Here is a 72,089-nt window from a genome sequence, read left to right on the forward strand (position 1 = left end):
GATGTCTACAGTGACCATGTGTGTCTTTACCGGCGCCGACGGGCCCCGGGGTTCCTCGAGTCAGCTGTCCATCATAGTGGGGGGAAAGGGCGGGAAGACGATGCCCACCGCTGGTGTGTGGGGCGGGGCCAAACGGGCGTGGCTTCCATGCAGTTCACATGCCTCTTGTTTATAAAGGGCCAGAGACCGATCAGAGCAGCAGATGAGGAGACAGAACCTCCTGGAGTCAGGAACCACACGGGGATTGCGCTCGAGCAAGTCATGGATGCACAGCTCTATCCAGGATCACAGCTAATTGTTGACGGTAGATATGGGGAGAACAGCACACCTGCCCAGCCTCGACCTAGCTCCCGAATGTATTGTGCTGGTGAATGCGTTACTGAATTTGAGCTTCAACTCGGGCACCTGCTTTATTTATATCTGTAAGTGCTTCCTGTTGAGGTTTAATTTTTGTGACAGGAGCATCGTGCCAGAATGAATCCTGCCCAGCATATTTACCCACGAAGATGCCACCGCCGTTTTGTGCAATACCTCTACTCAACTGGAGTACTTTCTACTGGCTAATCAGTAAGTGCTACCTCGTTGGGTAAATGTATAGTGCTTTTCCTACACTACAACTGCGTAAAGGGCCAGAAGAGTTGTCTACAGTGACCATGTGTGTCTTTACCGGCGCCGACGGGCCCCGGGGTTCCTCGAGTCAGCTGTCCATCATAGTGGGGGAAAGGGCGGGAAGACGATGCCCACCGCTGGTGTGTGGGGCGGGGCCAAACGGGCGGGGCTTCCATGCAGTTCACATGCCTCTTGTTTATAAAGGGCCAGAGACCGATCAGAGCAGCAGATGAGGAGACAGAACCTCCTGGAGTCAGGAACCACACGGGGATTGCGCTCGAGCAAGTCATGGATGCACAGCTCTATCCAGGATCACAGCTAATTGTTGACGGTAGATATGGGGAGAACAGCACACCTTCCCAGCCTCGACCTAGCTCCCGAATGTATTGTGCTGATGAATGCGTTACTGAATTTGAGCTTCAACTCGGGCACCTGCTTTATTTATATCTGTAAGTGCTTCCTGTTGAGGTTTAATTTTTGTGACAGGAGCATCGTGCCAGAATGAATCCTGCCCAGCATATTTACCCACGAAGATGCCACCGCCGTTTTGTGCAATACCTCTACTCAACTGGAGTACTTTCTACTGGCTAATCAGTAAGTGCTACCTCGTTGGGTAAATGTATAGTGCTTTTCCTACACTACAACTGCGTGAAGGGCCAGAAGAGATGTCTACAGTGACCATGTGTGTCTTTACCGGCGCCGACGGGCCCCGGGGTTCCTCGAGTCAGCTGTCCATCATAGTGGCGGAGAGTTGTCTACAGTGACCATGTGTGTGTTTACCGGCGCCGACGGGCCCCGGGGTTCCTCGAGTCAGCTGTCCATCATAGTGGGGGAAAGGGCGGGAAGACGATGCCCACCGCTGGTGTGTGGGGCGGGGCCAAACGGGCGTGGCTTCCATGCAGTTCACATGCCTCTTGTTTATAAAGGGCCAGAGACCGATCAGAGCAGCAGATGAGGAGACAGAACCTCCTGGAGTCAGGAACCACACGGGGATTGCGCTCGAGCAAGTCATGGATGCACAGCTCTATCCAGGATCACAGCTAATTGTTGACGGTAGATATGGGGAGAACAGCACACCTGCCCAGCCTCGACCTAGCTCCCGAATGTATTGTGCTGATGAATGCGTTACTGAATTTGAGCTTCAACTCGGGCACCTGCTTTATTTATATCTGTAAGTGCTTCCTGTTGAGGTTTAATTTTTGTGACAGGAGCATCGTGCCAGAATGAATCCTGCCCTGCATATTTACCCACGAAGATGCCACCGCCGTTTTGTGCAATACCTCTACTCAACTGGAGTACTTTCTACTGGCTAATCAGTAAGTGCTACCTCGTTGGGTAAATGTATAGTGCTTTTCCTACACTACAACTGCGTGAAGGGCCAGAAGAGATGTCTACAGTGACCATGTGTGTCTTTACCGGCGCCGACGGGCCCCGGGGTTCCTCGAGTCAGCTGTCCATCATAGTGGGGGGAAAGGGCGGGAAGACGATGCCCACCGCTGGTGTGTGGGGCGGGGCCAAACGGGCGTGGCTTCCATGCAGTTCACATGCCTCTTGTTTATAAAGGGCCAGAGACCGATCAGAGCAGCAGATGAGGAGACAGAACCTCCTGGAGTCAGGAACCACACGGGGATTGCGCTCGAGCAAGTCATGGATGCACAGCTCTATCCAGGATCACAGCTAATTGTTGACGGTAGATATGGGGAGAACAGCACACCTGCCCAGCCTCGACCTAGCTCCCGAATGTATTGTGCTGATGAATGCGTTACTGAATTTGAGCTTCAACTCGGGCACCTGCTTTATTTATATCTGTAAGTGCTTCCTGTTGAGGTTTAATTTTTGTGACAGGAGCATCGTGCCAGAATGAATCCTGCCCTGCATATTTACCCACGAAGATGCCACCGCCGTTTTGTGCAATACCTCTACTCAACTGGAGTACTTTCTACTGGCTAATCAGTAAGTGCTACCTCGTTGGGTAAATGTATAGTGCTTTTCCTACACTACAACTGCGTGAAGGGCCAGAAGAGATGTCTACAGTGACCATGTGTGTCTTTACCGGCGCCGACGGGCCCCGGGGTTCCTCGAGTCAGCTGTCCATCATAGTGGGGGGAAAGGGCGGGAAGACGATGCCCACCGCTGGTGTGTGGGGCGGGGCCAAACGGGCGTGGCTTCCATGCAGTTCACATGCCTCTTGTTTATAAAGGGCCAGAGACCGATCAGAGCAGCAGATGAGGAGACAGAACCTCCTGGAGTCAGGAACCACACGGGGATTGCGCTCGAGCAAGTCATGGATGCACAGCTCTATCCAGGATCACAGCTAATTGTTGACGGTAGATATGGGGAGAACAGCACACCTGCCCAGCCTCGACCTAGCTCCCGAATGTATTGTGCTGATGAATGCGTTACTGAATTTGAGCTTCAACTCGGGCACCTGCTTTATTTATATCTGTAAGTGCTTCCTGTTGAGGTTTAATTTTTGTGACAGGAGCATCGTGCCAGAATGAATCCTGCCCTGCATATTTACCCACGAAGATGCCACCGCCGTTTTGTGCAATACCTCTACTCAACTGGAGTACTTTCTACTGGCTAATCAGTAAGTGCTACCTCGTTGGGTAAATGTATAGTGCTTTTCCTACACTACAACTGCGTAAAGGGCCAGAAGAGTTGTCTACAGTGACCATGTGTGTCTTTACCGGCGCCGACGGGCCCCGGGGTTCCTCGAGTCAGCTGTCCATCATAGTGGCGGAGAGTTGTCTACAGTGACCATGTGTGTGTTTACCGGCGCCGACGGGCCCCGGGGTTCCTCGAGTCAGCTGTCCATCATAGTGGGGGAAAGGGCGGGAAGACGATGCCCACCGCTGGTGTGTGGGGCGGGGCCAAACGGGCGTGGCTTCCATGCAGTTCACATGCCTCTTGTTTATAAAGGGCCAGAGACCGATCAGAGCAGCAGATGAGGAGACAGAACCTCCTGGAGTCAGGAACCACACGGGGATTGCGCTCGAGCAAGTCATGGATGCACAGCTCTATCCAGGATCACAGCTAATTGTTGACGGTAGATATGGGGAGAACAGCACACCTGCCCAGCCTCGACCTAGCTCCCGAATGTATTGTGCTGATGAATGCGTTACTGAATTTGAGCTTCAACTCGGGCACCTGCTTTATTTATATCTGTAAGTGCTTCCTGTTGAGGTTTAATTTTTGTGACAGGAGCATCGTGCCAGAATGAATCCTGCCCTGCATATTTACCCACGAAGATGCCACCGCCGTTTTGTGCAATACCTCTACTCAACTGGAGTACTTTCTACTGGCTAATCAGTAAGTGCTACCTCGTTGGGTAAATGTATAGTGCTTTTCCTACACTACAACTGCGTGAAGGGCCAGAAGAGATGTCTACAGTGACCATGTGTGTCTTTACCGGCGCCGACGGGCCCCGGGGTTCCTCGAGTCAGCTGTCCATCATAGTGGGGGGAAAGGGCGGGAAGACGATGCCCACCGCTGGTGTGTGGGGCGGGGCCAAACGGGCGTGGCTTCCATGCAGTTCACATGCCTCTTGTTTATAAAGGGCCAGAGACCGATCAGAGCAGCAGATGAGGAGACAGAACCTCCTGGAGTCAGGAACCACACGGGGATTGCGCTCGAGCAAGTCATGGATGCACAGCTCTATCCAGGATCACAGCTAATTGTTGACGGTAGATATGGGGAGAACAGCACACCTGCCCAGCCTCGACCTAGCTCCCGAATGTATTGTGCTGGTGAATGCGTTACTGAATTTGAGCTTCAACTCGGGCACCTGCTTTATTTATATCTGTAAGTGCTTCCTGTTGAGGTTTAATTTTTGTGACAGGAGCATCGTGCCAGAATGAATCCTGCCCAGCATATTTACCCACGAAGATGCCACCGCCGTTTTGTGCAATACCTCTACTCAACTGGAGTACTTTCTACTGGCTAATCAGTAAGTGCTACCTCGTTGGGTAAATGTATAGTGCTTTTCCTACACTACAACTGCGTGAAGGGCCAGAAGAGATGTCTACAGTGACCATGTGTGTCTTTACCGGCGCCGACGGGCCCCGGGGTTCCTCGAGTCAGCTGTCCATCATAGTGGGGGGAAAGGGCGGGAAGACGATGCCCACCGCTGGTGTGTGGGGCGGGGCCAAACGGGCGTGGCTTCCATGCAGTTCACATGCCTCTTGTTTATAAAGGGCCAGAGACCGATCAGAGCAGCAGATGAGGAGACAGAACCTCCTGGAGTCAGGAACCACACGGGGATTGCGCTCGAGCAAGTCATGGATGCACAGCTCTATCCAGGATCACAGCTAATTGTTGACGGTAGATATGGGGAGAACAGCACACCTTCCCAGCCTCGACCTAGCTCCCGAATGTATTGTGCTGATGAATGCGTTACTGAATTTGAGCTTCAACTCGGGCACCTGCTATATTTATATCTGTAAGTGCTTCCTGTTGAGGTTTAATTTTTGTGACAGGAGCATCGTGCCAGAATGAATCCTGCCCAGCATATTTACCCACGAAGATGCCACCGCCGTTTTGTGCAATACCTCTACTCAACTGGAGTACTTTCTACTGGCTAATCAGTAAGTGCTACCTCGTTGGGTAAATGTATAGTGCTTTTCCTACACTACAACTGCGTGAAGGGCCAGAAGAGATGTCTACAGTGACCATGTGTGTCTTTACCGGCGCCGACGGGCCCCGGGGTTCCTCGAGTCAGCTGTCCATCATAGTGGCGGAGAGTTGTCTACAGTGACCATGTGTGTGTTTACCGGCGCCGACGGGCCCCGGGGTTCCTCGAGTCAGCTGTCCATCATAGTGGGGGAAAGGGCGGGAAGACGATGCCCACCGCTGGTGTGTGGGGCGGGGCCAAACGGGCGTGGCTTCCATGCAGTTCACATGCCTCTTGTTTATAAAGGGCCAGAGACCGATCAGAGCAGCAGATGAGGAGACAGAACCTCCTGGAGTCAGGAACCACACGGGGATTGCGCTCGAGCAAGTCATGGATGCACAGCTCTATCCAGGATCACAGCTAATTGTTGACGGTAGATATGGGGAGAACAGCACACCTGCCCAGCCTCGACCTAGCTCCCGAATGTATTGTGCTGATGAATGCGTTACTGAATTTGAGCTTCAACTCGGGCACCTGCTTTATTTATATCTGTAAGTGCTTCCTGTTGAGGTTTAATTTTTGTGACAGGAGCATCGTGCCAGAATGAATCCTGCCCTGCATATTTACCCACGAAGATGCCACCGCCGTTTTGTGCAATACCTCTACTCAACTGGAGTACTTTCTACTGGCTAATCAGTAAGTGCTACCTCGTTGGGTAAATGTATAGTGCTTTTCCTACACTACAACTGCGTGAAGGGCCAGAAGAGATGTCTACAGTGACCATGTGTGTCTTTACCGGCGCCGACGGGCCCCGGGGTTCCTCGAGTCAGCTGTCCATCATAGTGGGGGGAAAGGGCGGGAAGACGATGCCCACCGCTGGTGTGTGGGGCGGGGCCAAACGGGCGTGGCTTCCATGCAGTTCACATGCCTCTTGTTTATAAAGGGCCAGAGACCGATCAGAGCAGCAGATGAGGAGACAGAACCTCCTGGAGTCAGGAACCACACGGGGATTGCGCTCGAGCAAGTCATGGATGCACAGCTCTATCCAGGATCACAGCTAATTGTTGACGGTAGATATGGGGAGAACAGCACACCTGCCCAGCCTCGACCTAGCTCCCGAATGTATTGTGCTGATGAATGCGTTACTGAATTTGAGCTTCAACTCGGGCACCTGCTTTATTTATATCTGTAAGTGCTTCCTGTTGAGGTTTAATTTTTGTGACAGGAGCATCGTGCCAGAATGAATCCTGCCCTGCATATTTACCCACGAAGATGCCACCGCCGTTTTGTGCAATACCTCTACTCAACTGGAGTACTTTCTACTGGCTAATCAGTAAGTGCTACCTCGTTGGGTAAATGTATAGTGCTTTTCCTACACTACAACTGCGTGAAGGGCCAGAAGAGATGTCTACAGTGACCATGTGTGTCTTTACCGGCGCCGACGGGCCCCGGGGTTCCTCGAGTCAGCTGTCCATCATAGTGGGGGGAAAGGGCGGGAAGACGATGCCCACCGCTGGTGTGTGGGGCGGGGCCAAACGGGCGTGGCTTCCATGCAGTTCACATGCCTCTTGTTTATAAAGGGCCAGAGACCGATCAGAGCAGCAGATGAGGAGACAGAACCTCCTGGAGTCAGGAACCACACGGGGATTGCGCTCGAGCAAGTCATGGATGCACAGCTCTATCCAGGATCACAGCTAATTGTTGACGGTAGATATGGGGAGAACAGCACACCTGCCCAGCCTCGACCTAGCTCCCGAATGTATTGTGCTGATGAATGCGTTACTGAATTTGAGCTTCAACTCGGGCACCTGCTTTATTTATATCTGTAAGTGCTTCCTGTTGAGGTTTAATTTTTGTGACAGGAGCATCGTGCCAGAATGAATCCTGCCCTGCATATTTACCCACGAAGATGCCACCGCCGTTTTGTGCAATACCTCTACTCAACTGGAGTACTTTCTACTGGCTAATCAGTAAGTGCTACCTCGTTGGGTAAATGTATAGTGCTTTTCCTACACTACAACTGCGTAAAGGGCCAGAAGAGTTGTCTACAGTGACCATGTGTGTCTTTACCGGCGCCGACGGGCCCCGGGGTTCCTCGAGTCAGCTGTCCATCATAGTGGCGGAGAGTTGTCTACAGTGACCATGTGTGTGTTTACCGGCGCCGACGGGCCCCGGGGTTCCTCGAGTCAGCTGTCCATCATAGTGGGGGAAAGGGCGGGAAGACGATGCCCACCGCTGGTGTGTGGGGCGGGGCCAAACGGGCGTGGCTTCCATGCAGTTCACATGCCTCTTGTTTATAAAGGGCCAGAGACCGATCAGAGCAGCAGATGAGGAGACAGAACCTCCTGGAGTCAGGAACCACACGGGGATTGCGCTCGAGCAAGTCATGGATGCACAGCTCTATCCAGGATCACAGCTAATTGTTGACGGTAGATATGGGGAGAACAGCACACCTGCCCAGCCTCGACCTAGCTCCCGAATGTATTGTGCTGATGAATGCGTTACTGAATTTGAGCTTCAACTCGGGCACCTGCTTTATTTATATCTGTAAGTGCTTCCTGTTGAGGTTTAATTTTTGTGACAGGAGCATCGTGCCAGAATGAATCCTGCCCTGCATATTTACCCACGAAGATGCCACCGCCGTTTTGTGCAATACCTCTACTCAACTGGAGTACTTTCTACTGGCTAATCAGTAAGTGCTACCTCGTTGGGTAAATGTATAGTGCTTTTCCTACACTACAACTGCGTGAAGGGCCAGAAGAGATGTCTACAGTGACCATGTGTGTCTTTACCGGCGCCGACGGGCCCCGGGGTTCCTCGAGTCAGCTGTCCATCATAGTGGGGGGAAAGGGCGGGAAGACGATGCCCACCGCTGGTGTGTGGGGCGGGGCCAAACGGGCGTGGCTTCCATGCAGTTCACATGCCTCTTGTTTATAAAGGGCCAGAGACCGATCAGAGCAGCAGATGAGGAGACAGAACCTCCTGGAGTCAGGAACCACACGGGGATTGCGCTCGAGCAAGTCATGGATGCACAGCTCTATCCAGGATCACAGCTAATTGTTGACGGTAGATATGGGGAGAACAGCACACCTGCCCAGCCTCGACCTAGCTCCCGAATGTATTGTGCTGATGAATGCGTTACTGAATTTGAGCTTCAACTCGGGCACCTGCTTTATTTATATCTGTAAGTGCTTCCTGTTGAGGTTTAATTTTTGTGACAGGAGCATCGTGCCAGAATGAATCCTGCCCTGCATATTTACCCACGAAGATGCCACCGCCGTTTTGTGCAATACCTCTACTCAACTGGAGTACTTTCTACTGGCTAATCAGTAAGTGCTACCTCGTTGGGTAAATGTATAGTGCTTTTCCTACACTACAACTGCGTGAAGGGCCAGAAGAGATGTCTACAGTGACCATGTGTGTCTTTACCGGCGCCGACGGGCCCCGGGGTTCCTCGAGTCAGCTGTCCATCATAGTGGGGGGAAAGGGCGGGAAGACGATGCCCACCGCTGGTGTGTGGGGCGGGGCCAAACGGGCGTGGCTTCCATGCAGTTCACATGCCTCTTGTTTATAAAGGGCCAGAGACCGATCAGAGCAGCAGATGAGGAGACAGAACCTCCTGGAGTCAGGAACCACACGGGGATTGCGCTCGAGCAAGTCATGGATGCACAGCTCTATCCAGGATCACAGCTAATTGTTGACGGTAGATATGGGGAGAACAGCACACCTGCCCAGCCTCGACCTAGCTCCCGAATGTATTGTGCTGATGAATGCGTTACTGAATTTGAGCTTCAACTCGGGCACCTGCTTTATTTATATCTGTAAGTGCTTCCTGTTGAGGTTTAATTTTTGTGACAGGAGCATCGTGCCAGAATGAATCCTGCCCTGCATATTTACCCACGAAGATGCCACCGCCGTTTTGTGCAATACCTCTACTCAACTGGAGTACTTTCTACTGGCTAATCAGTAAGTGCTACCTCGTTGGGTAAATGTATAGTGCTTTTCCTACACTACAACTGCGTGAAGGGCCAGAAGAGATGTCTACAGTGACCATGTGTGTCTTTACCGGCGCTGACGGGCCCCGGGGTTCCTCGAGTCAGCTGTCCATCATAGTGGGGGGAAAGGGCGGGAAGACGATGCCCACCGCTGGTGTGTGGGGCGGGGCCAAACGGGCGTGGCTTCCATGCAGTTCACATGCCTCTTGTTTATAAAGGGCCAGAGACCGATCAGAGCAGCAGATGAGGAGACAGAACCTCCTGGAGTCAGGAACCACACGGGGATTGCGCTCGAGCAAGTCATGGATGCACAGCTCTATCCAGGATCACAGCTAATTGTTGACGGTAGATATGGGGAGAACAGCACACCTTCCCAGCCTCGACCTAGCTCCCGAATGTATTGTGCTGATGAATGCGTTACTGAATTTGAGCTTCAACTCGGGCACCTGCTTTATTTATATCTGTAAGTGCTTCCTGTTGAGGTTTAATTTTTGTGACAGGAGCATCGTGCCAGAATGAATCCTGCCCAGCATATTTACCCACGAAGATGCCACCGCCGTTTTGTGCAATACCTCTACTCAACTGGAGTACTTTCTACTGGCTAATCAGTAAGTGCTACCTCGTTGGGTAAATGTATAGTGCTTTTCCTACACTACAACTGCGTGAAGGGCCAGAAGAGATGTCTACAGTGACCATGTGTGTCTTTACCGGCGCCGACGGGCCCCGGGGTTCCTCGAGTCAGCTGTCCATCATAGTGGCGGAGAGTTGTCTACAGTGACCATGTGTGTGTTTACCGGCGCCGACGGGCCCCGGGGTTCCTCGAGTCAGCTGTCCATCATAGTGGGGGAAAGGGCGGGAAGACGATGCCCACCGCTGGTGTGTGGGGCGGGGCCAAACGGGCGTGGCTTCCATGCAGTTCACATGCCTCTTGTTTATAAAGGGCCAGAGACCGATCAGAGCAGCAGATGAGGAGACAGAACCTCCTGGAGTCAGGAACCACACGGGGATTGCGCTCGAGCAAGTCATGGATGCACAGCTCTATCCAGGATCACAGCTAATTGTTGACGGTAGATATGGGGAGAACAGCACACCTGCCCAGCCTCGACCTAGCTCCCGAATGTATTGTGCTGATGAATGCGTTACTGAATTTGAGCTTCAACTCGGGCACCTGCTTTATTTATATCTGTAAGTGCTTCCTGTTGAGGTTTAATTTTTGTGACAGGAGCATCGTGCCAGAATGAATCCTGCCCTGCATATTTACCCACGAAGATGCCACCGCCGTTTTGTGCAATACCTCTACTCAACTGGAGTACTTTCTACTGGCTAATCAGTAAATGCTACCTCGTTGGGTAAATGTATAGTGCTTTTCCTACACTACAACTGCGTGAAGGGCCAGAAGAGATGTCTACAGTGACCATGTGTGTCTTTACCGGCGCCGACGGGCCCCGGGGTTCCTCGAGTCAGCTGTCCATCATAGTGGGGGGAAAGGGCGGGAAGACGATGCCCACCGCTGGTGTGTGGGGCGGGGCCAAACGGGCGTGGCTTCCATGCAGTTCACATGCCTCTTGTTTATAAAGGGCCAGAGACCGATCAGAGCAGCAGATGAGGAGACAGAACCTCCTGGAGTCAGGAACCACACGGGGATTGCGCTCGAGCAAGTCATGGATGCACAGCTCTATCCAGGATCACAGCTAATTGTTGACGGTAGATATGGGGAGAACAGCACACCTGCCCAGCCTCGACCTAGCTCCCGAATGTATTGTGCTGATGAATGCGTTACTGAATTTGAGCTTCAACTCGGGCACCTGCTTTATTTATATCTGTAAGTGCTTCCTGTTGAGGTTTAATTTTTGTGACAGGAGCATCGTGCCAGAATGAATCCTGCCCTGCTTATTTACCCACGAAGATGCCACCGCCGTTTTGTGCAATACCTCTACTCAACTGGAGTACTTTCTACTGGCTAATCAGTAAGTGCTACCTCTTTGGGTAAATGTATAGTGCTTTTCCTACACTACAACTGCGTAAAGGGCCAGAAGAGTTGTCTACAGTGACCATGTGTGTCTTTACCGGCGCCGACGGGCCCCGGGGTTCCTCGAGTCAGCTGTCCATCATAGTGGGGGAAAGGGCGGGAAGACGATGCCCACCGCTGGTGTGTGGGGCGGGGCCAAACGGGCGGGGCTTCCATGCAGTTCACATGCCTCTTGTTTATAAAGGGTCAGAGCAGTGTCTCTGAGGCAGACAAGGAGAAGGAACCGCCTTGGCACAGGAACTACTCGAGGATTGCGCTCGAGAAAATGAAGGATGCAAAGACCACCATCAAGGATTGCAGCTATCATTTCAGGGTGGAAATCGGGAGAAGGCACATCTGCTTAACCACGCTCACGTTTCAGGGTGGAAATGGGGAGAAGGCCCCTCTGCTTAACCACGCTCACGAATTCTACACGAGGATTGCGCTCGAAAAAATGAAGGATGCAAAGACCACCATCAAGTATTACAGCTAACATTTCAGGGTGGAAATGAGGAGGAGGCGCATCTGCTAAGCCACCACCACGCTCACGAATTTTTTGGCTCATAATGCGTTACTGAATTTGAGCTTCCACTCGGGCACCTGCTTTATTTATACCTGTAAGTGCTTCCTGTTGAGGTTTAATTTTTGTGACAGGAGCATCGTGCCAGAATGAATCCTGCCCTGCATATTCACCCAAGAAGATGCCACCGTTTTGTGCAATACCTCTACTCAACTGGAGTACTTTCTACTGGCTAATCAGTAAGTGCTACCTCGTTGGGTAAATGTATAGTTCTTTTCCAACACTAAAGCTGTGTTTAGGGCCAGAAGAGTCGTCTACAGTGACCATGTATGTCTGTAACGTTGCCACGGCGCCGACGGCCCCGGGGTCCCTCGAGTCAGCTGTCCATCATAGTGGGGGAAAGGGCGGGAAGACGTTGCCCACCGCTGGTGTGTGGGGCGGGGCCAAACGGGCGGGGCTTCCATGCAGTTCACATGCCTCTTGTTTATAAAGGGTCAGAGCAGTGTCTCTGAGGCAGACAAGGAGAAGGAACCGCCTTGGCACAGGAACTACTCGAGGATTGCGCTCGAGAAAATGAAGGATGCAAAGACCACCATCAAGGATTGCAGCTATCATTTCAGGGTGGAAATCGGGAGAAGGCACATCTGCTTAACCACGCTCACGAATTCTACACGAGGATTGCGCTCGAAAAAATGAAGGATGCAAAGACCACCATCAAGTATTACAGCTAACATTTCAGGGTGGAAATGGGGAGAAGGCCCCTCTGCTTAACCACGCTCACGAATTCTACACGAGGATTGCGCTCGAAAAAATGAAGGATGCAAAGACCACCATCAAGTATTACAGCTAACATTTCAGGGTGGAAATGAGGAGAAGGCGCATCTGCTAAGCCACCACCACGCTCACGAATTTTTTGGCTCATAATGCGTTACTGAATTTGAGCTTCCACTCGGGCACCTGCTTTATTTATATCTGTAAGTGCTTCCTGTTGAGGTTTAATTTTTGTGACAGGAGCATCGTGCCAGAATGAATCCTGGCCTGCATATTTACCCACGAAGATGCCACCGCCGTTTTGTGCAATACCTCTACTCAACTGGAGTACTTTCTACTGGCTAATCAGTAAGTGCTACCTCGTTGGGTAAATGTATAGTGCTTTTCCTACACTACAACTGCGTGAAGGGCCAGAAGAGATGTCTACAGTGACCATGTGTGTCTTTACCGGCGCCGACGGGCCCCGGGGTTCCTCGAGTCAGCTGTCCATCATAGTGGGGGGAAAGGGCGGGAAGACGATGCCCACCGCTGGTGTGTGGGGCGGGGCCAAACGGGCGTGGCTTCCATGCAGTTCACATGCCTCTTGTTTATAAAGGGCCAGAGACCGATCAGAGCAGCAGATGAGGAGACAGAACCTCCTGGAGTCAGGAACCACACGGGGATTGCGCTCGAGCAAGTCATGGATGCACAGCTCTATCCAGGATCACAGCTAATTGTTGACGGTAGATATGGGGAGAACAGCACACCTGCCCAGCCTCGACCTAGCTCCCGAATGTATTGTGCTGATGAATGCGTTACTGAATTTGAGCTTCAACTCGGGCACCTGCTTTATTTATATCTGTAAGTGCTTCCTGTTGAGGTTTAATTTTTGTGACAGGAGCATCGTGCCAGAATGAATCCTGCCCTGCATATTTACCCACGAAGATGCCACCGCCGTTTTGTGCAATACCTCTACTCAACTGGAGTACTTTCTACTGGCTAATCAGTAAGTGCTACCTCGTTGGGTAAATGTATAGTGCTTTTCCTACACTACAACTGCGTGAAGGGCCAGAAGAGATGTCTACAGTGACCATGTGTGTCTTTACCGGCGCCGACGGGCCCCGGGGTTCCTCGAGTCAGCTGTCCATCATAGTGGGGGGAAAGGGCGGGAAGACGATGCCCACCGCTGGTGTGTGGGGCGGGGCCAAACGGGCGTGGCTTCCATGCAGTTCACATGCCTCTTGTTTATAAAGGGCCAGAGACCGATCAGAGCAGCAGATGAGGAGACAGAACCTCCTGGAGTCAGGAACCACACGGGGATTGCGCTCGAGCAAGTCATGGATGCACAGCTCTATCCAGGATCACAGCTAATTGTTGACGGTAGATATGGGGAGAACAGCACACCTGCCCAGCCTCGACCTAGCTCCCGAATGTATTGTGCTGGTGAATGCGTTACTGAATTTGAGCTTCAACTCGGGCACCTGCTTTATTTATATCTGTAAGTGCTTCCTGTTGAGGTTTAATTTTTGTGACAGGAGCATCGTGCCAGAATGAATCCTGCCCAGCATATTTACCCACGAAGATGCCACCGCCGTTTTGTGCAATACCTCTACTCAACTGGAGTACTTTCTACTGGCTAATCAGTAAGTGCTACCTCGTTGGGTAAATGTATAGTGCTTTTCCTACACTACAACTGCGTGAAGGGCCAGAAGAGATGTCTACAGTGACCATGTGTGTCTTTACCGGCGCCGACGGGCCCCGGGGTTCCTCGAGTCAGCTGTCCATCATAGTGGGGGGAAAGGGCGGGAAGACGATGCCCACCGCTGGTGTGTGGGGCGGGGCCAAACGGGCGTGGCTTCCATGCAGTTCACATGCCTCTTGTTTATAAAGGGCCAGAGACCGATCAGAGCAGCAGATGAGGAGACAGAACCTCCTGGAGTCAGGAACCACACGGGGATTGCGCTCGAGCAAGTCATGGATGCACAGCTCTATCCAGGATCACAGCTAATTGTTGACGGTAGATATGGGGAGAACAGCACACCTTCCCAGCCTCGACCTAGCTCCCGAATGTATTGTGCTGATGAATGCGTTACTGAATTTGAGCTTCAACTCGGGCACCTGCTTTATTTATATCTGTAAGTGCTTCCTGTTGAGGTTTAATTTTTGTGACAGGAGCATCGTGCCAGAATGAATCCTGCCCAGCATATTTACCCACGAAGATGCCACCGCCGTTTTGTGCAATACCTCTACTCAACTGGAGTACTTTCTACTGGCTAATCAGTAAGTGCTACCTCGTTGGGTAAATGTATAGTGCTTTTCCTACACTACAACTGCGTGAAGGGCCAGAAGAGATGTCTACAGTGACCATGTGTGTCTTTACCGGCGCCGACGGGCCCCGGGGTTCCTCGAGTCAGCTGTCCATCATAGTGGCGGAGAGTTGTCTACAGTGACCATGTGTGTGTTTACCGGCGCCGACGGGCCCCGGGGTTCCTCGAGTCAGCTGTCCATCATAGTGGGGGAAAGGGCGGGAAGACGATGCCCACCGCTGGTGTGTGGGGCGGGGCCAAACGGGCGTGGCTTCCATGCAGTTCACATGCCTCTTGTTTATAAAGGGCCAGAGACCGATCAGAGCAGCAGATGAGGAGACAGAACCTCCTGGAGTCAGGAACCACACGGGGATTGCGCTCGAGCAAGTCATGGATGCACAGCTCTATCCAGGATCACAGCTAATTGTTGACGGTAGATATGGGGAGAACAGCACACCTGCCCAGCCTCGACCTAGCTCCCGAATGTATTGTGCTGATGAATGCGTTACTGAATTTGAGCTTCAACTCGGGCACCTGCTTTATTTATATCTGTAAGTGCTTCCTGTTGAGGTTTAATTTTTGTGACAGGAGCATCGTGCCAGAATGAATCCTGCCCTGCATATTTACCCACGAAGATGCCACCGCCGTTTTGTGCAATACCTCTACTCAACTGGAGTACTTTCTACTGGCTAATCAGTAAGTGCTACCTCGTTGGGTAAATGTATAGTGCTTTTCCTACACTACAACTGCGTAAAGGGCCAGAAGAGTTGTCTACAGTGACCATGTGTGTCTTTACCGGCGCCGACGGGCCCCGGGGTTCCTCGAGTCAGCTGTCCATCATAGTGGCGGAGAGTTGTCTACAGTGACCATGTGTGTGTTTACCGGCGCCGACGGGCCCCGGGGTTCCTCGAGTCAGCTGTCCATCATAGTGGGGGAAAGGGCGGGAAGACGATGCCCACCGCTGGTGTGTGGGGCGGGGCCAAACGGGCGTGGCTTCCATGCAGTTCACATGCCTCTTGTTTATAAAGGGCCAGAGACCGATCAGAGCAGCAGATGAGGAGACAGAACCTCCTGGAGTCAGGAACCACACGGGGATTGCGCTCGAGCAAGTCATGGATGCACAGCTCTATCCAGGATCACAGCTAATTGTTGACGGTAGATATGGGGAGAACAGCACACCTGCCCAGCCTCGACCTAGCTCCCGAATGTATTGTGCTGATGAATGCGTTACTGAATTTGAGCTTCAACTCGGGCACCTGCTTTATTTATATCTGTAAGTGCTTCCTGTTGAGGTTTAATTTTTGTGACAGGAGCATCGTGCCAGAATGAATCCTGCCCTGCATATTTACCCACGAAGATGCCACCGCCGTTTTGTGCAATACCTCTACTCAACTGGAGTACTTTCTACTGGCTAATCAGTAAGTGCTACCTCGTTGGGTAAATGTATAGTGCTTTTCCTACACTACAACTGCGTGAAGGGCCAGAAGAGATGTCTACAGTGACCATGTGTGTCTTTACCGGCGCCGACGGGCCCCGGGGTTCCTCGAGTCAGCTGTCCATCATAGTGGGGGGAAAGGGCGGGAAGACGATGCCCACCGCTGGTGTGTGGGGCGGGGCCAAACGGGCGTGGCTTCCATGCAGTTCACATGCCTCTTGTTTATAAAGGGCCAGAGACCGATCAGAGCAGCAGATGAGGAGACAGAACCTCCTGGAGTCAGGAACCACACGGGGATTGCGCTCGAGCAAGTCATGGATGCACAGCTCTATCCAGGATCACAGCTAATTGTTGACGGTAGATATGGGGAGAACAGCACACCTGCCCAGCCTCGACCTAGCTCCCGAATGTATTGTGCTGGTGAATGCGTTACTGAATTTGAGCTTCAACTCGGGCACCTGCTTTATTTATATCTGTAAGTGCTTCCTGTTGAGGTTTAATTTTTGTGACAGGAGCATCGTGCCAGAATGAATCCTGCCCAGCATATTTACCCACGAAGATGCCACCGCCGTTTTGTGCAATACCTCTACTCAACTGGAGTACTTTCTACTGGCTAATCAGTAAGTGCTACCTCGTTGGGTAAATGTATAGTGCTTTTCCTACACTACAACTGCGTGAAGGGCCAGAAGAGATGTCTACAGTGACCATGTGTGTCTTTACCGGCGCCGACGGGCCCCGGGGTTCCTCGAGTCAGCTGTCCATCATAGTGGGGGGAAAGGGCGGGAAGACGATGCCCACCGCTGGTGTGTGGGGCGGGGCCAAACGGGCGTGGCTTCCATGCAGTTCACATGCCTCTTGTTTATAAAGGGCCAGAGACCGATCAGAGCAGCAGATGAGGAGACAGAACCTCCTGGAGTCAGGAACCACACGGGGATTGCGCTCGAGCAAGTCATGGATGCACAGCTCTATCCAGGATCACAGCTAATTGTTGACGGTAGATATGGGGAGAACAGCACACCTTCCCAGCCTCGACCTAGCTCCCGAATGTATTGTGCTGATGAATGCGTTACTGAATTTGAGCTTCAACTCGGGCACCTGCTATATTTATATCTGTAAGTGCTTCCTGTTGAGGTTTAATTTTTGTGACAGGAGCATCGTGCCAGAATGAATCCTGCCCAGCATATTTACCCACGAAGATGCCACCGCCGTTTTGTGCAATACCTCTACTCAACTGGAGTACTTTCTACTGGCTAATCAGTAAGTGCTACCTCGTTGGGTAAATGTATAGTGCTTTTCCTACACTACAACTGCGTGAAGGGCCAGAAGAGATGTCTACAGTGACCATGTGTGTCTTTACCGGCGCCGACGGGCCCCGGGGTTCCTCGAGTCAGCTGTCCATCATAGTGGCGGAGAGTTGTCTACAGTGACCATGTGTGTGTTTACCGGCGCCGACGGGCCCCGGGGTTCCTCGAGTCAGCTGTCCATCATAGTGGGGGAAAGGGCGGGAAGACGATGCCCACCGCTGGTGTGTGGGGCGGGGCCAAACGGGCGTGGCTTCCATGCAGTTCACATGCCTCTTGTTTATAAAGGGCCAGAGACCGATCAGAGCAGCAGATGAGGAGACAGAACCTCCTGGAGTCAGGAACCACACGGGGATTGCGCTCGAGCAAGTCATGGATGCACAGCTCTATCCAGGATCACAGCTAATTGTTGACGGTAGATATGGGGAGAACAGCACACCTGCCCAGCCTCGACCTAGCTCCCGAATGTATTGTGCTGATGAATGCGTTACTGAATTTGAGCTTCAACTCGGGCACCTGCTTTATTTATATCTGTAAGTGCTTCCTGTTGAGGTTTAATTTTTGTGACAGGAGCATCGTGCCAGAATGAATCCTGCCCTGCATATTTACCCACGAAGATGCCACCGCCGTTTTGTGCAATACCTCTACTCAACTGGAGTACTTTCTACTGGCTAATCAGTAAGTGCTACCTCGTTGGGTAAATGTATAGTGCTTTTCCTACACTACAACTGCGTGAAGGGCCAGAAGAGATGTCTACAGTGACCATGTGTGTCTTTACCGGCGCCGACGGGCCCCGGGGTTCCTCGAGTCAGCTGTCCATCATAGTGGGGGGAAAGGGCGGGAAGACGATGCCCACCGCTGGTGTGTGGGGCGGGGCCAAACGGGCGTGGCTTCCATGCAGTTCACATGCCTCTTGTTTATAAAGGGCCAGAGACCGATCAGAGCAGCAGATGAGGAGACAGAACCTCCTGGAGTCAGGAACCACACGGGGATTGCGCTCGAGCAAGTCATGGATGCACAGCTCTATCCAGGATCACAGCTAATTGTTGACGGTAGATATGGGGAGAACAGCACACCTGCCCAGCCTCGACCTAGCTCCCGAATGTATTGTGCTGATGAATGCGTTACTGAATTTGAGCTTCAACTCGGGCACCTGCTTTATTTATATCTGTAAGTGCTTCCTGTTGAGGTTTAATTTTTGTGACAGGAGCATCGTGCCAGAATGAATCCTGCCCTGCATATTTACCCACGAAGATGCCACCGCCGTTTTGTGCAATACCTCTACTCAACTGGAGTACTTTCTACTGGCTAATCAGTAAGTGCTACCTCGTTGGGTAAATGTATAGTGCTTTTCCTACACTACAACTGCGTGAAGGGCCAGAAGAGATGTCTACAGTGACCATGTGTGTCTTTACCGGCGCTGACGGGCCCCGGGGTTCCTCGAGTCAGCTGTCCATCATAGTGGGGGGAAAGGGCGGGAAGACGATGCCCACCGCTGGTGTGTGGGGCGGGGCCAAACGGGCGTGGCTTCCATGCAGTTCACATGCCTCTTGTTTATAAAGGGCCAGAGACCGATCAGAGCAGCAGATGAGGAGACAGAACCTCCTGGAGTCAGGAACCACACGGGGATTGCGCTCGAGCAAGTCATGGATGCACAGCTCTATCCAGGATCACAGCTAATTGTTGACGGTAGATATGGGGAGAACAGCACACCTTCCCAGCCTCGACCTAGCTCCCGAATGTATTGTGCTGATGAATGCGTTACTGAATTTGAGCTTCAACTCGGGCACCTGCTTTATTTATATCTGTAAGTGCTTCCTGTTGAGGTTTAATTTTTGTGACAGGAGCATCGTGCCAGAATGAATCCTGCCCAGCATATTTACCCACGAAGATGCCACCGCCGTTTTGTGCAATACCTCTACTCAACTGGAGTACTTTCTACTGGCTAATCAGTAAGTGCTACCTCGTTGGGTAAATGTATAGTGCTTTTCCTACACTACAACTGCGTGAAGGGCCAGAAGAGATGTCTACAGTGACCATGTGTGTCTTTACCGGCGCCGACGGGCCCCGGGGTTCCTCGAGTCAGCTGTCCATCATAGTGGCGGAGAGTTGTCTACAGTGACCATGTGTGTGTTTACCGGCGCCGACGGGCCCCGGGGTTCCTCGAGTCAGCTGTCCATCATAGTGGGGGAAAGGGCGGGAAGACGATGCCCACCGCTGGTGTGTGGGGCGGGGCCAAACGGGCGTGGCTTCCATGCAGTTCACATGCCTCTTGTTTATAAAGGGCCAGAGACCGATCAGAGCAGCAGATGAGGAGACAGAACCTCCTGGAGTCAGGAACCACACGGGGATTGCGCTCGAGCAAGTCATGGATGCACAGCTCTATCCAGGATCACAGCTAATTGTTGACGGTAGATATGGGGAGAACAGCACACCTGCCCAGCCTCGACCTAGCTCCCGAATGTATTGTGCTGATGAATGCGTTACTGAATTTGAGCTTCAACTCGGGCACCTGCTTTATTTATATCTGTAAGTGCTTCCTGTTGAGGTTTAATTTTTGTGACAGGAGCATCGTGCCAGAATGAATCCTGCCCTGCATATTTACCCACGAAGATGCCACCGCCGTTTTGTGCAATACCTCTACTCAACTGGAGTACTTTCTACTGGCTAATCAGTAAATGCTACCTCGTTGGGTAAATGTATAGTGCTTTTCCTACACTACAACTGCGTGAAGGGCCAGAAGAGATGTCTACAGTGACCATGTGTGTCTTTACCGGCGCCGACGGGCCCCGGGGTTCCTCGAGTCAGCTGTCCATCATAGTGGGGGGAAAGGGCGGGAAGACGATGCCCACCGCTGGTGTGTGGGGCGGGGCCAAACGGGCGTGGCTTCCATGCAGTTCACATGCCTCTTGTTTATAAAGGGCCAGAGACCGATCAGAGCAGCAGATGAGGAGACAGAACCTCCTGGAGTCAGGAACCACACGGGGATTGCGCTCGAGCAAGTCATGGATGCACAGCTCTATCCAGGATCACAGCTAATTGTTGACGGTAGATATGGGGAGAACAGCACACCTGCCCAGCCTCGACCTAGCTCCCGAATGTATTGTGCTGATGAATGCGTTACTGAATTTGAGCTTCAACTCGGGCACCTGCTTTATTTATATCTGTAAGTGCTTCCTGTTGAGGTTTAATTTTTGTGACAGGAGCATCGTGCCAGAATGAATCCTGCCCTGCTTATTTACCCACGAAGATGCCACCGCCGTTTTGTGCAATACCTCTACTCAACTGGAGTACTTTCTACTGGCTAATCAGTAAGTGCTACCTCTTTGGGTAAATGTATAGTGCTTTTCCTACACTACAACTGCGTAAAGGGCCAGAAGAGTTGTCTACAGTGACCATGTGTGTCTTTACCGGCGCCGACGGGCCCCGGGGTTCCTCGAGTCAGCTGTCCATCATAGTGGGGGAAAGGGCGGGAAGACGATGCCCACCGCTGGTGTGTGGGGCGGGGCCAAACGGGCGGGGCTTCCATGCAGTTCACATGCCTCTTGTTTATAAAGGGTCAGAGCAGTGTCTCTGAGGCAGACAAGGAGAAGGAACCGCCTTGGCACAGGAACTACTCGAGGATTGCGCTCGAGAAAATGAAGGATGCAAAGACCACCATCAAGGATTGCAGCTATCATTTCAGGGTGGAAATCGGGAGAAGGCACATCTGCTTAACCACGCTCACGTTTCAGGGTGGAAATGGGGAGAAGGCCCCTCTGCTTAACCACGCTCACGAATTCTACACGAGGATTGCGCTCGAAAAAATGAAGGATGCAAAGACCACCATCAAGTATTACAGCTAACATTTCAGGGTGGAAATGAGGAGGAGGCGCATCTGCTAAGCCACCACCACGCTCACGAATTTTTTGGCTCATAATGCGTTACTGAATTTGAGCTTCCACTCGGGCACCTGCTTTATTTATACCTGTAAGTGCTTCCTGTTGAGGTTTAATTTTTGTGACAGGAGCATCGTGCCAGAATGAATCCTGCCCTGCATATTCACCCAAGAAGATGCCACCGTTTTGTGCAATACCTCTACTCAACTGGAGTACTTTCTACTGGCTAATCAGTAAGTGCTACCTCGTTGGGTAAATGTATAGTTCTTTTCCAACACTAAAGCTGTGTTTAGGGCCAGAAGAGTCGTCTACAGTGACCATGTATGTCTGTAACGTTGCCACGGCGCCGACGGCCCCGGGGTCCCTCGAGTCAGCTGTCCATCATAGTGGGGGAAAGGGCGGGAAGACGTTGCCCACCGCTGGTGTGTGGGGCGGGGCCAAACGGGCGGGGCTTCCATGCAGTTCACATGCCTCTTGTTTATAAAGGGTCAGAGCAGTGTCTCTGAGGCAGACAAGGAGAAGGAACCGCCTTGGCACAGGAACTACTCGAGGATTGCGCTCGAGAAAATGAAGGATGCAAAGACCACCATCAAGGATTGCAGCTATCATTTCAGGGTGGAAATCGGGAGAAGGCACATCTGCTTAACCACGCTCACGAATTCTACACGAGGATTGCGCTCGAAAAAATGAAGGATGCAAAGACCACCATCAAGTATTACAGCTAACATTTCAGGGTGGAAATGGGGAGAAGGCCCCTCTGCTTAACCACGCTCACGAATTCTACACGAGGATTGCGCTCGAAAAAATGAAGGATGCAAAGACCACCATCAAGTATTACAGCTAACATTTCAGGGTGGAAATGAGGAGAAGGCGCATCTGCTAAGCCACCACCACGCTCACGAATTTTTTGGCTCATAATGCGTTACTGAATTTGAGCTTCCACTCGGGCACCTGCTTTATTTATATCTGTAAGTGCTTCCTGTTGAGGTTTAATTTTTGTGACAGGAGCATCGTGCCAGAATGAATCCTGGCCTGCATATTTACCCACGAAGATGCCACCGCCGTTTTGTGCAATACCTCTACTCAACTGGAGTACTTTCTACTGGCTAATCAGTAAGTGCTACCTCGTTGGGTAAATGTATAGTGCTTTTCCTACACTACAACTGCGTGAAGGGCCAGAAGAGATGTCTACAGTGACCATGTGTGTCTTTACCGGCGCCGACGGGCCCCGGGGTTCCTCGAGTCAGCTGTCCATCATAGTGGGGGGAAAGGGCGGGAAGACGATGCCCACCGCTGGTGTGTGGGGCGGGGCCAAACGGGCGTGGCTTCCATGCAGTTCACATGCCTCTTGTTTATAAAGGGCCAGAGACCGATCAGAGCAGCAGATGAGGAGACAGAACCTCCTGGAGTCAGGAACCACACGGGGATTGCGCTCGAGCAAGTCATGGATGCACAGCTCTATCCAGGATCACAGCTAATTGTTGACGGTAGATATGGGGAGAACAGCACACCTGCCCAGCCTCGACCTAGCTCCCGAATGTATTGTGCTGATGAATGCGTTACTGAATTTGAGCTTCAACTCGGGCACCTGCTTTATTTATATCTGTAAGTGCTTCCTGTTGAGGTTTAATTTTTGTGACAGGAGCATCGTGCCAGAATGAATCCTGCCCTGCATATTTACCCACGAAGATGCCACCGCCGTTTTGTGCAATACCTCTACTCAACTGGAGTACTTTCTACTGGCTAATCAGTAAGTGCTACCTCGTTGGGTAAATGTATAGTGCTTTTCCTACACTACAACTGCGTGAAGGGCCAGAAGAGATGTCTACAGTGACCATGTGTGTCTTTACCGGCGCCGACGGGCCCCGGGGTTCCTCGAGTCAGCTGTCCATCATAGTGGGGGGAAAGGGCGGGAAGACGATGCCCACCGCTGGTGTGTGGGGCGGGGCCAAACGGGCGTGGCTTCCATGCAGTTCACATGCCTCTTGTTTATAAAGGGCCAGAGACCGATCAGAGCAGCAGATGAGGAGACAGAACCTCCTGGAGTCAGGAACCACACGGGGATTGCGCTCGAGCAAGTCATGGATGCACAGCTCTATCCAGGATCACAGCTAATTGTTGACGGTAGATATGGGGAGAACAGCACACCTGCCCAGCCTCGACCTAGCTCCCGAATGTATTGTGCTGGTGAATGCGTTACTGAATTTGAGCTTCAACTCGGGCACCTGCTTTATTTATATCTGTAAGTGCTTCCTGTTGAGGTTTAATTTTTGTGACAGGAGCATCGTGCCAGAATGAATCCTGCCCAGCATATTTACCCACGAAGATGCCACCGCCGTTTTGTGCAATACCTCTACTCAACTGGAGTACTTTCTACTGGCTAATCAGTAAGTGCTACCTCGTTGGGTAAATGTATAGTGCTTTTCCTACACTACAACTGCGTGAAGGGCCAGAAGAGATGTCTACAGTGACCATGTGTGTCTTTACCGGCGCCGACGGGCCCCGGGGTTCCTCGAGTCAGCTGTCCATCATAGTGGGGGGAAAGGGCGGGAAGACGATGCCCACCGCTGGTGTGTGGGGCGGGGCCAAACGGGCGTGGCTTCCATGCAGTTCACATGCCTCTTGTTTATAAAGGGCCAGAGACCGATCAGAGCAGCAGATGAGGAGACAGAACCTCCTGGAGTCAGGAACCACACGGGGATTGCGCTCGAGCAAGTCATGGATGCACAGCTCTATCCAGGATCACAGCTAATTGTTGACGGTAGATATGGGGAGAACAGCACACCTTCCCAGCCTCGACCTAGCTCCCGAATGTATTGTGCTGATGAATGCGTTACTGAATTTGAGCTTCAACTCGGGCACCTGCTTTATTTATATCTGTAAGTGCTTCCTGTTGAGGTTTAATTTTTGTGACAGGAGCATCGTGCCAGAATGAATCCTGCCCAGCATATTTACCCACGAAGATGCCACCGCCGTTTTGTGCAATACCTCTACTCAACTGGAGTACTTTCTACTGGCTAATCAGTAAGTGCTACCTCGTTGGGTAAATGTATAGTGCTTTTCCTACACTACAACTGCGTGAAGGGCCAGAAGAGATGTCTACAGTGACCATGTGTGTCTTTACCGGCGCCGACGGGCCCCGGGGTTCCTCGAGTCAGCTGTCCATCATAGTGGCGGAGAGTTGTCTACAGTGACCATGTGTGTGTTTACCGGCGCCGACGGGCCCCGGGGTTCCTCGAGTCAGCTGTCCATCATAGTGGGGGAAAGGGCGGGAAGACGATGCCCACCGCTGGTGTGTGGGGCGGGGCCAAACGGGCGTGGCTTCCATGCAGTTCACATGCCTCTTGTTTATAAAGGGCCAGAGACCGATCAGAGCAGCAGATGAGGAGACAGAACCTCCTGGAGTCAGGAACCACACGGGGATTGCGCTCGAGCAAGTCATGGATGCACAGCTCTATCCAGGATCACAGCTAATTGTTGACGGTAGATATGGGGAGAACAGCACACCTGCCCAGCCTCGACCTAGCTCCCGAATGTATTGTGCTGATGAATGCGTTACTGAATTTGAGCTTCAACTCGGGCACCTGCTTTATTTATATCTGTAAGTGCTTCCTGTTGAGGTTTAATTTTTGTGACAGGAGCATCGTGCCAGAATGAATCCTGCCCTGCATATTTACCCACGAAGATGCCACCGCCGTTTTGTGCAATACCTCTACTCAACTGGAGTACTTTCTACTGGCTAATCAGTAAGTGCTACCTCGTTGGGTAAATGTATAGTGCTTTTCCTACACTACAACTGCGTGAAGGGCCAGAAGAGATGTCTACAGTGACCATGTGTGTCTTTACCGGCGCCGACGGGCCCCGGGGTTCCTCGAGTCAGCTGTCCATCATAGTGGGGGGAAAGGGCGGGAAGACGATGCCCACCGCTGGTGTGTGGGGCGGGGCCAAACGGGCGTGGCTTCCATGCAGTTCACATGCCTCTTGTTTATAAAGGGCCAGAGACCGATCAGAGCAGCAGATGAGGAGACAGAACCTCCTGGAGTCAGGAACCACACGGGGATTGCGCTCGAGCAAGTCATGGATGCACAGCTCTATCCAGGATCACAGCTAATTGTTGACGGTAGATATGGGGAGAACAGCACACCTGCCCAGCCTCGACCTAGCTCCCGAATGTATTGTGCTGATGAATGCGTTACTGAATTTGAGCTTCAACTCGGGCACCTGCTTTATTTATATCTGTAAGTGCTTCCTGTTGAGGTTTAATTTTTGTGACAGGAGCATCGTGCCAGAATGAATCCTGCCCTGCATATTTACCCACGAAGATGCCACCGCCGTTTTGTGCAATACCTCTACTCAACTGGAGTACTTTCTACTGGCTAATCAGTAAGTGCTACCTCGTTGGGTAAATGTATAGTGCTTTTCCTACACTACAACTGCGTGAAGGGCCAGAAGAGATGTCTACAGTGACCATGTGTGTCTTTACCGGCGCCGACGGGCCCCGGGGTTCCTCGAGTCAGCTGTCCATCATAGTGGGGGGAAAGGGCGGGAAGACGATGCCCACCGCTGGTGTGTGGGGCGGGGCCAAACGGGCGTGGCTTCCATGCAGTTCACATGCCTCTTGTTTATAAAGGGCCAGAGACCGATCAGAGCAGCAGATGAGGAGACAGAACCTCCTGGAGTCAGGAACCACACGGGGATTGCGCTCGAGCAAGTCATGGATGCACAGCTCTATCCAGGATCACAGCTAATTGTTGACGGTAGATATGGGGAGAACAGCACACCTGCCCAGCCTCGACCTAGCTCCCGAATGTATTGTGCTGATGAATGCGTTACTGAATTTGAGCTTCAACTCGGGCACCTGCTTTATTTATATCTGTAAGTGCTTCCTGTTGAGGTTTAATTTTTGTGACAGGAGCATCGTGCCAGAATGAATCCTGCCCTGCATATTTACCCACGAAGATGCCACCGCCGTTTTGTGCAATACCTCTACTCAACTGGAGTACTTTCTACTGGCTAATCAGTAAGTGCTACCTCGTTGGGTAAATGTATAGTGCTTTTCCTACACTACAACTGCGTAAAGGGCCAGAAGAGTTGTCTACAGTGACCATGTGTGTCTTTACCGGCGCCGACGGGCCCCGGGGTTCCTCGAGTCAGCTGTCCATCATAGTGGCGGAGAGTTGTCTACAGTGACCATGTGTGTGTTTACCGGCGCCGACGGGCCCCGGGGTTCCTCGAGTCAGCTGTCCATCATAGTGGGGGAAAGGGCGGGAAGACGATGCCCACCGCTGGTGTGTGGGGCGGGGCCAAACGGGCGTGGCTTCCATGCAGTTCACATGCCTCTTGTTTATAAAGGGCCAGAGACCGATCAGAGCAGCAGATGAGGAGACAGAACCTCCTGGAGTCAGGAACCACACGGGGATTGCGCTCGAGCAAGTCATGGATGCACAGCTCTATCCAGGATCACAGCTAATTGTTGACGGTAGATATGGGGAGAACAGCACACCTGCCCAGCCTCGACCTAGCTCCCGAATGTATTGTGCTGATGAATGCGTTACTGAATTTGAGCTTCAACTCGGGCACCTGCTTTATTTATATCTGTAAGTGCTTCCTGTTGAGGTTTAATTTTTGTGACAGGAGCATCGTGCCAGAATGAATCCTGCCCTGCATATTTACCCACGAAGATGCCACCGCCGTTTTGTGCAATACCTCTACTCAACTGGAGTACTTTCTACTGGCTAATCAGTAAGTGCTACCTCGTTGGGTAAATGTATAGTGCTTTTCCTACACTACAACTGCGTGAAGGGCCAGAAGAGATGTCTACAGTGACCATGTGTGTCTTTACCGGCGCCGACGGGCCCCGGGGTTCCTCGAGTCAGCTGTCCATCATAGTGGGGGGAAAGGGCGGGAAGACGATGCCCACCGCTGGTGTGTGGGGCGGGGCCAAACGGGCGTGGCTTCCATGCAGTTCACATGCCTCTTGTTTATAAAGGGCCAGAGACCGATCAGAGCAGCAGATGAGGAGACAGAACCTCCTGGAGTCAGGAACCACACGGGGATTGCGCTCGAGCAAGTCATGGATGCACAGCTCTATCCAGGATCACAGCTAATTGTTGACGGTAGATATGGGGAGAACAGCACACCTGCCCAGCCTCGACCTAGCTCCCGAATGTATTGTGCTGGTGAATGCGTTACTGAATTTGAGCTTCAACTCGGGCACCTGCTTTATTTATATCTGTAAGTGCTTCCTGTTGAGGTTTAATTTTTGTGACAGGAGCATCGTGCCAGAATGAATCCTGCCCAGCATATTTACCCACGAAGATGCCACCGCCGTTTTGTGCAATACCTCTACTCAACTGGAGTACTTTCTACTGGCTAATCAGTAAGTGCTACCTCGTTGGGTAAATGTATAGTGCTTTTCCTACACTACAACTGCGTGAAGGGCCAGAAGAGATGTCTACAGTGACCATGTGTGTCTTTACCGGCGCCGACGGGCCCCGGGGTTCCTCGAGTCAGCTGTCCATCATAGTGGGGGGAAAGGGCGGGAAGACGATGCCCACCGCTGGTGTGTGGGGCGGGGCCAAACGGGCGTGGCTTCCATGCAGTTCACATGCCTCTTGTTTATAAAGGGCCAGAGACCGATCAGAGCAGCAGATGAGGAGACAGAACCTCCTGGAGTCAGGAACCACACGGGGATTGCGCTCGAGCAAGTCATGGATGCACAGCTCTATCCAGGATCACAGCTAATTGTTGACGGTAGATATGGGGAGAACAGCACACCTTCCCAGCCTCGACCTAGCTCCCGAATGTATTGTGCTGATGAATGCGTTACTGAATTTGAGCTTCAACTCGGGCACCTGCTATATTTATATCTGTAAGTGCTTCCTGTTGAGGTTTAATTTTTGTGACAGGAGCATCGTGCCAGAATGAATCCTGCCCAGCATATTTACCCACGAAGATGCCACCGCCGTTTTGTGCAATACCTCTACTCAACTGGAGTACTTTCTACTGGCTAATCAGTAAGTGCTACCTCGTTGGGTAAATGTATAGTGCTTTTCCTACACTACAACTGCGTGAAGGGCCAGAAGAGATGTCTACAGTGACCATGTGTGTCTTTACCGGCGCCGACGGGCCCCGGGGTTCCTCGAGTCAGCTGTCCATCATAGTGGCGGAGAGTTGTCTACAGTGACCATGTGTGTGTTTACCGGCGCCGACGGGCCCCGGGGTTCCTCGAGTCAGCTGTCCATCATAGTGGGGGAAAGGGCGGGAAGACGATGCCCACCGCTGGTGTGTGGGGCGGGGCCAAACGGGCGTGGCTTCCATGCAGTTCACATGCCTCTTGTTTATAAAGGGCCAGAGACCGATCAGAGCAGCAGATGAGGAGACAGAACCTCCTGGAGTCAGGAACCACACGGGGATTGCGCTCGAGCAAGTCATGGATGCACAGCTCTATCCAGGATCACAGCTAATTGTTGACGGTAGATATGGGGAGAACAGCACACCTGCCCAGCCTCGACCTAGCTCCCGAATGTATTGTGCTGATGAATGCGTTACTGAATTTGAGCTTCAACTCGGGCACCTGCTTTATTTATATCTGTAAGTGCTTCCTGTTGAGGTTTAATTTTTGTGACAGGAGCATCGTGCCAGAATGAATCCTGCCCTGCATATTTACCCACGAAGATGCCACCGCCGTTTTGTGCAATACCTCTACTCAACTGGAGTACTTTCTACTGGCTAATCAGTAAGTGCTACCTCGTTGGGTAAATGTATAGTGCTTTTCCTACACTACAACTGCGTGAAGGGCCAGAAGAGATGTCTACAGTGACCATGTGTGTCTTTACCGGCGCCGACGGGCCCCGGGGTTCCTCGAGTCAGCTGTCCATCATAGTGGGGGGAAAGGGCGGGAAGACGATGCCCACCGCTGGTGTGTGGGGCGGGGCCAAACGGGCGTGGCTTCCATGCAGTTCACATGCCTCTTGTTTATAAAGGGCCAGAGACCGATCAGAGCAGCAGATGAGGAGACAGAACCTCCTGGAGTCAGGAACCACACGGGGATTGCGCTCGAGCAAGTCATGGATGCACAGCTCTATCCAGGATCACAGCTAATTGTTGACGGTAGATATGGGGAGAACAGCACACCTGCCCAGCCTCGACCTAGCTCCCGAATGTATTGTGCTGATGAATGCGTTACTGAATTTGAGCTTCAACTCGGGCACCTGCTTTATTTATATCTGTAAGTGCTTCCTGTTGAGGTTTAATTTTTGTGACAGGAGCATCGTGCCAGAATGAATCCTGCCCTGCATATTTACCCACGAAGATGCCACCGCCGTTTTGTGCAATACCTCTACTCAACTGGAGTACTTTCTACTGGCTAATCAGTAAGTGCTACCTCGTTGGGTAAATGTATAGTGCTTTTCCTACACTACAACTGCGTGAAGGGCCAGAAGAGATGTCTACAGTGACCATGTGTGTCTTTACCGGCGCCGACGGGCCCCGGGGTTCCTCGAGTCAGCTGTCCATCATAGTGGGGGGAAAGGGCGGGAAGACGATGCCCACCGCTGGTGTGTGGGGCGGGGCCAAACGGGCGTGGCTTCCATGCAGTTCACATGCCTCTTGTTTATAAAGGGCCAGAGACCGATCAGAGCAGCAGATGAGGAGACAGAACCTCCTGGAGTCAGGAACCACACGGGGATTGCGCTCGAGCAAGTCATGGATGCACAGCTCTATCCAGGATCACAGCTAATTGTTGACGGTAGATATGGGGAGAACAGCACACCTGCCCAGCCTCGACCTAGCTCCCGAATGTATTGTGCTGATGAATGCGTTACTGAATTTGAGCTTCAACTCGGGCACCTGCTTTATTTATATCTGTAAGTGCTTCCTGTTGAGGTTTAATTTTTGTGACAGGAGCATCGTGCCAGAATGAATCCTGCCCTGCATATTTACCCACGAAGATGCCACCGCCGTTTTGTGCAATACCTCTACTCAACTGGAGTACTTTCTACTGGCTAATCAGTAAGTGCTACCTCGTTGGGTAAATGTATAGTGCTTTTCCTACACTACAACTGCGTAAAGGGCCAGAAGAGTTGTCTACAGTGACCATGTGTGTCTTTACCGGCGCCGACGGGCCCCGGGGTTCCTCGAGTCAGCTGTCCATCATAGTGGCGGAGAGTTGTCTACAGTGACCATGTGTGTGTTTACCGGCGCCGACGGGCCCCGGGGTTCCTCGAGTCAGCTGTCCATCATAGTGGGGGAAAGGGCGGGAAGACGATGCCCACCGCTGGTGTGTGGGGCGGGGCCAAACGGGCGTGGCTTCCATGCAGTTCACATGCCTCTTGTTTATAAAGGACAGAGACCGATCAGAGCAGCAGATGAGGAGACAGAACCTCCTGGAGTCAGGAACCACACGGGGATTGCGCTCGAGCAAGTCATGGATGCACAGCTCTATCCAGGATCACAGCTAATTGTTGACGGTAGATATGGGGAGAACAGCACACCTGCCCAGCCTCGACCTAGCTCCCGAATGTATTGTGCTGATGAATGCGTTACTGAATTTGAGCTTCAACTCGGGCACCTGCTTTATTTATATCTGTAAGTGCTTCCTGTTGAGGTTTAATTTTTGTGACAGGAGCATCGTGCCAGAATGAATCCTGCCCTGCATATTTACCCACGAAGATGCCACCGCCGTTTTGTGCAATACCTCTACTCAACTGGAGTACTTTCTACTGGCTAATCAGTAAGTGCTACCTCGTTGGGTAAATGTATAGTGCTTTTCCTACACTACAACTGCGTGAAGGGCCAGAAGAGATGTCTACAGTGACCATGTGTGTCTTTACCGGCGCCGACGGGCCCCGGGGTTCCTCGAGTCAGCTGTCCATCATAGTGGGGGGAAAGGGCGGGAAGACGATGCCCACCGCTGGTGTGTGGGGCGGGGCCAAACGGGCGTGGCTTCCATGCAGTTCACATGCCTCTTGTTTATAAAGGGCCAGAGACCGATCAGAGCAGCAGATGAGGAGACAGAACCTCCTGGAGTCAGGAACCACACGGGGATTGCGCTCGAGCAAGTCATGGATGCACAGCTCTATCCAGGATCACAGCTAATTGTTGACGGTAGATATGGGGAGAACAGCACACCTGCCCAGCCTCGACCTAGCTCCCGAATGTATTGTGCTGATGAATGCGTTACTGAATTTGAGCTTCAACTCGGGCACCTGCTTTATTTATATCTGTAAGTGCTTCCTGTTGAGGTTTAATTTTTGTGACAGGAGCATCGTGCCAGAATGAATCCTGCCCTGCATATTTACCCACGAAGATGCCACCGCCGTTTTGTGCAATACCTCTACTCAACTGGAGTACTTTCTACTGGCTAATCAGTAAGTGCTACCTCGTTGGGTAAATGTATAGTGCTTTTCCTACACTACAACTGCGTGAAGGGCCAGAAGAGATGTCTACAGTGACCATGTGTGTCTTTACCGGCGCCGACGGGCCCCGGGGTTCCTCGAGTCAGCTGTCCATCATAGTGGGGGGAAAGGGCGGGAAGACGATGCCCACCGCTGGTGTGTGGGGCGGGGCCAAACGGGCGTGGCTTCCATGCAGTTCACATGCCTCTTGTTTATAAAGGGCCAGAGACCGATCAGAGCAGCAGATGAGGAGACAGAACCTCCTGGAGTCAGGAACCACACGGGGATTGCGCTCGAGCAAGTCATGGATGCACAGCTCTATCCAGGATCACAGCTAATTGTTGACGGTAGATATGGGGAGAACAGCACACCTGCCCAGCCTCGACCTAGCTCCCGAATGTATTGTGCTGATGAATGCGTTACTGAATTTGAGCTTCAACTCGGGCACCTGCTTTATTTATATCTGTAAGTGCTTCCTGTTGAGGTTTAATTTTTGTGACAGGAGCATCGTGCCAGAATGAATCCTGCCCTGCATATTTACCCACGAAGATGCCACCGCCGTTTTGTGCAATACCTCTACTCAACTGGAGTACTTTCTACTGGCTAATCAGTAAGTGCTACCTCGTTGGGTAAATGTATAGTGCTTTTCCTACACTACAACTGCGTGAAGGGCCAGAAGAGATGTCTACAGTGACCATGTGTGTCTTTACCGGCGCTGACGGGCCCCGGGGTTCCTCGAGTCAGCTGTCCATCATAGTGGGGGGAAAGGGCGGGAAGACGATGCCCACCGCTGGTGTGTGGGGCGGGGCCAAACGGGCGTGGCTTCCATGCAGTTCACATGCCTCTTGTTTATAAAGGGCCAGAGACCGATCAGAGCAGCAGATGAGGAGACAGAACCTCCTGGAGTCAGGAACCACACGGGGATTGCGCTCGAGCAAGTCATGGATGCACAGCTCTATCCAGGATCACAGCTAATTGTTGACGGTAGATATGGGGAGAACAGCACACCTTCCCAGCCTCGACCTAGCTCCCGAATGTATTGTGCTGATGAATGCGTTACTGAATTTGAGCTTCAACTCGGGCACCTGCTTTATTTATATCTGTAAGTGCTTCCTGTTGAGGTTTAATTTTTGTGACAGGAGCATCGTGCCAGAATGAATCCTGCCCAGCATATTTACCCACGAAGATGCCACCGCCGTTTTGTGCAATACCTCTACTCAACTGGAGTACTTTCTACTGGCTAATCAGTAAGTGCTACCTCGTTGGGTAAATGTATAGTGCTTTTCCTACACTACAACTGCGTGAAGGGCCAGAAGAGATGTCTACAGTGACCATGTGTGTCTTTACCGGCGCCGACGGGCCCCGGGGTTCCTCGAGTCAGCTGTCCATCATAGTGGCGGAGAGTTGTCTACAGTGACCATGTGTGTGTTTACCGGCGCCGACGGGCCCCGGGGTTCCTCGAGTCAGCTGTCCATCATAGTGGGGGAAAGGGCGGGAAGACGATGCCCACCGCTGGTGTGTGGGGCGGGGCCAAACGGGCGTGGCTTCCATGCAGTTCACATGCCTCTTGTTTATAAAGGGCCAGAGACCGATCAGAGCAGCAGATGAGGAGACAGAACCTCCTGGAGTCAGGAACCACACGGGGATTGCGCTCGAGCAAGTCATGGATGCACAGCTCTATCCAGGATCACAGCTAATTGTTGACGGTAGATATGGGGAGAACAGCACACCTGCCCAGCCTCGACCTAGCTCCCGAATGTATTGTGCTGATGAATGCGTTACTGAATTTGAGCTTCAACTCGGGCACCTGCTTTATTTATATCTGTAAGTGCTTCCTGTTGAGGTTTAATTTTTGTGACAGGAGCATCGTGCCAGAATGAATCCTGCCCTGCATATTTACCCACGAAGATGCCACCGCCGTTTTGTGCAATACCTCTACTCAACTGGAGTACTTTCTACTGGCTAATCAGTAAATGCTACCTCGTTGGGTAAATGTATAGTGCTTTTCCTACACTACAACTGCGTGAAGGGCCAGAAGAGATGTCTACAGTGACCATGTGTGTCTTTACCGGCGCCGACGGGCCCCGGGGTTCCTCGAGTCAGCTGTCCATCATAGTGGGGGGAAAGGGCGGGAAGACGATGCCCACCGCTGGTGTGTGGGGCGGGGCCAAACGGGCGTGGCTTCCATGCAGTTCACATGCCTCTTGTTTATAAAGGGCCAGAGACCGATCAGAGCAGCAGATGAGGAGACAGAACCTCCTGGAGTCAGGAACCACACGGGGATTGCGCTCGAGCAAGTCATGGATGCACAGCTCTATCCAGGATCACAGCTAATTGTTGACGGTAGATATGGGGAGAACAGCACACCTGCCCAGCCTCGACCTAGCTCCCGAATGTATTGTGCTGATGAATGCGTTACTGAATTTGAGCTTCAACTCGGGCACCTGCTTTATTTATATCTGTAAGTGCTTCCTGTTGAGGTTTAATTTTTGTGACAGGAGCATCGTGCCAGAATGAATCCTGCCCTGCTTATTTACCCACGAAGATGCCACCGCCGTTTTGTGCAATACCTCTACTCAACTGGAGTACTTTCTACTGGCTAATCAGTAAGTGCTACCTCTTTGGGTAAATGTATAGTGCTTTTCCTACACTACAACTGCGTAAAGGGCCAGAAGAGTTGTCTACAGTGACCATGTGTGTCTTTACCGGCGCCGACGGGCCCCGGGGTTCCTCGAGTCAGCTGTCCATCATAGTGGGGGAAAGGGCGGGAAGACGATGCCCACCGCTGGTGTGTGGGGCGGGGCCAAACGGGCGGGGCTTCCATGCAGTTCACATGCCTCTTGTTTATAAAGGGTCAGAGCAGTGTCTCTGAGGCAGACAAGGAGAAGGAACCGCCTTGGCACAGGAACTACTCGAGGATTGCGCTCGAGAAAATGAAGGATGCAAAGACCACCATCAAGGATTGCAGCTATCATTTCAGGGTGGAAATCGGGAGAAGGCACATCTGCTTAACCACGCTCACGTTTCAGGGTGGAAATGGGGAGAAGGCCCCTCTGCTTAACCACGCTCACGAATTCTACACGAGGATTGCGCTCGAAAAAATGAAGGATGCAAAGACCACCATCAAGTATTACAGCTAACATTTCAGGGTGGAAATGAGGAGGAGGCGCATCTGCTAAGCCACCACCACGCTCACGAATTTTTTGGCTCATAATGCGTTACTGAATTTGAGCTTCCACTCGGGCACCTGCTTTATTTATACCTGTAAGTGCTTCCTGTTGAGGTTTAATTTTTGTGACAGGAGCATCGTGCCAGAATGAATCCTGCCCTGCATATTCACCCAAGAAGATGCCACCGTTTTGTGCAATACCTCTACTCAACTGGAGTACTTTCTACTGGCTAATCAGTAAGTGCTACCTCGTTGGGTAAATGTATAGTTCTTTTCCAACACTAAAGCTGTGTATAGGGCCAGAAGAGTCGTCTACAGTGACCATGTATGTCTGTAACGTTGCCACGGCGCCGACGGCCCCGGGGTCCCTCGAGTCAGCTGTCCATCATAGTGGGGGAAAGGGCGGGAAGACGTTGCCCACCGCTGGTGTGTGGGGCGGGGCCAAACGGGCGGGGCTTCCATGCAGTTCACATGCCTCTTGTTTATAAAGGGTCAGAGCAGTGTCTCTGAGGCAGACAAGGAGAAGGAACCGCCTTGGCACAGGAACTACTCGAGGATTGCGCTCGAGAAAATGAAGGATGCAAAGACCACCATCAAGGATTGCAGCTATCATTTCAGGGTGGAAATCGGGAGAAGACACATCTGCTTAACCACGCTCACGAATTCTACACGAGGATTGCGCTCGAAAAAATGAAGGATGCAAAGACCACCATCAAGTATTACAGCTAACATTTCAGGGTGGAAATGGGGAGAAGGCCCCTCTGCTTAACCACGCTCACGAATTCTACACGAGGATTGCGCTCGAAAAAATGAAGGATGCAAAGACCACCATCAAGTATTACAGCTAACATTTCAGGGTGGAAATGAGGAGAAGGCGCATCTGCTAAGCCACCACCACGCTCACGAATTTTTTGGCTCATAATGCGTTACTGAATTTGAGCTTCCACTCGGGCACCTGCTTTATTTATATCTGTAAGTGCTTCCTGTTGAGGTTTAATTTTTGTGACAGGAGCATCGTGCCAGAATGAATCCTGGCCTGCATATTTACCCACGAAGATGCCACCGCCGTTTTGTGCAATACCTCTACTCAACTGGAGTACTTTCTACTGGCTAATCAGTAAGTGCTACCTCGTTGGGTAAATGTATAGTGCTTTTCCTACACTACAACTGCGTGAAGGGCCAGAAGAGATGTCTACAGTGACCATGTGTGTCTTTACCGGCGCCGACGGGCCCCGGGGTTCCTCGAGTCAGCTGTCCATCATAGTGGGGGGAAAGGGCGGGAAGACGATGCCCACCGCTGGTGTGTGGGGCGGGGCCAAACGGGCGTGGCTTCCATGCAGTTCACATGCCTCTTGTTTATAAAGGGCCAGAGACCGATCAGAGCAGCAGATGAGGAGACAGAACCTCCTGGAGTCAGGAACCACACGGGGATTGCGCTCGAGCAAGTCATGGATGCACAGCTCTATCCAGGATCACAGCTAATTGTTGACGGTAGATATGGGGAGAACAGCACACCTGCCCAGCCTCGACCTAGCTCCCGAATGTATTGTGCTGATGAATGCGTTACTGAATTTGAGCTTCAACTCGGGCACCTGCTTTATTTATATCTGTAAGTGCTTCCTGTTGAGGTTTAATTTTTGTGACAGGAGCATCGTGCCAGAATGAATCCTGCCCTGCATATTTACCCACGAAGATGCCACCGCCGTTTTGTGCAATACCTCTACTCAACTGGAGTACTTTCTACTGGCTAATCAGTAAGTGCTACCTCGTTGGGTAAATGTATAGTGCTTTTCCTACACTACAACTGCGTGAAGGGCCAGAAGAGATGTCTACAGTGACCATGTGTGTCTTTACCGGCGCCGACGGGCCCCGGGGTTCCTCGAGTCAGCTGTCCATCATAGTGGGGGGAAAGGGCGGGAAGACGATGCCCACCGCTGGTGTGTGGGGCGGGGCCAAACGGGCGTGGCTTCCATGCAGTTCACATGCCTCTTGTTTATAAAGGGCCAGAGACCGATCAGAGCAGCAGATGAGGAGACAGAACCTCCTGGAGTCAGGAACCACACGGGGATTGCGCTCGAGCAAGTCATGGATGCACAGCTCTATCCAGGATCACAGCTAATTGTTGACGGTAGATATGGGGAGAACAGCACACCTGCCCAGCCTCGACCTAGCTCCCGAATGTATTGTGCTGATGAATGCGTTACTGAATTTGAGCTTCAACTCGGGCACCTGCTTTATTTATATCTGTAAGTGCTTCCTGTTGAGGTTTAATTTTTGTGACAGGAGCATCGTGCCAGAATGAATCCTGCCCTGCATATTTACCCACGAAGATGCCACCGCCGTTTTGTGCAATACCTCTACTCAACTCGAGTACTTTCTACTGGCTAATCAGTAAGTGCTACCTCGTTGGGTAAATGTATAGTGCTTTTCCTACACTACAACTGCGTGAAGGGCCAGAAGAGATGTCTACAGTGACCATGTGTGTCTTTACCGGCGCTGACGGGCCCCGGGGTTCCTCGAGTCAGCTGTCCATCATAGTGGGGGGAAAGGGCGGGAAGACGATGCCCACCGCTGGTGTGTGGGGCGGGGCCAAACGGGCGTGGCTTCCATGCAGTTCACATGCCTCTTGTTTATAAAGGGCCAGAGACCGATCAGAGCAGCAGATGAGGAGACAGAACCTCCTGGAGTCAGGAACCACACGGGGATTGCGCTCGAGCAAGTCATGGATGCACAGCTCTATCCAGGATCACAGCTAATTGTTGACGGTAGATATGGGGAGAACAGCACACCTTCCCAGCCTCGACCTAGCTCCCGAATGTATTGTGCTGATGAATGCGTTACTGAATTTGAGCTTCAACTCGGGCACCTGCTTTATTTATATCTGTAAGTGCTTCCTGTTGAGGTTTAATTTTTGTGACAGGAGCATCGTGCCAGAATGAATCCTGCCCAGCATATTTACCCACGAAGATGCCACCGCCGTTTTGTGCAATACCTCTACTCAACTGGAGTACTTTCTACTGGCTAATCAGTAAGTGCTACCTCGTTGGGTAAATGTATAGTGCTTTTCCTACACTACAACTGCGTGAAGGGCCAGAAGAGATGTCTACAGTGACCATGTGTGTCTTTACCGGCGCCGACGGGCCCCGGGGTTCCTCGAGTCAGCTGTCCATCATAGTGGCGGAGAGTTGTCTACAGTGACCATGTGTGTGTTTACCGGCGCCGACGGGCCCCGGGGTTCCTCGAGTCAGCTGTCCATCATAGTGGGGGAAAGGGCGGGAAGACGATGCCCACCGCTGGTGTGTGGGGCGGGGCCAAACGGGCGTGGCTTCCATGCAGTTCACATGCCTCTTGTTTATAAAGGGCCAGAGACCGATCAGAGCAGCAGATGAGGAGACAGAACCTCCTGGAGTCAGGAACCACACGGGGATTGCGCTCGAGCAAGTCATGGATGCACAGCTCTATCCAGGATCACAGCTAATTGTTGACGGTAGATATGGGGAGAACAGCACACCTGCCCAGCCTCGACCTAGCTCCCGAATGTATTGTGCTGATGAATGCGTTACTGAATTTGAGCTTCAACTCGGGCACCTGCTTTATTTATATCTGTAAGTGCTTCCTGTTGAGGTTTAATTTTTGTGACAGGAGCATCGTGCCAGAATGAATCCTGCCCTGCATATTTACCCACGAAGATGCCACCGCCGTTTTGTGCAATACCTCTACTCAACTGGAGTACTTTCTACTGGCTAATCAGTAAATGCTACCTCGTTGGGTAAATGTATAGTGCTTTTCCTACACTACAACTGCGTGAAGGGCCAGAAGAGATGTCTACAGTGACCATGTGTGTCTTTACCGGCGCCGACGGGCCCCGGGGTTCCTCGAGTCAGCTGTCCATCATAGTGGGGGGAAAGGGCGGGAAGACGATGCCCACCGCTGGTGTGTGGGGCGGGGCCAAACGGGCGTGGCTTCCATGCAGTTCACATGCCTCTTGTTTATAAAGGGCCAGAGACCGATCAGAGCAGCAGATGAGGAGACAGAACCTCCTGGAGTCAGGAACCACACGGGGATTGCGCTCGAGCAAGTCATGGATGCACAGCTCTATCCAGGATCACAGCTAATTGTTGACGGTAGATATGGGGAGAACAGCACACCTGCCCAGCCTCGACCTAGCTCCCGAATGTATTGTGCTGATGAATGCGTTACTGAATTTGAGCTTCAACTCGGGCACCTGCTTTATTTATATCTGTAAGTGCTTCCTGTTGAGGTTTAATTTTTGTGACAGGAGCATCGTGCCAGAATGAATCCTGCCCTGCTTATTTACCCACGAAGATGCCACCGCCGTTTTGTGCAATACCTCTACTCAACTGGAGTACTTTCTACTGGCTAATCAGTAAGTGCTACCTCTTTGGGTAAATGTATAGTGCTTTTCCTACACTACAACTGCGTAAAGGGCCAGAAGAGTTGTCTACAGTGACCATGTGTGTCTTTACCGGCGCCGACGGGCCCCGGGGTTCCTCGAGTCAGCTGTCCATCATAGTGGGGGAAAGGGCGGGAAGACGATGCCCACCGCTGGTGTGTGGGGCGGGGCCAAACGGGCGGGGCTTCCATGCAGTTCACATGCCTCTTGTTTATAAAGGGTCAGAGCAGTGTCTCTGAGGCAGACAAGGAGAAGGAACCGCCTTGGCACAGGAACTACTCGAGGATTGCGCTCGAGAAAATGAAGGATGCAAAGACCACCATCAAGGATTGCAGCTATCATTTCAGGGTGGAAATCGGGAGAAGGCACATCTGCTTAACCACGCTCACGTTTCAGGGTGGAAATGGGGAGAAGGCCCCTCTGCTTAACCACGCTCACGAATTCTACACGAGGATTGCGCTCGAAAAAATGAAGGATGCAAAGACCACCATCAAGTATTACAGCTAACATTTCAGGGTGGAAATGAGGAGGAGGCGGCGCATCTGCTAAGCCACCACCACGCTCACGAATTTTTTGGCTCATAATGCGTTACTGAATTTGAGCTTCCACTCGGGCACCTGCTTTATTTATACCTGTAAGTGCTTCCTGTTGAGGTTTAATTTTTGTGACAGGAGCATCGTGCCAGAATGAATCCTGCCCTGCATATTCACCCAAGAAGATGCCACCGTTTTGTGCAATACCTCTACTCAACTGGAGTACTTTCTACTGGCTAATCAGTAAGTGCTACCTCGTTGGGTAAATGTATAGTTCTTTTCCAACACTAAAGCTGTGTATAGGGCCAGAAGAGTCGTCTACAGTGACCATGTATGTCTGTAACGTTGCCACGGCGCCGACGGCCCCGGGGTCCCTCGAGTCAGCTGTCCATCATAGTGGGGGAAAGGGCGGGAAGACGTTGCCCACCGCTGGTGTGTGGGGCGGGGCCAAACGGGCGGGGCTTCCATGCAGTTCACATGCCTCTTGTTTATAAAGGGTCAGAGCAGTGTCTCTGAGGCAGACAAGGAGAAGGAACCGCCTTGGCACAGGAACTACTCGAGGATTGCGCTCGAGAAAATGAAGGATGCAAAGACCACCATCAAGGATTGCAGCTATCATTTCAGGGTGGAAATCGGGAGAAGGCACATCTGCTTAACCACGCTCACGAATTCTACACGAGGATTGCGCTCGAAAAAATGAAGGATGCAAAGACCACCATCAAGTATTACAGCTAACATTTCAGGGTGGAAATGGGGAGAAGGCCCCTCTGCTTAACCACGCTCACGAATTCTACACGAGGATTGCGCTCGAAAAAATGAAGGATGCAAAGACCACCATCAAGTATTACAGCTAACATTTCAGGGTGGAAATGAGGAGAAGGCGCATCTGCTAAGCCACCACCACGCTCACGAATTTTTTGGCTCATAATGCGTTACTGAATTTGAGCTTCCACTCGGGCACCTGCTTTATTTATATCTGTAAGTGCTTCCTGTTGAGGTTTAATTTTTGTGACAGGAGCATCGTGCCAGAATGAATCCTGGCCTGCATATTTACCCACGAAGATGCCACCGCCGTTTTGTGCAATACCTCTACTCAACTGGAGTACTTTCTACTGGCTAATCAGTAAGTGCTACCTCGTTGGGTAAATGTATAGTGCTTTTCCTACACTACAACTGCGTAAAGGGCCAGAAGAGTTGTCTACAGTGACCATGTGTGTCTTTACCGGCGCCGACGGGCCCCGGGTTCCTGGAGTCAGCTGTCCATCATAGTGGGGGAAAGGGCGGGAAGACGATGCCCACCGCTGGTGTGTGGGGCGGGGCCAAACGGGCGTGGCTTCCATGCAGTTCACATGCCTCTTGTTTATAAAGGGCCAGAGACCGATCGGAGCAGCAGATGAGGAGACAGAACCTCCTGGAGTCAGGAACCACACGGGGATTGCGCTCGAGCAAGTCATGGATGCACAGCTCTATCCAGGATCACAGCTAAGTGTTGACGGTAGATATGGGGAGAACAGCACACCTGCCCAGCCTCGACCTAGCTCCCGAATGTATTGTGCTGATGAATGTGTTACTGAATTTGAGCTTCAACTCGGGCACCTGCTTTATTTATATCTGTAAGTGCTTCCTGTTGAGGTTTAATTTTTGTGACAGGAGCATCGTGCCAGAATGAATCCTGCCCTGCATATTTACCCACGAAGATGCCACCGCCGTTTTGTGCAATACCTCTACTCAACTGGAGTACTTTCTACTGGCTAATCAGTAAGTGCTACCTCGTTGGGTAAATGTATAGTGCTTTTCCTACACTACAACTGCGTAAAGGGCCAGAAGAGTTGTCTACAGTGACCATGTGTGTCTTTACCGGCGCCGACGGGCCCCGGGGTTCCTCGAGTCAGCTGTCCATCATAGTGGGGGAAAGGGCGGGAAGACGATGCCCACCGCTGGTGTGTGGGGCGGGGCCAAACGGGCGTGGCTTCCACGCAGTTCACATGCCTCTTGTTTATAAAGGGCCAGAGACCGATCGGAGCAGCAGATGAGGAGACAGAACCTCCTGGTGTCAGGAACCACACGGGGATTGCGCTCGAGCAAGTCATGGATGCACAGCTCTATCCAGGATCACAGCTAATTGTTGACGGTAGATATGGGGAGAACAGCACACCTGCCCAGCCTCGACCTAGCTCCCGAATGTATTGTGCTGATGAATGCGTTACTGAATTTGAGCTTCAACTCGGGCACCTGCTTTATTTATATCTGTAAGTGCTTCCTGTTGAGGTTTAATTTTTGTGACAGGAGCATCGTGCCAGAATGAATCCTGCCCAGCATATTTACCCACGAAGATGCCACCGCCGTTTTGTGCAATACCTCTACTCAACTGGAGTACTTTCTACTGGCTAATCAGTAAGTGCTACCTCGTTGGGTAAATGTATAGTGCTTTTCCTACACTACAACTGCGTAAAGGGCCAGAAGAGTTGTCTACAGTGACCATGTGTGTCTTTACCGGCGCCGACGGGCCCCGGGGTTCCTCGAGTCAGCTGTCCATCATAGTGGCGGAGAGTTGTCTACAGTGACCATGTGTGTGTTTACCGGCGCCGACGGGCCCCGGGGTTCCTCGAGTCAGCTGTCCATCATAGTGGGGGAAAGGGCGGGAAGACGATGCCCACCGCTGGTGTGTGGGGCGGGGCCAAACGGGCGTGGCTTCCATGCAGTTCACATGCCTCTTGTTTATAAAGGGCCAGAGACCGATCAGAGCAGCAGATGAGGAGACAGAACCTCCTGGAGTCAGGAACCACACGGGGATTGCGCTCGAGCAAGTCATGGATGCACAGCTCTATCCAGGATCACAGCTAATTGTTGACGGTAGATATGGGGAGAACAGCACACCTGCCCAGCCTCGACCTAGCTCCCGAATGTATTGTGCTGATGAATGCGTTACTGAATTTGAGCTTCAACTCGGGCACCTGCTTTATTTATATCTGTAAGTGCTTCCTGTTGAGGTTTAATTTTTGTGACAGGAGCATCGTGCCAGAATGAATCCTGCCCTGCATATTTACCCACGAAGATGCCACCGCCGTTTTGTGCAATACCTCTACTCAACTGGAGTACTTTCTACTGGCTAATCAGTAAGTGCTACCTCGTTGGGTAAATGTATAGTGCTTTTCCTACACTACAACTGCGTGAAGGGCCAGAAGAGATGTCTACAGTGACCATGTGTGTCTTTACCGGCGCCGACGGGCCCCGGGGTTCCTCGAGTCAGCTGTCCATCATAGTGGGGGGAAAGGGCGGGAAGACGATGCCCACCGCTGGTGTGTGGGGCGGGGCCAAACGGGCGTGGCTTCCATGCAGTTCACATGCCTCTTGTTTATAAAGGGCCAGAGACCGATCAGAGCAGCAGATGAGGAGACAGAACCTCCTGGAGTCAGGATCCACACGGGGATTGCGCTCGAGCAAGTCATGGATGCACAGCTCTATCCAGGATCACAGCTAATTGTTGACGGTAGATATGGGGAGAACAGCACACCTGCCCAGCCTCGACCTAGCTCCCGAATGTATTGTGCTGATGAATGCGTTACTGAATTTGAGCTTCAACTCGGGCACCTGCTTTATTTATATCTGTAAGTGCTTCCTGTTGAGGTTTAATTTTTGTGACAGGAGCATCGTGCCAGAATGAATCCTGCCCTGCATATTTACCCACGAAGATGCCACCGCCGTTTTGTGCAATACCTCTACTCAACTGGAGTACTTTCTACTGGCTAATCAGTAAGTGCTACCTCGTTGGGTAAATGTATAGTGCTTTTCCTACACTACAACTGCGTAAAGGGCCAGAAGAGTTGTCTACAGTGACCATGTGTGTCTTTACCGGCGCCGACGGGCCCCGGGGTTCCTCGGGTCAGCTGTCCATCATAGTGGCGGAGAGTTGTCTACAGTGACCATGTGTGTGTTTACCGGCGCCGACGGGCCCCGGGGTTCCTCGAGTCAGCTGTCCATCATAGTGGGGGAAAGGGCGGGAAGACGATGCCCACCGCTGGTGTGTGGGGCGGGGCCAAACGGGCGTGGCTTCCATGCAGTTCACATGCCTCTTGTTTATAAAGGGCCAGAGACCGATCAGAGCAGCAGATGAGGAGACAGAACCTCCTGGAGTCAGGAACCACACGGGGATTGCGCTCGAGCAAGTCATGGATGCACAGCTCTATCCAGGATCACAGCTAATTGTTGACGGTAGATATGGGGAGAACAGCACACCTGCCCAGCCTCGACCTAGCTCCCGAATGTATTGTGCTGATGAATGCGTTACTGAATTTGAGCTTCAACTCGGGCACCTGCTTTATTTATATCTGTAAGTGCTTCCTGTTGAGGTTTAATTTTTGTGACAGGAGCATCGTGCCAGAATGAATCCTGCCCTGCATATTTACCCACGAAGATGCCACCGCCGTTTTGTGCAATACCTCTACTCAACTGGAGTACTTTCTACTGGCTAATCAGTAAGTGCTACCTCGTTGGGTAAATGTATAGTGCTTTTCCTACACTACAACTGCGTAAAGGGCCAGAAGAGTTGTCTACAGTGACCATGTGTGTCTTTACCGGCGCCGACGGGCCCCGGGGTTCCTCGAGTCAGCTGTCCATCATAGTGGCGGAGAGTTGTCTACAGTGACCATGTGTGTGTTTACCGGCGCCGACGGGCCCCGGGGTTCCTCGAGTCAGCTGTCCATCATAGTGGGGGAAAGGGCGGGAAGACGATGCCCACCGCTGGTGTGTGGGGCGGGGCCAAACGGGCGTGGCTTCCATGCAGTTCACATGCCTCTTGTTTATAAAGGGCCAGAGACCGATCAGAGCAGCAGATGAGGAGACAGAACCTCCTGGAGTCAGGAACCACACGGGGATTGCGCTCGAGCAAGTCATGGATGCACAGCTCTATCCAGGATCACAGCTAATTGTTGACGGTAGATATGGGGAGAACAGCACACCTGCCCAGCCTCGACCTAGCTCCCGAATGTATTGTGCTGATGAATGCGTTACTGAATTTGAGCTTCAACTCGGGCACCTGCTTTATTTATATCTGTAAGTGCTTCCTGTTGAGGTTTAATTTTTGTGACAGGAGCATCGTGCCAGAATGAATCCTGCCCTGCATATTTACCCACGAAGATGCCACCGCCGTTTTGTGCAATACCTCTACTCAACTGGAGTACTTTCTACTGGCTAATCAGTAAGTGCTACCTCGTTGGGTAAATGTATAGTGCTTTTCCTACACTACAACTGCGTGAAGGGCCAGAAGAGATGTCTACAGTGACCATGTGTGTCTTTACCGGCGCCGACGGGCCCCGGGGTTCCTCGAGTCAGCTGTCCATCATAGTGGGGGGAAAGGGCGGGAAGACGATGCCCACCGCTGGTGTGTGGGGCGGGGCCAAACGGGCGTGGCTTCCATGCAGTTCACATGCCTCTTGTTTATAAAGGGCCAGAGACCGATCAGAGCAGCAGATGAGGAGACAGAACCTCCTGGAGTCAGGAACCACACGGGGATTGCGCTCGAGCAAGTCATGGATGCACAGCTCTATCCAGGATCACAGCTAATTGTTGACGGTAGATATGGGGAGAACAGCACACCTGCCCAGCCTCGACCTAGCTCCCGAATGTATTGTGCTGATGAATGCGTTACTGAATTTGAGCTTCAACTCGGGCACCTGCTTTATTTATATCTGTAAGTGCTTCCTGTTGAGGTTTAATTTTTGTGACAGGAGCATCGTGCCAGAATGAATCCTGCCCTGCATATTTACCCACGAAGATGCCACCGCCGTTTTGTGCAATACCTCTACTCAACTGGAGTACTTTCTACTGGCTAATCAGTAAGTGCTACCTCGTTGGGTAAATGTATAGTGCTTTTCCTACACTACAACTGCGTGAAGGGCCAGAAGAGTTGTCTACAGTGACCAAGTGTGTCTTTACCGGCGCCGACGGGCCCCGGGGTTCCTCGAGTCAGCTGTCCATCATAGTGGCGGAGAGTTGTCTACAGTGACCATGTGTGTGTTTACCGGCGCCGACGGGCCCCGGGGTTCCTCGAGTCAGCTGTCCATCATAGTGGGGGAAAGGGCGGGAAGACGATGCCCACCGCTGGTGTGTGGGGCGGGGCCAAACGGGCGTGGCTTCCATGCAGTTCACATGCCTCTTGTTTATAAAGGGCCAGAGACCGATCAGAGCAGCAGATGAGGAGACAGAACCTCCTGGAGTCAGGAACCACACGGGGATTGCGCTCGAGCAAGTCATGGATGCACAGCTCTATCCAGGATCACAGCTAATTGTTGACGGTAGATATGGGGAGAACAGCACACCTGCCCAGCCTCGACCTAGCTCCCGAATGTATTGTGCTGATGAATGCGTTACTGAATTTGAGCTTCAACTCGGGCACCTGCTTTATTTATATCTGTAAGTGCTTCCTGTTGAGGTTTAATTTTTGTGACAGGAGCATCGTGCCAGAATGAATCCTGCCCTGCATATTTACCCACGAAGATGCCACCGCCGTTTTGTGCAATACCTCTACTCAACTGGAGTACTTTCTACTGGCTAATCAGTAAGTGCTACCTCGTTGGGTAAATGTATAGTGCTTTTCCTACACTACAACTGCGTGAAGGGCCAGAAGAGATGTCTACAGTGACCATGTGTGTCTTTACCGGCGCCGACGGGCCCCGGGGTTCCTCGAGTCAGCTGTCCATCATAGTGGGGGGAAAGGGCGGGAAGACGATGCCCACCGCTGGTGTGTGGGGCGGGGCCAAACGGGCGTGGCTTCCATGCAGTTCACATGCCTCTTGTTTATAAAGGGCCAGAGACCGATCAGAGCAGCAGATGAGGAGACAGAACCTCCTGGAGTCAGGAACCACACGGGGATTGCGCTCGAGCAAGTCATGGATGCACAGCTCTATCCAGGATCACAGCTAATTGTTGACGGTAGATATGGGGAGAACAGCACACCTGCCCAGCCTCGACCTAGCTCCCGAATGTATTGTGCTGATGAATGCGTTACTGAATTTGAGCTTCAACTCGGGCACCTGCTTTATTTATATCTGTAAGTGCTTCCTGTTGAGGTTTAATTTTTGTGACAGGAGCATCGTGCCAGAATGAATCCTGCCCTGCATATTTACCCACGAAGATGCCACCGCCGTTTTGTGCAATACCTCTACTCAACTGGAGTACTTTCTACTGGCTAATCAGTAAGTGCTACCTCGTTGGGTAAATGTATAGTGCTTTTCCTACACTACAACTGCGTGAAGGGCCAGAAGAGATGTCTACAGTGACCATGTGTGTCTTTACCGGCGCCGACGGGCCCCGGGGTTCCTCGAGTCAGCTGTCCATCATAGTGGGGGGAAAGGGCGGGAAGACGATGCCCACCGCTGGTGTGTGGGGCGGGGCCAAACGGGCGTGGCTTCCATGCAGTTCACATGCCTCTTGTTTATAAAGGGCCAGAGACCGATCAGAGCAGCAGATGAGGAGACAGAACCTCCTGGAGTCAGGAACCACACGGGGATTGCGCTCGAGCAAGTCATGGATGCACAGCTCTATCCAGGATCACAGCTAATTGTTGACGGTAGATATGGGGAGAACAGCACACCTGCCCAGCCTCGACCTAGCTCCCGAATGTATTGTGCTGATGAATGCGTTACTGAATTTGAGCTTCAACTCGGGCACCTGCTTTATTTATATCTGTAAGTGCTTCCTGTTGAGGTTTAATTTTTGTGACAGGAGCATCGTGCCAGAATGAATCCTGCCCTGCATATTTACCCACGAAGATGCCACCGCCGTTTTGTGCAATACCTCTACTCAACTGGAGTACTTTCTACTGGCTAATCAGTAAGTGCTACCTCGTTGGGTAAATGTATAGTGCTTTTCCTACACTACAACTGCGTAAAGGGCCAGAAGAGTTGTCTACAGTGACCATGTGTGTCTTTACCGGCGCCGACGGGCCCCGGGGTTCCTCGAGTCAGCTGTCCATCATAGTGGCGGAGAGTTGTCTACAGTGACCATGTGTGTGTTTACCGGCGCCGACGGGCCCCGGGGTTCCTCGAGTCAGCTGTCCATCATAGTGGGGGAAAGGGCGGGAAGACGATGCCCACCGCTGGTGTGTGGGGCGGGGCCAAACGGGCGTGGCTTCCATGCAGTTCACATGCCTCTTGTTTATAAAGGGCCAGAGACCGATCAGAGCAGCAGATGAGGAGACAGAACCTCCTGGAGTCAGGAACCACACGGGGATTGCGCTCGAGCAAGTCATGGATGCACAGCTCTATCCAGGATCACAGCTAATTGTTGACGGTAGATATGGGGAGAACAGCACACCTGCCCAGCCTCGACCTAGCTCCCGAATGTATTGTGCTGATGAATGCGTTACTGAATTTGAGCTTCAACTCGGGCACCTGCTTTATTTATATCTGTAAGTGCTTCCTGTTGAGGTTTAATTTTTGTGACAGGAGCATCGTGCCAGAATGAATCCTGCCCTGCATATTTACCCACGAAGATGCCACCGCCGTTTTGTGCAATACCTCTACTCAACTGGAGTACTTTCTACTGGCTAATCAGTAAGTGCTACCTCGTTGGGTAAATGTATAGTGCTTTTCCTACACTACAACTGCGTGAAGGGCCAGAAGAGATGTCTACAGTGACCATGTGTGTCTTTACCGGCGCCGACGGGCCCCGGGGTTCCTCGAGTCAGCTGTCCATCATAGTGGGGGGAAAGGGCGGGAAGACGATGCCCACCGCTGGTGTGTGGGGCGGGGCCAAACGGGCGTGGCTTCCATGCAGTTCACATGCCTCTTGTTTATAAAGGGCCAGAGACCGATCAGAGCAGCAGATGAGGAGACAGAACCTCCTGGAGTCAGGAACCACACGGGGATTGCGCTCGAGCAAGTCATGGATGCACAGCTCTATCCAGGATCACAGCTAATTGTTGACGGTAGATATGGGGAGAACAGCACACCTGCCCAGCCTCGACCTAGCTCCCGAATGTATTGTGCTGATGAATGCGTTACTGAATTTGAGCTTCAACTCGGGCACCTGCTTTATTTATATCTGTAAGTGCTTCCTGTTGAGGTTTAATTTTTGTGACAGGAGCATCGTGCCAGAATGAATCCTGCCCTGCATATTTACCCACGAAGATGCCACCGCCGTTTTGTGCAATACCTCTACTCAACTGGAGTACTTTCTACTGGCTAATCAGTAAGTGCTACCTCGTTGGGTAAATGTATAGTGCTTTTCCTACACTACAACTGCGTAAAGGGCCAGAAGAGTTGTCTACAGTGACCATGTGTGTCTTTACCGGCGCCGACGGGCCCCGGGGTTCCTCGAGTCAGCTGTCCATCATAGTGGCGGAGAGTTGTCTACAGTGACCATGTGTGTGTTTACCGGCGCCGACGGGCCCCGGGGTTCCTCGAGTCAGCTGTCCATCATAGTGGGGGATAGGGCGGGAAGATGATGCCCACCGCTGGTGTGTGGGGCGGGGCCAAACGGGCGTGGCTTCCATGCAGTTCACATGCCTCTTGTTTATAAAGGGCCAGAGACCGATCAGAGCAGCAGATGAGGAGACAGAACCTCCTGGAGTCAGGAACCACACGGGGATTGCGCTCGAGCAAGTCATGGATGCACAGCTCTATCCAGGATCACAGCTAATTGTTGACGGTAGATATGGGGAGAACAGCACACCTGCCCAGCCTCGACCTAGCTCCCGAATGTATTGTGCTGATGAATGCGTTACTGAATTTGAGCTTCAACTCGGGCACCTGCTTTATTTATATCTGTAAGTGCTTCCTGTTGAGGTTTAATTTTTGTGACAGGAGCATCGTGCCAGAATGAATCCTGCCCTGCATATTTACCCACGAAGATGCCACCGCCGTTTTGTGCAATACCTCTACTCAACTGGAGTACTTTCTACTGGCTAATCAGTAAGTGCTACCTCGTTGGGTAAATGTATAGTGCTTTTCCTACACTACAACTGCGTGAAGGGCCAGAAGAGATGTCTACAGTGACCATGTGTGTCTTTACCGGCGCCGACGGGCCCCGGGGTTCCTCGAGTCAGCTGTCCATCATAGTGGGGGGAAAGGGCGGGAAGACGATGCCCACCGCTGGTGTGTGGGGCGGGGCCAAACGGGCGTGGTTTCCATGCAGTTCACATGCCTCTTGTTTATAAAGGGCCAGAGACCGATCAGAGCAGCAGATGAGGAGACAGAACCTCCTGGAGTCAGGAACCACACGGGGATTGCGCTCGAGCAAGTCATGGATGCACAGCTCTATCCAGGATCACAGCTAATTGTTGACGGTAGATATGGGGAGAACAGCACACCTGCCCAGCCTCGACCTAGCTCCCGAATGTATTGTGCTGATGAATGCGTTACTGAATTTGAGCTTCAACTCGGGCACCTGCTTTATTTATATCTGTAAGTGCTTCCTGTTGAGGTTTAATTTTTGTGACAGGACCATCGTGCCAGAATGAATCCTGCCCTGCATATTTACCCACGAAGATGCCACCGCCGTTTTGTGCAATACCTCTACTCAACTGGAGTACTTTCTACTGGCTAATCAGTAAGTGCTACCTCGTTGGGTAAATGTATAGTGCTTTTCCTACACTACAACTGCGTGAAGGGCCAGAAGAGATGTCTACAGTGACCATGTGTGTCTTTACCGGCGCCGACGGGCCCCGGGGTTCCTCGAGTCAGCTGTCCATCATAGTGGGGGGAAAGGGCGGGAAGACGATGCCCACCGCTGGTGTGTGGGGCGGGGCCAAACGGGCGTGGCTTCCATGCAGTTCACATGCCTCTTGTTTATAAAGGGCCAGAGACCGATCAGAGCAGCAGATGAGGAGACAGAACCTCCTGGAGTCAGGAACCACACGGGGATTGCGCTCGAGCAAGTCATGGATGCACAGCTCTATCCAGGATCACAGCTAATTGTTGACGGTAGATATGGGGAGAACAGCACACCTGCCCAGCCTCGACCTAGCTCCCGAATGTATTGTGCTGATGAATGCGTTACTGAATTTGAGCTTCAACTCGGGCACCTGCTTTATTTATATCTGTAAGTGCTTCCTGTTGAGGTTTAATTTTTGTGACAGGAGCATCGTGCCAGAATGAATCCTGCCCAGCATATTTACCCACGAAGATGCCACCGCCGTTTTGTGCAATACCTCTACTCAACTGGAGTACTTTCTACTGGCTAATCAGTAAGTGCTACCTCGTTGGGTAAATGTATAGTGCTTTTCCTACACTACAACTGCGTAAAGGGCCAGAAGAGTTGTCTACAGTGACCATGTGTGTCTTTACCGGCGCCGACGGGCCCCGGGGTTCCTCGAGTCAGCTGTCCATCATAGTGGCGGAGAGTTGTCTACAGTGACCATGTGTGTGTTTACCGGCGCCGACGGGCCCCGGGGTTCCTCGAGTCAGCTGTCCATCATAGTGGGGGGAAAGGGCGGGAAGACGATGCCCACCGCTGGTGTGTGGGGCGGGGCCAAACGGGCGTGGCTTCCATGCAGTTCACATGCCTCTTGTTTATAAAGGGCCAGAGACCGATCAGAGCAGCAGATGAGGAGACAGAACCTCCTGGAGTCAGGAACCACACGGGGATTGCGCTCGAGCAAGTCATGGATGCACAGCTCTATCCAGGATCACAGCTAATTGTTGACGGTAGATATGGGGAGAACAGCACACCTGCCCAGCCTCGACCTAGCTCCCGAATGTATTGTGCTGATGAATGCGTTACTGAATTTGAGCTTCAACTCGGGCACCTGCTTTATTTATATCTGTAAGTGCTTCCTGTTGAGGTTTAATTTTTGTGACAGAAGCATCGTGCCAGAATGAATCCTGCCCTGCATATTTACCCACGAAGATGCCACCGCCGTTTTGTGCAATACCTCTACTCAACTGGAGTACTTTCTACTGGCTAATCAGTAAGTGCTACCTCGTTGGGTAAATGTATAGTGCTTTTCCTACACTACAACTGCGTGAAGGGCCAGAAGAGATGTCTACAGTGACCATGTGTGTCTTTACCGGCGCCGACGGGCCCCGGGGTTCCTCGAGTCAGCTGTCCATCATAGTGGGGGGAAAGGGCGGGAAGACGATGCCCACCGCTGGTGTGTGGGGCGGGGCCAAACGGGCGTGGCTTCCATGCAGTTCACATGCCTCTTGTTTATAAAGGGCCAGAGACCGATCAGAGCAGCAGATGAGGAGACAGAACCTCCTGGAGTCAGGAACCACACGGGGATTGCGCTCGAGCAAGTCATGGATGCACAGCTCTATCCAGGATCACAGCTAATTGTTGACGGTAGATATGGGGAGAACAGCACACCTGCCCAGCCTCGACCTAGCTCCCGAATGTATTGTGCTGATGAATGCGTTACTGAATTTGAGCTTCAACTCGGGCACCTGCTTTATTTATATCTGTAAGTGCTTCCTGTTGAGGTTTAATTTTTGTGACAGGAGCATCGTGCCAGAATGAATCCTGCCCTGCATATTTACCCACGAAGATGCCACCGCCGTTTTGTGCAATACCTCTACTCAACTGGAGTACTTTCTACTGGCTAATCAGTAAGTGCTACCTCGTTGGGTAAATGTATAGTGCTTTTCCTACACTACAACTGCGTGAAGGGCCAGAAGAGATGTCTACAGTGACCATGTGTGTCTTTACCGGCGCCGACGGGCCCCGGGGTTCCTCGAGTCAGCTGTCCATCATAGTGGGGGAAACGGCGGGAAGACGATGCCCACCGCTGGTGTGTGGGGCGGGGCCAAACGGGCGTGGCTTCCATGCAGTTCACATGCCTCTTGTTTATAAAGGGCCAGAGACCGATCAGAGCAGCAGATGAGGAGACAGAACCTCCTGGAGTCAGGAACCACACGGGGATTGCGCTCGAGCAAGTCATGGATGCACAGCTCTATCCAGGATCACAGCTAATTGTTGACGGTAGATATGGGGAGAACAGCACACCTGCCCAGCCTCGACCTAGCTCCCGAATGTATTGTGCTGATGAATGCGTTACTGAATTTGAGCTTCAACTCGGGCACCTGCTTTATTTATATCTGTAAGTGCTTCCTGTTGAGGTTTAATTTTTGTGACAGGAGCATCGTGCCAGAATGAATCCTGCCCTGCATATTTACCCACGAAGATGCCACCGCCGTTTTGTGCAATACCTCTACTCAACTGGAGTACTTTCTACTGGCTAATCAGTAAGTGCTACCTCGTTGGGTAAATGTATAGTGCTTTTCCTACACTACAACTGCGTAAAGGGCCAGAAGAGTTGTCTACAGTGACCATGTGTGTCTTTACCGGCGCCGACGGGCCCCGGGGTTCCTCGAGTCAGCTGTCCATCATAGTGGCGGAGAGTTGTCTACAGTGACCATGTGTGTCTTTACCGGCGCCGACGGGCCCCGGGGTTCCTCGAGTCAGCTGTCCATCATAGTGGGGGGAAAGGGCGGGAAGACGATGCCCACCGCTGGTGTGTGGGGCGGGGCCAAACGGGCGTGGCTTCCATGCAGTTCACATGCCTCTTGTTTATAAAGGGCCAGAGACCGATCAGAGCAGCAGATGAGGAGACAGAACCTCCTGGAGTCAGGAACCACACGGGGATTGCGCTCGAGCAAGTCATGGATGCACAGCTCTATCCAGGATCACAGCTAATTGTTGACGGTAGATATGGGGAGAACAGCACACCTGCCCAGCCTCGACCTAGCTCCCGAATGTATTGTGCTGATGAATGCGTTACTGAATTTGAGCTTCAACTCGGGCACCTGCTTTATTTATATCTGTAAGTGCTTCCTGTTGAGGTTTAATTTTTGTGACAGGAGCATCGTGCCAGAATGAATCCTGCCCTGCATATTTACCCACGAAGATGCCACCGCCGTTTTGTGCAATACCTCTACTCAACTGGAGTACTTTCTACTGGCTAATCAGTAAGTGCTACCTCGTTGGGTAAATGTATAGTGCTTTTCCTACACTACAACTGCGTGAAGGGCCAGAAGAGATGTCTACAGTGACCATGTGTGTCTTTACCGGCGCCGACGGGCCCCGGGGTTCCTCGAGTCAGCTGTCCATCATAGTGGGGGGAAAGGGCGGGAAGACGATGCCCACCGCTGGTGTGTGGGGCGGGGCCAAACGGGCGTGGCTTCCATGCAGTTCACATGCCTCTTGTTTATAAAGGGCCAGAGACCGATCAGAGCAGCAGATGAGGAGACAGAACCTCCTGGAGTCAGGAACCACACGGGGATTGCGCTCGAGCAAGTCATGGATGCACAGCTCTATCCAGGATCACAGCTAATTGTTGACGGTAGATATGGGGAGAACAGCACACCTGCCCAGCCTCGACCTAGCTCCCGAATGTATTGTGCTGATGAATGCGTTACTGAATTTGAGCTTCAACTCGGGCACCTGCTTTATTTATATCTGTAAGTGCTTCCTGTTGAGGTTTAATTTTTGTGACAGGAGCATCGTGCCAGAATGAATCCTGCCCTGCATATTTACCCACGAAGATGCCACCGCCGTTTTGTGCAATACCTCTACTCAACTGGAGTACTTTCTACTGGCTAATCAGTAAGTGCTACCTCGTTGGGTAAATGTATAGTGCTTTTCCTACACTACAACTGCGTAAAGGGCCAGAAGAGTTGTCTACAGTGACCATGTGTGTCTTTACCGGCGCCGACGGGCCCCGGGGTTCCTCGAGTCAGCTGTCCATCATAGTGGCGGAGAGTTGTCTACAGTGACCATGTGTGTGTTTACCGGCGCCGACGGGCCCCGGGGTTCCTCGAGTCAGCTGTCCATCATAGTGGGGGAAAGGGCGGGAAGACGATGCCCACCGCTGGTGTGTGGGGCGGGGCCAAACGGGCGTGGCTTCCATGCAGTTCACATGCCTCTTGTTTATAAAGGGCCAGAGACCGATCAGAGCAGCAGATGAGGAGACAGAACCTCCTGGAGTCAGGAACCACACGGGGATTGCGCTCGAGCAAGTCATGGATGCACAGCTCTATCCAGGATCACAGCTAATTGTTGACGGTAGATATGGGGAGAACAGCACACCTGCCCAGCCTCGACCTAGCTCCCGAATGTATTGTGCTGATGAATGCGTTACTGAATTTGAGCTTCAACTCGGGCACCTGCTTTATTTATATCTGTAAGTGCTTCCTGTTGAGGTTTAATTTTTGTGACAGGAGCATCGTGCCAGAATGAATCCTGCCCTGCATATTTACCCACGAAGATGCCACCGCCGTTTTGTGCAATACCTCTACTCAACTGGAGTACTTTCTACTGGCTAATCAGTAAGTGCTACCTCGTTGGGTAAATGTATAGTGCTTTTCCTACACTACAACTGCGTGAAGGGCCAGAAGAGATGTCTACAGTGACCATGTGTGTCTTTACCGGCGCCGACGGGCCCCGGGGTTCCTCGAGTCAGCTGTCCATCATAGTGGGGGGAAAGGGCGGGAAGACGATGCCCACCGCTGGTGTGTGGGGCGGGGCCAAACGGGCGTGGCTTCCATGCAGTTCACATGCCTCTTGTTTATAAAGGGCCAGAGACCGATCAGAGCAGCAGATGAGGAGACAGAACCTCCTGGAGTCAGGAACCACACGGGGATTGCGCTCGAGCAAGTCATGGATGCACAGCTCTATCCAGGATCACAGCTAATTGTTGACGGTAGATATGGGGAGAACAGCACACCTGCCCAGCCTCGACCTAGCTCCCGAATGTATTGTGCTGATGAATGCGTTACTGAATTTGAGCTTCAACTCGGGCACCTGCTTTATTTATATCTGTAAGTGCTTCCTGTTGAGGTTTAATTTTTGTGACAGGAGCATCGTGCCAGAATGAATCCTGCCCAGCATATTTACCCACGAAGATGCCACCGCCGTTTTGTGCAATACCTCTACTCAACTGGAGTACTTTCTACTGGCTAATCAGTAAGTGCTACCTCGTTGGGTAAATGTATAGTGCTTTTCCTACACTACAACTGCGTAAAGGGCCAGAAGAGTTGTCTACAGTGACCAAGTGTGTCTTTACCGGCGCCGACGGGCCCCGGGGTTCCTCGAGTCAGCTGTCCATCATAGTGGCGGAGAGTTGTCTACAGTGACCATGTGTGTGTTTACCGGCGCCGACGGGCCCCGGGGTTCCTCGAGTCAGCTGTCCATCATAGTGGGGGAAAGGGCGGGAAGACGATGCCCACCGCTGGTGTGTGGGGCGGGGCCAAACGGGCGTGGCTTCCATGCAGTTCACATGCCTCTTGTTTATAAAGGGCCAGAGACCGATCAGAGCAGCAGATGAGGAGACAGAACCTCCTGGAGTCAGGAACCACACGGGGATTGCGCTCGAGCAAGTCATGGATGCACAGCTCTATCCAGGATCACAGCTAATTGTTGACGGTAGATATGGGGAGAACAGCACACCTGCCCAGCCTCGACCTAGCTCCCGAATGTATTGTGCTGATGAATGCGTTACTGAATTTGAGCTTCAACTCGGGCACCTGCTTTATTTATATCTGTAAGTGCTTCCTGTTGAGGTTTAATTTTTGTGACAGGAGCATCGTGCCAGAATGAATCCTGCCCTGCATATTTACCCACGAAGATGCCACCGCCGTTTTGTGCAATACCTCTACTCAACTGGAGTACTTTCTACTGGCTAATCAGTAAGTGCTACCTCGTTGGGTAAATGTATAGTGCTTTTCCTACACTACAACTGCGTGAAGGGCCAGAAGAGATGTCTACAGTGACCATGTGTGTCTTTACCGGCGCCGACGGGCCCCGGGGTTCCTCGAGTCAGCTGTCCATCATAGTGGGGGGAAAGGGCGGGAAGACGATGCCCACCGCTGGTGTGTGGGACGGGGCCAAACGGGCGTGGCTTCCATGCAGTTCACATGCCTCTTGTTTATAAAGGGCCAGAGACCGATCAGAGCAGCAGATGAGGAGACAGAACCTCCTGGAGTCAGGAACCACACGGGGATTGCGCTCGAGCAAGTCATGGATGCACAGCTCTATCCAGGATCACAGCTAATTGTTGACGGTAGATATGGGGAGAACAGCACACCTGCCCAGCCTCGACCTAGCTCCCGAATGTATTGTGCTGATGAATGCGTTACTGAATTTGAGCTTCAACTCGGGCACCTGCTTTATTTATATCTGTAAGTGCTTCCTGTTGAGGTTTAATTTTTGTGACAGGAGCATCGTGCCAGAATGAATCCTGCCCTGCATATTTACCCACGAAGATGCCACCGCCGTTTTGTGCAATACCTCTACTCAACTGGAGTACTTTCTACTGGCTAATCAGTAAGTGCTACCTCGTTGGGTAAATGTATAGTGCTTTTCCTACACTACAACTGCGTGAAGGGCCAGAAGAGATGTCTACAGTGACCATGTGTGTCTTTACCGGCGCCGACGGGCCCCGGGGTTCCTCGAGTCAGCTGTCCATCATAGTGGGGGGAAAGGGCGGGAAGACGATGCCCACCGCTGGTGTGTGGGGCGGGGCCAAACGGGCGTGGCTTCCATGCAGTTCACATGCCTCTTGTTTATAAAGGGCCAGAGACCGATCAGAGCAGCAGATGAGGAGACAGAACCTCCTGGAGTCAGGAACCACACGGGGATTGCGCTCGAGCAAGTCATGGATGCACAGCTCTATCCAGGATCACAGCTAATTGTTGACGGTAGATATGGGGAGAACAGCACACCTGCCCAGCCTCGACCTAGCTCCCGAATGTATTGTGCTGATGAATGCGTTACTGAATTTGAGCTTCAACTCGGGCACCTGCTTTATTTATATCTGTAAGTGCTTCCTGTTGAGGTTTAATTTTTGTGACAGGAGCATCGTGCCAGAATGAATCCTGCCCTGCATATTTACCCACGAAGATGCCACCGCCGTTTTGTGCAATACCTCTACTCAACTGGAGTACTTTCTACTGGCTAATCAGTAAGTGCTACCTCGTTGGGTAAATGTATAGTGCTTTTCCTACACTACAACTGCGTAAAGGGCCAGAAGAGTTGTCTACAGTGACCATGTGTGTCTTTACCGGCGCCGACGGGCCCCGGGGTTCCTCGAGTCAGCTGTCCATCATAGTGGCGGAGAGTTGTCTACAGTGACCATGTGTGTGTTTACCGGCGCCGACGGGCCCCGGGGTTCCTCGAGTCAGCTGTCCATCATAGTGGGGGAAAGGGCGGGAAGACGATGCCCACCGCTGGTGTGTGGGGCGGGGCCAAACGGGCGTGGCTTCCATGCAGTTCACATGCCTCTTGTTTATAAAGGGCCAGAGACCGATCAGAGCAGCAGATGAGGAGACAGAACCTCCTGGAGTCAGGAACCACACGGGGATTGCGCTCGAGCAAGTCATGGATGCACAGCTCTATCCAGGATCACAGCTAATTGTTGACGGTAGATATGGGGAGAACAGCACACCTGCCCAGCCTCGACCTAGCTCCCGAATGTATTGTGCTGATGAATGCGTTACTGAATTTGAGCTTCAACTCGGGCACCTGCTTTATTTATATCTGTAAGTGCTTCCTGTTGAGGTTTAATTTTTGTGACAGGAGCATCGTGCCAGAATGAATCCTGCCCTGCATATTTACCCACGAAGATGCCACCGCCGTTTTGTGCAATACCTCTACTCAACTGGAGTACTTTCTACTGGCTAATCAGTAAGTGCTACCTCGTTGGGTAAATGTATAGTGCTTTTCCTACACTACAACTGCGTGAAGGGCCAGAAGAGATGTCTACAGTGACCATGTGTGTCTTTACCGGCGCCGACGGGCCCCGGGGTTCCTCGAGTCAGCTGTCCATCATAGTGGGGGGAAAGGGCGGGAAGACGATGCCCACCGCTGGTGTGTGGGGCGGGGCCAAACGGGCGTGGCTTCCATGCAGTTCACATGCCTCTTGTTTATAAAGGGCCAGAGACCGATCAGAGCAGCAGATGAGGAGACAGAACCTCCTGGAGTCAGGAACCACACGGGGATTGCGCTCGAGCAAGTCATGGATGCACAGCTCTATCCAGGATCACAGCTAATTGTTGACGGTAGATATGGGGAGAACAGCACACCTGCCCAGCCTCGACCTAGCTCCCGAATGTATTGTGCTGATGAATGCGTTACTGAATTTGAGCTTCAACTCGGGCACCTGCTTTATTTATATCTGTAAGTGCTTCCTGTTGAGGTTTAATTTTTGTGACAGGAGCATCGTGCCAGAATGAATCCTGCCCTGCATATTTACCCACGAAGATGCCACCGCCGTTTTGTGCAATACCTCTACTCAACTGGAGTACTTTCTACTGGCTAATCAGTAAGTGCTACCTCGTTGGGTAAATGTATAGTGCTTTTCCTACACTACAACTGCGTGAAGGGCCAGAAGAGATGTCTACAGTGACCATGTGTGTCTTTACCGGCGCCGACGGGCCCCGGGGTTCCTCGAGTCAGCTGTCCATCATAGTGGGGGGAAAGGGCGGGAAGACGATGCCCACCGCTGGTGTGTGGGGCGGGGCCAAACGGGCGTGGCTTCCATGCAGTTCACATGCCTCTTGTTTATAAAGGGCCAGAGACCGATCAGAGCAGCAGATGAGGAGACAGAACCTCCTGGAGTCAGGAACCACACGGGGATTGCGCTCGAGCAAGTCATGGATGCACAGCTCTATCCAGGATCACAGCTAATTGTTGACGGTAGATATGGGGAGAACAGCACACCTGCCCAGCCTCGACCTAGCTCCCGAATGTATTGTGCTGATGAATGCGTTACTGAATTTGAGCTTCAACTCGGGCACCTGCTTTATTTATATCTGTAAGTGCTTCCTGTTGAGGTTTAATTTTTGTGACAGGAGCATCGTGCCAGAATGAATCCTGCCCAGCATATTTACCCACGAAGATGCCACCGCCGTTTTGTGCAATACCTCTACTCAACTGGAGTACTTTCTACTGGCTAATCAGTAAGTGCTACCTCGTTGGGTAAATGTATAGTGCTTTTCCTACACTACAACTGCGTAAAGGGCCAGAAGAGTTGTCTACAGTGACCAAGTGTGTCTTTACCGGCGCCGACGGGCCCCGGGGTTCCTCGAGTCAGCTGTCCATCATAGTGGCGGAGAGTTGTCTACAGTGACCATGTGTGTGTTTACCGGCGCCGACGGGCCCCGGGGTTCCTCGAGTCAGCTGTCCATCATAGTGGGGGAAAGGGCGGGAAGACGATGCCCACCGCTGGTGTGTGGGGCGGGGCCAAACGGGCGTGGCTTCCATGCAGTTCACATGCCTCTTGTTTATAAAGGGCCAGAGACCGATCAGAGCAGCAGATGAGGAGACAGAACCTCCTGGAGTCAGGAACCACACGGGGATTGCGCTCGAGCAAGTCATGGATGCACAGCTCTATCCAGGATCACAGCTAATTGTTGACGGTAGATATGGGGAGAACAGCACACCTGCCCAGCCTCGACCTAGCTCCCGAATGTATTGTGCTGATGAATGCGTTACTGAATTTGAGCTTCAACTCGGGCACCTGCTTTATTTATATCTGTAAGTGCTTCCTGTTGAGGTTTAATTTTTGTGACAGGAGCATCGTGCCAGAATGAATCCTGCCCTGCATATTTACCCACGAAGATGCCACCGCCGTTTTGTGCAATACCTCTACTCAACTGGAGTACTTTCTACTGGCTAATCAGTAAGTGCTACCTCGTTGGGTAAATGTATAGTGCTTTTCCTACACTACAACTGCGTGAAGGGCCAGAAGAGATGTCTACAGTGACCATGTGTGTCTTTACCGGCGCCGACGGGCCCCGGGGTTCCTCGAGTCAGCTGTCCATCATAGTGGGGGGAAAGGGCGGGAAGACGATGCCCACCGCTGGTGTGTGGGGCGGGGCCAAACGGGCGTGGCTTCCATGCAGTTCACATGCCTCTTGTTTATAAAGGGCCAGAGACCGATCAGAGCAGCAGATGAGGAGACAGAACCTCCTGGAGTCAGGAACCACACGGGGATTGCGCTCGAGCAAGTCATGGATGCAAAGCTCTATCCAGGATCACAGCTAATTGTTGACGGTAGATATGGGGAGAACAGCACACCTGCCCAGCCTCGACCTAGCTCCCGAATGTATTGTGCTGATGAATGCGTTACTGAATTTGAGCTTCAACTCGGGCACCTGCTTTATTTATATCTGTAAGTGCTTCCTGTTGAGGTTTAATTTTTGTGACAGGAGCATCGTGCCAGAATGAATCCTGCCCTGCATATTTACCCACGAAGATGCCACCGCCGTTTTGTGCAATACCTCTACTCAACTGGAGTACTTTCTACTGGCTAATCAGTAAGTGCTACCTCGTTGGGTAAATGTATAGTGCTTTTCCTACACTACAACTGCGTGAAGGGCCAGAAGAGATGTCTACAGTGACCATGTGTGTCTTTACCGGCGCCGACGGGCCCCGGGGTTCCTCGAGTCAGCTGTCCATCATAGTGGGGGGAAAGGGCGGGAAGACGATGCCCACCGCTGGTGTGTGGGGCGGGGCCAAACGGGCGTGGTTTCCATGCAGTTCACATGCCTCTTGTTTATAAAGGGCCAGAGACCGATCAGAGCAGCAGATGAGGAGACAGAACCTCCTGGAGTCAGGAACCACACGGGGATTGCGCTCGAGCAAGTCATGGATGCACAGCTCTATCCAGGATCACAGCTAATTGTTGACGGTAGATATGGGGAGAACAGCACACCTGCCCAGCCTCGACCTAGCTCCCGAATGTATTGTGCTGATGAATGCGTTACTGAATTTGAGCTTCAACTCGGGCACCTGCTTTATTTATATCTGTAAGTGCTTCCTGTTGAGGTTTAATTTTTGTGACAGGACCATCGTGCCAGAATGAATCCTGCCCTGCATATTTACCCACGAAGATGCCACCGCCGTTTTGTGCAATACCTCTACTCAACTGGAGTACTTTCTACTGGCTAATCAGTAAGTGCTACCTCGTTGGGTAAATGTATAGTGCTTTTCCTACACTACAACTGCGTGAAGGGCCAGAAGAGATGTCTACAGTGACCATGTGTGTCTTTACCGGCGCCGACGGGCCCCGGGGTTCCTCGAGTCAGCTGTCCATCATAGTGGGGGGAAAGGGCGGGAAGACGATGCCCACCGCTGGTGTGTGGGGCGGGGCCAAACGGGCGTGGCTTCCATGCAGTTCACATGCCTCTTGTTTATAAAGGGCCAGAGACCGATCAGAGCAGCAGATGAGGAGACAGAACCTCCTGGAGTCAGGAACCACACGGGGATTGCGCTCGAGCAAGTCATGGATGCACAGCTCTATCCAGGATCACAGCTAATTGTTGACGGTAGATATGGGGAGAACAGCACACCTGCCCAGCCTCGACCTAGCTCCCGAATGTATTGTGCTGATGAATGCGTTACTGAATTTGAGCTTCAACTCGGGCACCTGCTTTATTTATATCTGTAAGTGCTTCCTGTTGAGGTTTAATTTTTGTGACAGGAGCATCGTGCCAGAATGAATCCTGCCCAGCATATTTACCCACGAAGATGCCACCGCCGTTTTGTGCAATACCTCTACTCAACTGGAGTACTTTCTACTGGCTAATCAGTAAGTGCTACCTCGTTGGGTAAATGTATAGTGCTTTTCCTACACTACAACTGCGTAAAGGGCCAGAAGAGTTGTCTACAGTGACCATGTGTGTCTTTACCGGCGCCGACGGGCCCCGGGGTTCCTCGAGTCAGCTGTCCATCATAGTGGCGGAGAGTTGTCTACAGTGACCATGTGTGTGTTTACCGGCGCCGACGGGCCCCGGGGTTCCTCGAGTCAGCTGTCCATCATAGTGGGGGGAAAGGGCGGGAAGACGATGCCCACCGCTGGTGTGTGGGGCGGGGCCAAACGGGCGTGGCTTCCATGCAGTTCACATGCCTCTTGTTTATAAAGGGCCAGAGACCGATCAGAGCAGCAGATGAGGAGACAGAACCTCCTGGAGTCAGGAACCACACGGGGATTGCGCTCGAGCAAGTCATGGATGCACAGCTCTATCCAGGATCACAGCTAATTGTTGACGGTAGATATGGGGAGAACAGCACACCTGCCCAGCCTCGACCTAGCTCCCGAATGTATTGTGCTGATGAATGCGTTACTGAATTTGAGCTTCAACTCGGGCACCTGCTTTATTTATATCTGTAAGTGCTTCCTGTTGAGGTTTAATTTTTGTGACAGAAGCATCGTGCCAGAATGAATCCTGCCCTGCATATTTACCCACGAAGATGCCACCGCCGTTTTGTGCAATACCTCTACTCAACTGGAGTACTTTCTACTGGCTAATCAGTAAGTGCTACCTCGTTGGGTAAATGTATAGTGCTTTTCCTACACTACAACTGCGTGAAGGGCCAGAAGAGATGTCTACAGTGACCATGTGTGTCTTTACCGGCGCCGACGGGCCCCGGGGTTCCTCGAGTCAGCTGTCCATCATAGTGGGGGGAAAGGGCGGGAAGACGATGCCCACCGCTGGTGTGTGGGGCGGGGCCAAACGGGCGTGGCTTCCATGCAGTTCACATGCCTCTTGTTTATAAAGGGCCAGAGACCGATCAGAGCAGCAGATGAGGAGACAGAACCTCCTGGAGTCAGGAACCACACGGGGATTGCGCTCGAGCAAGTCATGGATGCACAGCTCTATCCAGGATCACAGCTAATTGTTGACGGTAGATATGGGGAGAACAGCACACCTGCCCAGCCTCGACCTAGCTCCCGAATGTATTGTGCTGATGAATGCGTTACTGAATTTGAGCTTCAACTCGGGCACCTGCTTTATTTATATCTGTAAGTGCTTCCTGTTGAGGTTTAATTTTTGTGACAGGAGCATCGTGCCAGAATGAATCCTGCCCTGCATATTTACCCACGAAGATGCCACCGCCGTTTTGTGCAATACCTCTACTCAACTGGAGTACTTTCTACTGGCTAATCAGTAAGTGCTACCTCGTTGGGTAAATGTATAGTGCTTTTCCTACACTACAACTGCGTGAAGGGCCAGAAGAGATGTCTACAGTGACCATGTGTGTCTTTACCGGCGCCGACGGGCCCCGGGGTTCCTCGAGTCAGCTGTCCATCATAGTGGGGGAAACGGCGGGAAGACGATGCCCACCGCTGGTGTGTGGGGCGGGGCCAAACGGGCGTGGCTTCCATGCAGTTCACATGCCTCTTGTTTATAAAGGGCCAGAGACCGATCAGAGCAGCAGATGAGGAGACAGAACCTCCTGGAGTCAGGAACCACACGGGGATTGCGCTCGAGCAAGTCATGGATGCACAGCTCTATCCAGGATCACAGCTAATTGTTGACGGTAGATATGGGGAGAACAGCACACCTGCCCAGCCTCGACCTAGCTCCCGAATGTATTGTGCTGATGAATGCGTTACTGAATTTGAGCTTCAACTCGGGCACCTGCTTTATTTATATCTGTAAGTGCTTCCTGTTGAGGTTTAATTTTTGTGACAGGAGCATCGTGCCAGAATGAATCCTGCCCTGCATATTTACCCACGAAGATGCCACCGCCGTTTTGTGCAATACCTCTACTCAACTGGAGTACTTTCTACTGGCTAATCAGTAAGTGCTACCTCGTTGGGTAAATGTATAGTGCTTTTCCTACACTACAACTGCGTAAAGGGCCAGAAGAGTTGTCTACAGTGACCATGTGTGTCTTTACCGGCGCCGACGGGCCCCGGGGTTCCTCGAGTCAGCTGTCCATCATAGTGGCGGAGAGTTGTCTACAGTGACCATGTGTGTCTTTACCGGCGCCGACGGGCCCCGGGGTTCCTCGAGTCAGCTGTCCATCATAGTGGGGGGAAAGGGCGGGAAGACGATGCCCACCGCTGGTGTGTGGGGCGGGGCCAAACGGGCGTGGCTTCCATGCAGTTCACATGCCTCTTGTTTATAAAGGGCCAGAGACCGATCAGAGCAGCAGATGAGGAGACAGAACCTCCTGGAGTCAGGAACCACACGGGGATTGCGCTCGAGCAAGTCATGGATGCACAGCTCTATCCAGGATCACAGCTAATTGTTGACGGTAGATATGGGGAGAACAGCACACCTGCCCAGCCTCGACCTAGCTCCCGAATGTATTGTGCTGATGAATGCGTTACTGAATTTGAGCTTCAACTCGGGCACCTGCTTTATTTATATCTGTAAGTGCTTCCTGTTGAGGTTTAATTTTTGTGACAGGAGCATCGTGCCAGAATGAATCCTGCCCTGCATATTTACCCACGAAGATGCCACCGCCGTTTTGTGCAATACCTCTACTCAACTGGAGTACTTTCTACTGGCTAATCAGTAAGTGCTACCTCGTTGGGTAAATGTATAGTGCTTTTCCTACACTACAACTGCGTGAAGGGCCAGAAGAGATGTCTACAGTGACCATGTGTGTCTTTACCGGCGCCGACGGGCCCCGGGGTTCCTCGAGTCAGCTGTCCATCATAGTGGGGGGAAAGGGCGGGAAGACGATGCCCACCGCTGGTGTGTGGGGCGGGGCCAAACGGGCGTGGCTTCCATGCAGTTCACATGCCTCTTGTTTATAAAGGGCCAGAGACCGATCAGAGCAGCAGATGAGGAGACAGAACCTCCTGGAGTCAGGAACCACACGGGGATTGCGCTCGAGCAAGTCATGGATGCACAGCTCTATCCAGGATCACAGCTAATTGTTGACGGTAGATATGGGGAGAACAGCACACCTGCCCAGCCTCGACCTAGCTCCCGAATGTATTGTGCTGATGAATGCGTTACTGAATTTGAGCTTCAACTCGGGCACCTGCTTTATTTATATCTGTAAGTGCTTCCTGTTGAGGTTTAATTTTTGTGACAGGAGCATCGTGCCAGAATGAATCCTGCCCTGCATATTTACCCACGAAGATGCCACCGCCGTTTTGTGCAATACCTCTACTCAACTGGAGTACTTTCTACTGGCTAATCAGTAAGTGCTACCTCGTTGGGTAAATGTATAGTGCTTTTCCTACACTACAACTGCGTAAAGGGCCAGAAGAGTTGTCTACAGTGACCATGTGTGTCTTTACCGGCGCCGACGGGCCCCGGGGTTCCTCGAGTCAGCTGTCCATCATAGTGGCGGAGAGTTGTCTACAGTGACCATGTGTGTGTTTACCGGCGCCGACGGGCCCCGGGGTTCCTCGAGTCAGCTGTCCATCATAGTGGGGGAAAGGGCGGGAAGACGATGCCCACCGCTGGTGTGTGGGGCGGGGCCAAACGGGCGTGGCTTCCATGCAGTTCACATGCCTCTTGTTTATAAAGGGCCAGAGACCGATCAGAGCAGCAGATGAGGAGACAGAACCTCCTGGAGTCAGGAACCACACGGGGATTGCGCTCGAGCAAGTCATGGATGCACAGCTCTATCCAGGATCACAGCTAATTGTTGACGGTAGATATGGGGAGAACAGCACACCTGCCCAGCCTCGACCTAGCTCCCGAATGTATTGTGCTGATGAATGCGTTACTGAATTTGAGCTTCAACTCGGGCACCTGCTTTATTTATATCTGTAAGTGCTTCCTGTTGAGGTTTAATTTTTGTGACAGGAGCATCGTGCCAGAATGAATCCTGCCCTGCATATTTACCCACGAAGATGCCACCGCCGTTTTGTGCAATACCTCTACTCAACTGGAGTACTTTCTACTGGCTAATCAGTAAGTGCTACCTCGTTGGGTAAATGTATAGTGCTTTTCCTACACTACAACTGCGTGAAGGGCCAGAAGAGATGTCTACAGTGACCATGTGTGTCTTTACCGGCGCCGACGGGCCCCGGGGTTCCTCGAGTCAGCTGTCCATCATAGTGGGGGGAAAGGGCGGGAAGACGATGCCCACCGCTGGTGTGTGGGGCGGGGCCAAACGGGCGTGGCTTCCATGCAGTTCACATGCCTCTTGTTTATAAAGGGCCAGAGACCGATCAGAGCAGCAGATGAGGAGACAGAACCTCCTGGAGTCAGGAACCACACGGGGATTGCGCTCGAGCAAGTCATGGATGCACAGCTCTATCCAGGATCACAGCTAATTGTTGACGGTAGATATGGGGAGAACAGCACACCTGCCCAGCCTCGACCTAGCTCCCGAATGTATTGTGCTGATGAATGCGTTACTGAATTTGAGCTTCAACTCGGGCACCTGCTTTATTTATATCTGTAAGTGCTTCCTGTTGAGGTTTAATTTTTGTGACAGGAGCATCGTGCCAGAATGAATCCTGCCCAGCATATTTACCCACGAAGATGCCACCGCCGTTTTGTGCAATACCTCTACTCAACTGGAGTACTTTCTACTGGCTAATCAGTAAGTGCTACCTCGTTGGGTAAATGTATAGTGCTTTTCCTACACTACAACTGCGTAAAGGGCCAGAAGAGTTGTCTACAGTGACCAAGTGTGTCTTTACCGGCGCCGACGGGCCCCGGGGTTCCTCGAGTCAGCTGTCCATCATAGTGGCGGAGAGTTGTCTACAGTGACCATGTGTGTGTTTACCGGCGCCGACGGGCCCCGGGGTTCCTCGAGTCAGCTGTCCATCATAGTGGGGGAAAGGGCGGGAAGACGATGCCCACCGCTGGTGTGTGGGGCGGGGCCAAACGGGCGTGGCTTCCATGCAGTTCACATGCCTCTTGTTTATAAAGGGCCAGAGACCGATCAGAGCAGCAGATGAGGAGACAGAACCTCCTGGAGTCAGGAACCACACGGGGATTGCGCTCGAGCAAGTCATGGATGCACAGCTCTATCCAGGATCACAGCTAATTGTTGACGGTAGATATGGGGAGAACAGCACACCTGCCCAGCCTCGACCTAGCTCCCGAATGTATTGTGCTGATGAATGCGTTACTGAATTTGAGCTTCAACTCGGGCACCTGCTTTATTTATATCTGTAAGTGCTTCCTGTTGAGGTTTAATTTTTGTGACAGGAGCATCGTGCCAGAATGAATCCTGCCCTGCATATTTACCCACGAAGATGCCACCGCCGTTTTGTGCAATACCTCTACTCAACTGGAGTACTTTCTACTGGCTAATCAGTAAGTGCTACCTCGTTGGGTAAATGTATAGTGCTTTTCCTACACTACAACTGCGTGAAGGGCCAGAAGAGATGTCTACAGTGACCATGTGTGTCTTTACCGGCGCCGACGGGCCCCGGGGTTTCTCGAGTCAGCTGTCCATCATAGTGGGGGGAAAGGGCGGGAAGACGATGCCCACCGCTGGTGTGTGGGACGGGGCCAAACGGGCGTGGCTTCCATGCAGTTCACATGCCTCTTGTTTATAAAGGGCCAGAGACCGATCAGAGCAGCAGATGAGGAGACAGAACCTCCTGGAGTCAGGAACCACACGGGGATTGCGCTCGAGCAAGTCATGGATGCACAGCTCTATCCAGGATCACAGCTAATTGTTGACGGTAGATATGGGGAGAACAGCACACCTGCCCAGCCTCGACCTAGCTCCCGAATGTATTGTGCTGATGAATGCGTTACTGAATTTGAGCTTCAACTCGGGCACCTGCTTTATTTATATCTGTAAGTGCTTCCTGTTGAGGTTTAATTTTTGTGACAGGAGCATCGTGCCAGAATGAATCCTGCCCTGCATATTTACCCACGAAGATGCCACCGCCGTTTTGTGCAATACCTCTACTCAACTGGAGTACTTTCTACTGGCTAATCAGTAAGTGCTACCTCGTTGGGTAAATGTATAGTGCTTTTCCTACACTACAACTGCGTGAAGGGCCAGAAGAGATGTCTACAGTGACCATGTGTGTCTTTACCGGCGCCGACGGGCCCCGGGGTTCCTCGAGTCAGCTGTCCATCATAGTGGGGGGAAAGGGCGGGAAGACGATGCCCACCGCTGGTGTGTGGGGCGGGGCCAAACGGGCGTGGCTTCCATGCAGTTCACATGCCTCTTGTTTATAAAGGGCCAGAGACCGATCAGAGCAGCAGATGAGGAGACAGAACCTCCTGGAGTCAGGAACCACACGGGGATTGCGCTCGAGCAAGTCATGGATGCACAGCTCTATCCAGGATCACAGCTAATTGTTGACGGTAGATATGGGGAGAACAGCACACCTGCCCAGCCTCGACCTAGCTCCCGAATGTATTGTGCTGATGAATGCGTTACTGAATTTGAGCTTCAACTCGGGCACCTGCTTTATTTATATCTGTAAGTGCTTCCTGTTGAGGTTTAATTTTTGTGACAGGAGCATCGTGCCAGAATGAATCCTGCCCTGCATATTTACCCACGAAGATGCCACCGCCGTTTTGTGCAATACCTCTACTCAACTGGAGTACTTTCTACTGGCTAATCAGTAAGTGCTACCTCGTTGGGTAAATGTATAGTGCTTTTCCTACACTACAACTGCGTAAAGGGCCAGAAGAGTTGTCTACAGTGACCATGTGTGTCTTTACCGGCGCCGACGGGCCCCGGGGTTCCTCGAGTCAGCTGTCCATCATAGTGGCGGAGAGTTGTCTACAGTGACCATGTGTGTGTTTACCGGCGCCGACGGGCCCCGGGGTTCCTCGAGTCAGCTGTCCATCATAGTGGGGGAAAGGGCGGGAAGACGATGCCCACCGCTGGTGTGTGGGGCGGGGCCAAACGGGCGTGGCTTCCATGCAGTTCACATGCCTCTTGTTTATAAAGGGCCAGAGACCGATCAGAGCAGCAGATGAGGAGACAGAACCTCCTGGAGTCAGGAACCACACGGGGATTGCGCTCGAGCAAGTCATGGATGCACAGCTCTATCCAGGATCACAGCTAATTGTTGACGGTAGATATGGGGAGAACAGCACACCTGCCCAGCCTCGACCTAGCTCCCGAATGTATTGTGCTGATGAATGCGTTACTGAATTTGAGCTTCAACTCGGGCACCTGCTTTATTTATATCTGTAAGTGCTTCCTGTTGAGGTTTAATTTTTGTGACAGGAGCATCGTGCCAGAATGAATCCTGCCCTGCATATTTACCCACGAAGATGCCACCGCCGTTTTGTGCAATACCTCTACTCAACTGGAGTACTTTCTACTGGCTAATCAGTAAGTGCTACCTCGTTGGGTAAATGTATAGTGCTTTTCCTACACTACAACTGCGTGAAGGGCCAGAAGAGATGTCTACAGTGACCATGTGTGTCTTTACCGGCGCCGACGGGCCCCGGGGTTCCTCGAGTCAGCTGTCCATCATAGTGGGGGGAAAGGGCGGGAAGACGATGCCCACCGCTGGTGTGTGGGGCGGGGCCAAACGGGCGTGGCTTCCATGCAGTTCACATGCCTCTTGTTTATAAAGGGCCAGAGACCGATCAGAGCAGCAGATGAGGAGACAGAACCTCCTGGAGTCAGGAACCACACGGGGATTGCGCTCGAGCAAGTCATGGATGCACAGCTCTATCCAGGATCACAGCTAATTGTTGACGGTAGATATGGGGAGAACAGCACACCTGCCCAGCCTCGACCTAGCTCCCGAATGTATTGTGCTGATGAATGCGTTACTGAATTTGAGCTTCAACTCGGGCACCTGCTTTATTTATATCTGTAAGTGCTTCCTGTTGAGGTTTAATTTTTGTGACAGGAGCATCGTGCCAGAATGAATCCTGCCCTGCATATTTACCCACGAAGATGCCACCGCCGTTTTGTGCAATACCTCTACTCAACTGGAGTACTTTCTACTGGCTAATCAGTAAGTGCTACCTCGTTGGGTAAATGTATAGTGCTTTTCCTACACTACAACTGCGTGAAGGGCCAGAAGAGATGTCTACAGTGACCATGTGTGTCTTTACCGGCGCCGACGGGCCCCGGGGTTCCTCGAGTCAGCTGTCCATCATAGTGGGGGGAAAGGGCGGGAAGACGATGCCCACCGCTGGTGTGTGGGGCGGTGCCAAACGGGCGTGGCTTCCATGCAGTTCACATGCCTCTTGTTTATAAAGGGCCAGAGACCGATCAGAGCAGCAGATGAGGAGACAGAACCTCCTGGAGTCAGGAACCACACGGGAATTGCGCTCGAGCAAGTCATGGATGCACAGCTCTATCCAGGATCACAGCTAATTGTTGACGGTAGATATGGGGAGAACAGCACACCTGCCCAGCCTCGACCTAGCTCCCGAATGTATTGTGCTGATGAATGCGTTACTGAATTTGAGCTTCAACTCGGGCACCTGCTTTATTTATATCTGTAAGTGCTTCCTGTTGAGGTTTAATTTTTGTGACAGGAGCATCGTGCCAGAATGAATCCTGCCCAGCATATTTACCCACGAAGATGCCACCGCCGTTTTGTGCAATACCTCTACTCAACTGGAGTACTTTCTACTGGCTAATCAGTAAGTGCTACCTCGTTGGGTAAATGTATAGTGCTTTTCCTACACTACAACTGCGTAAAGGGCCAGAAGAGTTGTCTACAGTGACCAAGTGTGTCTTTACCGGCGCCGACGGGCCCCGGGGTTCCTCGAGTCAGCTGTCCATCATAGTGGCGGAGAGTTGTCTACAGTGACCATGTGTGTGTTTACCGGCGCCGACGGGCCCCGGGGTTCCTCGAGTCAGCTGTCCATCATAGTGGGGGAAAGGGCGGGAAGACGATGCCCACCGCTGGTGTGTGGGGCGGGGCCAAACGGGCGTGGCTTCCATGCAGTTCACATGCCTCTTGTTTATAAAGGGCCAGAGACCGATCAGAGCAGCAGATGAGGAGACAGAACCTCCTGGAGTCAGGAACCACACGGGGATTGCGCTCGAGCAAGTCATGGATGCACAGCTCTATCCAGGATCACAGCTAATTGTTGACGGTAGATATGGGGAGAACAGCACACCTGCCCAGCCTCGACCTAGCTCCCGAATGTATTGTGCTGATGAATGCGTTACTGAATTTGAGCTTCAACTCGGGCACCTGCTTTATTTATATCTGTAAGTGCTTCCTGTTGAGGTTTAATTTTTGTGACAGGAGCATCGTGCCAGAATGAATCCTGCCCTGCATATTTACCCACGAAGATGCCACCGCCGTTTTGTGCAATACCTCTACTCAACTGGAGTACTTTCTACTGGCTAATCAGTAAGTGCTACCTCGTTGGGTAAATGTATAGTGCTTTTCCTACACTACAACTGCGTGAAGGGCCAGAAGAGATGTCTACAGTGACCATGTGTGTCTTTACCGGCGCCGACGGGCCCCGGGGTTCCTCGAGTCAGCTGTCCATCATAGTGGGGGGAAAGGGCGGGAAGACGATGCCCACCGCTGGTGTGTGGGGCGGGGCCAAACGGGC

This window comes from Triturus cristatus, chromosome 8 (assembly GCF_964204655.1).
Source record: "Triturus cristatus chromosome 8, aTriCri1.1, whole genome shotgun sequence".
Classification (NCBI taxonomy): domain Eukaryota; kingdom Metazoa; phylum Chordata; class Amphibia; order Caudata; family Salamandridae; genus Triturus; species Triturus cristatus.